Source organism: Hevea brasiliensis, chromosome 18 (assembly GCF_030052815.1).
Source record: "Hevea brasiliensis isolate MT/VB/25A 57/8 chromosome 18, ASM3005281v1, whole genome shotgun sequence".
NCBI lineage: Eukaryota > Viridiplantae > Streptophyta > Magnoliopsida > Malpighiales > Euphorbiaceae > Hevea > Hevea brasiliensis.
In genome coordinates, this window is record NC_079510.1 from 29822906 (window position 1) to 29894994 (window position 72089).

General features: G+C 33.9%; 1 protein-coding gene, 1 long non-coding RNA gene and 1 other non-coding gene across 3 annotated transcripts; all 3 read left to right on the plus strand.

Annotated features, from left to right (window-relative positions):
* The first annotated feature begins 21995 nt into the window (after positions 1–21995).
* Positions 21996–26304, plus strand: LOC110670032 (methanol O-anthraniloyltransferase). Its single transcript, XM_021831960.2, has 2 exons — positions 21996–22546; positions 25013–26304. The coding sequence occupies exons 1-2, from the start codon at positions 22097–22099 to the stop codon at positions 25952–25954; spliced, it is 1392 nt and encodes a 463-aa protein (XP_021687652.2). The 5' UTR covers positions 21996–22096; the 3' UTR covers positions 25955–26304.
* Positions 26305–31953: 5649 nt separating this feature from the next.
* On the plus strand, positions 31954–35608 carry LOC131176059 (uncharacterized). Its single transcript, XR_009146209.1, has 2 exons — positions 31954–32276; positions 34940–35608. It is a non-coding gene; the product is annotated as an uncharacterized LOC131176059 (long non-coding RNA).
* A 13462-nt stretch (positions 35609–49070) lies between these two features.
* On the plus strand, positions 49071–49177 carry LOC131176215 (small nucleolar RNA R71). The gene has a single exon (XR_009146340.1). It is a non-coding gene; the product is annotated as a small nucleolar RNA R71 (small nucleolar RNA).
* The last annotated feature ends 22912 nt before the right edge of the window (positions 49178–72089 follow it).

Consider the following 72089-nt stretch of genomic DNA (forward strand, 5'->3'; position numbering starts at 1 on the left):
ATGAGAAATATGAGTTTAAGTCACTAACCTCTAATGGAATGAATTTCAAACTTATCAAAGCTCCTCCTTTCTTCTTCCTTTTGCTGTATTTAGCTTGCCCAAAGTGTAGAAATAATTTTTTGTGAAGACCAAGATGAGTTTCAAGGAGGTTTAATGGGTTATCTCAAGCTTTCCTAAGCTCCCATGGAGTTTCCCTTCTCTTTCTCTTTCTCTTTCTCTAATATTCCCGTTGGTTTTGGAAAGAAAATGGCTGCTGGAATTTTTTTTCTTTGTTTTTATCTTATTTTGTGTCTCTTTTATCTCTTTAGTCATTTTGTTAAGTGGTGATTGGGTGGAAACTCCTAATTACATAAGCATGACATCATAACTCCCAATTTAACTCCTTTTTCTTTCTTTTCTTTTCTACCAAATTTCAATTTAATTTTTAGCAATATTTATTCATATTTTGTGTCATAATAATTATTTACTTAACTGGACAAGTCAGCCAAAAATCACCTCTGAAGGCGAAATGACCAAAATGCCCTCCGTTTGGCTTAACAGACTAAAATTGTCTGTAACTATTGAAAAATTTTTCTAAGTATTTTCTTGGCATTCTAATGCAATAGGAATCTCAATGACCCTTCTTTGGAGTCCCAATAATTATTTTATAATTTTTTCCCCGGGTCTAGGGCTCCTAGTTGCGAGAACCGCAACTTCTCACTAGGTTACCAATCACTAGGGCACCGGCTCATTTAACTTGATTGTATTTTATTTCTAAAATTTTTACTAAATTTTTCTTATTAATATTTGAGTTAATTATGGTTCCTCACTTTAGTTTAAATATTTTTCCGGATGTTCTAATTTGTCCTGATCGACATCGTCGTAACGATGACTGTCTGGACTAGCTAAAATGAGGATGTTACAGAAATTATATGTTTTATGGTTAGAATAGTTATGTTTAGGTGTTATGGGCCTGAAATACCTAGTTTGCCTCGATGGATTTGAAGAAATCCATGTATATGCTAAGTTGGCTTTGGGGGAAACCTAGGATTTGAATTTTTATTAATGTATGTGGGTATTAAGTATGTTTTCAAATTATTTTGGGCACCCAAAGATGTACATATGTGATGGGATTATTTTTTGAAACTTTTAAATGAGTTTAGGTGTTGATGGGAGAAGAAATCTATAGGTTTTCGACTTAGTAATTCTGGAAATTCACAAGTTCAACTACCTAAAGTCAGAGGTTTGGCAGCCAAAGCATGCAGTTTCTAGAAAAGTCTAGAAAAAATTTCTAGGTTCGGCAGCTGAAGTTAGCACTAGACAAAAGTGCCATTTGAAGCCTAAGACTTTAGTAGTCGAAGTGGGTTCTGCCTAACTTTTTCTCCCTTCCTTTCTAAGGTTCCAAAATATGGTTTCAAGGTTCCTAAGGGCTTAGAATAGGATGTTTATGATATGTATAGATTTCTAAAATCTTGTATAACACTCTAGGGTCCGATTTTAAAGGATCGGGCTTGAGGGACTTAGAAAGAATTCGAGGATTACTCCTGTTCAAGTAAAGTGGTTGATAGGCTACAAGAGGTGAGTAAATCAAACTTTAATAAAATGAAAACTATTTACAGGTAATTAATAAGCATCCTCATGCATCATGTTATATTTCTTTAGGATGTATGTATCTAGAATATAAAGATGTTGCATAATTGCATAATTTGTTATTGGTGCATTGATGGATGATGAATGACCCACTAACTCGCCCCATGTTATGATTATGTAAGTTATGTATGTTATGGATCTATAAGTAAATCCCATGGGGAGATCTTTAAGTTGCCCTTTTAAGGGAGATCTGTAAATTGCCCTAGGATACATAATGTAGGTCATATTTAAAAGGAAAGTTTGGAGAGTTACTGGTGATAATGTCCATCTTACGTGAAATATTTGTGATGTGAAAACTTATGTGAATGATGCATTCCACATTTATGAATGAATGATAAAATTATTAATGGTTAGTTTACTCACTGAGCTTATGTAAGCTTATCCCTTTTTCCTAACCCCCAGGTGCAGAGTTGCAGGACTAGAAAGAGTTCTTTGAAGAGAGAGCATCAGGGCTAGCCTTAGCCCTTCCTTTATATATGATGTATGGGTAGATGGACATGTAATTTATGAATAGGTAGTACTATGCTAGTGATTAAAGAAAATATCAAATATGTAATATTTGTTCAAGTATGATGATGTATATATTGTGTTAACCCTTTCGAAGGTACACATGTTAAACTATTACACTTTGGATCTTATTTATGTTAAAGATTAAATTATAAACCATTATTATGTTATGAATGTTTATGTATGGATGAAAAGACTAAGGTTTAATGGTTTGAAGTATATTTAAATGGTGAGATGCAGGAATATATGTATGTTTCTCAAGTTTTATGCTTGCTACAGGTTCCGAGAGTCTTAAGCTGACCCGATCCCTAGCGCCAGTCGTTACACTCAAGTCTAAGTGTTACTAAGAAAATCTTATTTAACTTAATTTTCACCTAGTCTTGAACAAGGGGGAATTAAATAATTTTTTTATTTTTTAAAAAATGTAAAATTAATTTTGGGAAGTGTTTTAGTTAAAAAAAACATTGAATTAGTTTCAAAAGCTTCAAACGAATTGAAAATTCAATTGCAGGGTCAAAAGTTATACATTTTTCAACTTTTTTGTAACACCCTCACTGTAGCAACTCTGTATGTTCTACTGTTTCGATAACCGGTGTCAGTCCGGACAGTTAGAACATCTGGAAAAATATTTAAACTAAAGTGAGGAACAATAAATAACTCAAATATTAATAAGAAAAGTTTAGAAAAAATTTTAGAAATAAAATACAACCAAGTTAAATGAGCCGGTGCCCTAGCGATGGGCAACCCAGTGAGAAGTTGAGGTCCTCGCAACTAGGAGCCCTAGACCTGGGAAAAAATTCATAAAATAATTTTTGGGATTTCAAAGAAGAGTCATTGAGGTTTCTATGGCATTAGAATGCCAAAAAAATATTTAGAAAAATTTTTTAATCAGTACAGACAATTTTAGTCTGTTAAGCCAAAACGGAGGGCATATTGATCATTTCGTCTTCAGAGATGATTTTTGGCTGACTTGTTCAGTTAAGTAAATAATTATTATGAAATAAAATGTGAATAAATATTGCTAAAAATTAAATTGAAAATGAGTAGAGAATAAAAGAAAAGAAAATGAGATAAAATGTCAATTATGACATCATTATGATATCATTTAAAAAAATTTCCACCAATCACATTAAATCACCACTTAATTAAGTAATAAAAGAGGATAATTGAGACAAAAAAAAAAAAAAAACAAAAGCCATTTGCCTTCTTCCCCAACCAAACCAGCCGAAACCCACTTCCCACCCCAACCTCCATGGAAGTTTCATGTAAGCTTGAGACAACCCACCAAATCACCTTGAACCCACTACCTTGCTTCACTAAAAAGTGATCTTGCAACTTGAACAACCTCTAGGTAGCAAAAAGAAGAAGGAAGAAGGAAGTTTTGGAGACTTGGAAAAGTTAGCAAGGTTAGTGTCCAATCTCCTACCCCTTTGATTTAATTCATGTTTATTGGCATGAAATAAGTAGAAAATGTAAGAAAAACAAAATAAAACTTATGTATGTCCATCTCTATAATTTCGGTAGCTTAGGGATAGTTAGAGTTTGATGAAATTACTTGAAACAAAGTGTTTATGTGCTGCCCATAGCATGAAATGAGTGATTGAACATGTAAGAGTAAGTGAAATGCAAGTGTGATGCATGAATGAACCTTGAAAATGTGGACACTTGAACAACATTAGGGTTTGCTCATGTAATGGTATGTTAATCTTGTAATGGACAATTAGTGACCATTGGAATGTGTGTGAGGAGGAATTGAAGTGAGTAAGGATGTTGAAGTTAAGCTTAGGCATGCTGCCCTTGGTGACCTGTAAGACTGCTTGTGAGTCCAACAGGTTTGGGTAGCCATAAATGGAGTTGTATAGGTTTAATTGATGCAAAGCTAATTGGATATGAAACTAGACACATAATGGCACAACTTTGGTGAAGAAACCCTGCCCAGAAAACCAAGCTAAGTTGACCTAAAAATTACCCTAATCCGTGTGACTTACATTTTGCCTGGGCAAAATAATTAAATGAATAGTATTCATTCATTTGGTCATAACTCAGTATAGAAAGGTCCAATTGACTTGAAATTTTACCAACAGCAATATGAGACATAGCTCTACAACTTTCATGAAGAAAAAAAAACCCAAATTTTGACCATAATATGTCCAAAAACTTACCTACAGTTAGTGTACAAAACTTGCAAAATTGGTTCTGCCCAAAAAAATCTGAAAAATTGCAATCCATAGTGTACAAAACCTGCAAAATTTGTTCTGCCCAAAAAAATCTGAAAAATTGCAATCCGGCCAGTTATGGTATTTAGGCCCTAACTTGAGCTACAAAACTCCAAATGAAGTGATTCAAAAAAAGGAAATGTAACTAGACACAATAAGGAACAACTTTCATGAAGATAATTTTATCAAATTCCTACTGTACAAATGACCAATGGAACAAGTAACTTAGTGCTTGAAATCTAAAAATTGTGAATAACTAACACTAAGTTTTGAAATGGTATTGGTAACCAATACCAACAACTTTAGAATGCAAAATGTGGTATGTTGAGAATATTACAACCAATATACTTATTGTCTATGAAAAAGTCAGTATTTTAGTTGACTAATAAAATGAATAGTAACAATGAAACTTCAATTTCAAGAATTGTGCAATTTAAAAATGTAATATGCCCTAGTACACCTAGTAAGATTGGTTTGGATAGGTTAGCATGCCAATAGGGTTCAGTTAGCAGTACTGCACATGGCACTATGTCATTCTATGATTTTATGGTTTTTAGCCATTCTGATATTATAATGATACTTGGCCCTGTACCTAATGTTTATTACAGCTTATCAGCTGTTCTGTTGCACACTGGGAGATACATATGTGACCGATGGTGTGACGGCCTACGGTACTTGATACCCAGAGCCAGTTTACCTATTTATGCAGTGTAGTCATCCAGTATAGGTTACTTGGGCAACCAAAAAATGAAAGTTGATAAATTTAATGAAATAATGAATATAACAAGTACCAAATAAATAAGATTACAAATAATTACCAAAAATTTGTTTGCATGAGACATCAATACATTCACTGCATATTTATTTTCTTTTAGTTCTTTTTATATTATTATTGGCACCACTAAGCATTATTGCTTAGCGCGTTGCTTTTTGCCACGCGTAGGTTCTGGAGAGACTGACAGAGAGCCCAGTAGACCACAGACTGGGTGAGACCGTCCACAGTTCTGCATAGTATCCGTGTCACCTCACAGACTTCAGTGCATTGGTAGGACACTGGGTCTCATTTTGGTATTTTGTAATTAAACTTTTATTTTCTCATGTATAATTGAGACTCATGTAATATATTTTGGTATTAATGTAAATAGTTGAAATTTGTGTTTTTAAAATGAAAATTTGAGTATTTATTTATGATTTGTATATGATAATCATGTGAAATGAATGAATGAGAAATAGAAGTATTGTTGAGAAATATTGAGACTTTGTTGATATAATGGAGTTTGGGAATGATTGAAAACATATTGGAAGTGTTTTTCACAGGTTTCGAAGAACTGTTTTCTCCATTTTTAGCAGGTACTCTGCCAGACTTTCTATAAAATTTTCTGAACCTCAAATAAATTTATAATTTCGATAAATGACTCAAATGAGATAAATTTAACATAATGGCACTTCATAACCATGAAAAAGTAAATTAAGGAAGCATAAAATAGTTGAAATAAAATATGGTGTTCCGGTACACTGTGTCGCTTATCTTACTCGGCTACACTGTAGACGGGTAAGGGGTGTCACATTTAGTGGTATCAGAGCACGATTTAGGCGTTTCTGGGTCTAGATAGAGTACATACCATGCATTGCATTTGTAAGAGTCGAGGTGAGACTAATGCAGATCTGTTTGTCTTTGTTATTTTGATTAGGATATGGACCCTATGTCACAGAGGGCAGTTGAGGAGGAAGTAGAGCATCATGCTCCACCTGCAGCAGCTGAGACTGGGGGTAGGGGAGAACCTGCTCCACCAGCTCCAGCAGAGCCTGCTCAGCCTCTGCAGGCCATGTTCCAGCAAATGGCTGAGTTTTTCAGACAAATGGCTGGGGTACTGCCACCACCACTACCACCACCTCCACAGCAGAAATCACACCTAGAAAGACTGAGAAAATTTAGAGCAGTGGATTTCTTTGGCAAGAGAGAAGATGATTCGGTTGTAACCGAGAACTGGTTTAATAGAACGGGAAGAGTTTTAAAACAACTCCACTGCACTTCAGAGAAAAACCTAGAAGCTGCTATATCTCTACTGCAAGATAATGCCTACAAATGGTGGGATACCGTGTCTAGTAAAGTGCAGCCAGGACTAATAACCTGGGACTTCTTTCTCTCAGAGTTTAAAAAGAAGTATGTGGGTAGTGTATACCTAGAAGAGAGAAGAGAATTTATTAACCTGAGGCAGAGACAGCTGATAGTGGCAGAGTATGAAAAAGAATTTGTCAGACTGAGCCGTTATGGAAGGGAGATAGTCTCTAATGAGGCTAAAAGGTGTAAAAGATTTAACGAGGGACTAAATGATAACATCAAGATAATGATCACTGCCTTGGGAATCACAGACTTCACCAAGTTAGTGGAAGCTACATTAAAAGTTGAGAAAGTTAGAATAAGTGAGTAGACTAGAAGAGAGAGACAGCAGAAGAGGGGCCCAGGTCAGTCTAGCTCATCTCCTGCACCAGGAAAGAAGTTCAAAGGTCCACCTGCACAGAGTTTAGGTCAACCTCAAGGTCAGGGTCAATCCTAGAGGCCCAGGCCACAGTTCACACCTAGGAGAGGTCAGTCTACTCCATTAGTGGGCAGCTCTGCAGGGACGGTGTTCAGGGGAGCAACCCCAATATCTTCTGCATGTCCGCATTGTTTGAAGTGCCATAAGGGGAGTGTTGGAGAGTGACGGCTGCCTGCCTAAGGTGTGGGTCGACAGAGCATCAATTAAGGAACTGTCCCTGCAGAACTGCTACTGCTGCTCCAACACAAGCAGACAGACCTGCTCCTGCACCTCAAAGGGGTAGGAAATCTGGTAAATCTGAGGCAGTGGGACCATCACAGAGACTGGCATCTAAGCCAGCAGAGAGGCTAGAGGTCAGAACACCTGCCAGAGCCTATACCATAAGAGCTCAGGAGGAGCAAGATGCCCCGGACGTTACCAGGGGTACGTTCTCCCTCTACAACACATCTGTGCATGCATTAGTGGATTTAGTATCCACTCATTCATACATCTGCATCAACTTACTCGTAGAAAGGGGGATACTAGTAGGGGAGAGTGACCGAGACATTCTGGTCACTAATCCATTGGGCCACAATGTAGTGGTGAACAAAGTGTACAAGGGTTGCCCGTTAAGGATTCAGGGGTATGAATTCTTAGCAAACCTGATTGAGTTGTCTTTCCATGAATTTGACGTGATATTGGGATGGACTGGTTATCACGTCATCAGGCAATGGTTGATTGTAAATTGAAGAGAATTTCCTTGAAAACTCCTAAGGGTAATGAGATTACATTTGTGGGGGAAAGGACAGATTTCTTGTTCAATGTCATCTCAGCCACAGTTGCAAGAAAACTGATGAGAAAAGGCTGTGAAGCCTACCTAGCGCATGTGGTGGACACTAGGCAGGCTAAGCCAGATTTGTGTGACATACCCATAGTAAAAGACTTTCCAAATGTGTTCCTTGAAGAATTGCCTGGCTTGCCACTAGAAAGGAAAGTCGAATTTGCTATTGAGATACTGCCGGGTACAGCACCAATCTCTATTGCTCCTTATAGGATGGCACCCATAGAATTGAAGGAACTGAAAATCTAGTTACAGGAGTTGCTGGATAAGGGGTTCATACGCCTCAATGTGTCACCATGGGGAGCTCCAGTGCTGTTTGTAAAGAAGAAGGATGGGACTTTGAGGTTATGCATCGATTACCAGCAGTTGAATAAAGTGACAGTGAAGAACAAGTATCCATTGCCTAGAATTGATGATCTGTTTAATCAGTTAAAGGGAGCATGAGTATTTTCTAAAATTGATCTTAGATCAGGGTATCATCAGTTGAGGGTGAAGGATGCAGATGTGTTAAAGACTGCATTCAGGACTCGGTATGAGCATTATGAGTTTCTAATGATGCCCTTTGGCCTAACAAATGCACCAGCAGCATTCATGGACCTTATGAACCGTATCTTCCATCCATACCTAGATCGGTTCATAGTGGTTTTTATTGATGATATTTTGATATATTCCAAGACCAGGGAAGAACATGATGAGCATTTGAGGAATGTTCTGTAAACCCTGAGAGAAAAGAAGCTGTATGCTAAGTTGTCCAAGTGTGACTTCTGGTTAAATGGGATTGCATTCCTTAGACACATAGTGTCAACCGATGGGATTAGGGTGGATCCCAAGAAAATAGAAGTAGTGATGGAATGGAAGCCTCCTAGAAATACAATTGAGGTCAAAAGTTTCTTGGGGCTAGCTGGGTATTACAAAAGATTTGTAAAAGGTTTCTCTTTAATAGTTGCTCCAATGACCAAGCTGTTACACAAGAATGTCAGATTTCACTAGAATGACAAGTGTCAGGCCAGTTTTGAGAAGTTGAAGGCTATGTTGATAGAAGCACCAGTGTTAACACAGCCAGTGTCAGAAAGGACTTTGTGGTCTACATTGATGCGTCTCATAATGTGTTAGGGTGTGTATTGATGCAAGAGGGGAAGGTGGTCGCTTATACTTCCAAGTAGCTAAGGCCATATGAACAGAACTACCCTACCCATGATCTAGAACTTGCAGTAATTATCTTCGCACTGAAGATATGGAGGCACTACTTGTATGGTGAAAAGTACTATATTTGCACAGACCACAAAAGTCTGAAATACTTGCCAACCCAGAAGGAGCTCAACCTTAGACAGAGGCGATGGATTGAGTTCCTGAAGGACTAAGATTGTGTGATTGATTATCATCCTGGGAAGGCAAATGTAGTTGCTGATACTTTGAACAGAAAATCCATCACAACTTTAAGATCACTAAATGCCCGTCTATCCTTGGCTCGAGATGGAGCTATTTTGGCTGAGTTGTAAGTGAGGCCAAACCTGCTACAGTAGATTTTACATGGGCAGAAGGTAGATAAGAAGTTAATGACCACTATGAGTAAAATCTCAGAAGGGAAAGCAACTGACTATGAGGTGAAAGTAGATGGGTATCTGTACTAAAAACGAAGAGTATGTGTACCAGATGATGGGGAATTGAAAGCCAGTATTCTGAAAGAGGCATATACCAGTGTTTATGCTATGCGCCCAGGAAGTATAAAAATGTATCATGACCTGAAGCTTCATTATTGGTGGCCTGGTATGAAGAAGGACATAACTGATTATGTGACTAAATGCTTAACATGTCAGCAAGTCAAGGCAGAACATCAAGTCCATCGAGTTTGCTACAGCCTATACGCATACCTAAATGGAAATGGGATCAGGTCACCATGGATTTTGTAAGTGATCTACCTCTCACCCAGAAGAAGCATAATGCAGTATGGGTGATAGTAGATAGATTGACGAAGTCAGCACACTTTTTACCAATTAAGACTAACTACTCACTAGAGAAGTTAGCACAATTGTATATTAGTGAAATAGTTAGACTACATGGAATTCTACTTTCCATCATATCTGATCGAGACCCTAGGTTGACATCGAGATTTTGGAAGAAATTGCATGAATCCTTGGGTACACAACTCCACTTCAGCACAGCTTTTCATCCTCAGACGGATGGGCAATCAGAAAAAGTAATCCAGGTAAATAATTGAAACCAATTGAACTAATATAAATATTGAACTAAAATGATAATAATAACATGAAATATATGTCAGGTTCTTGAGGATATGCTGAGGAGTTGTGTCATTAAGTTTGAGGAAAGTTGGGATAGATATCTCCCACTAGCAGAATTTGCATACAATAATAGCTACCAAGCTAACATCCAAATGGCCCCATATGAAGCACTGTATGGGAGGAAATGTAGAACTCCAGTGTGCTGGACTGAATTAGGTGAAGGTTAACTGGTAGGGCCAGACCTAGTAAAATAGACTTAGGAGAAAGTAAAACTAATCAAAGCCAATCTAAAGGTTGCCTTAGACAAACAAAAATCTTATGCCGACCTGAAGAGAAAAGAAATAGAATATGCAGTTGGCGACAAAGTGTTTCTCAAGGTGTCACCATGGAAGATGGTACTGAGGTTTGGAAGAAAGGGTAAGTTAATCCCTAGGTTCATTGGCCCATATGAAGTCATTGAACGTGTGGGTCCAGTGGCCTACAGGCTAGCTTTACCACCAGAGATGGACAAGATTCACAATGTGTTCCATGTATCTATGCTAAGAAGATACCGCTCAGATCCTTCACATGTCATCTCCATGGAAGAAATTGAAGTACAACCAGATTTGACATATGAAGAAGAACCCATACGGATCCTAGCTCGGGAAGTAAAATAGTTGAGGAATAAGCAGATTCCACTGGAGAAAGTGCTTTGGAGGCACCACAACACTAAAGAGGCAACTTGGGAAAGTGAAGAGACGATGAGGCAATAGTTCCCTCAACTGTTCGCATCAGGTAAATTTCAAGGACGAAATTTTTATTAGAGGGGAAGAGTTGAGTTGTAACACCCTCAATGTAGCAACTCCGTACATTCTACTATTCCGATGACCAGTGTCAGTCCGGATAGCTAGAACATATAAAAAAATATTTAAACTAAAGTGAGGAACCATAATTAACTCAAATATTAATAAGAAAAATTTAGGAAAAATTTTAAAAATAAAATACAACCAAGTTAAATGAGCCAGTGCCCTAGCGATGGGTAACCCAGTGAAAAGTTGCGGTCCTCACAACTAGGAGCCCTAGACCGGGGAGAAAATTCATAAAAATAATTTTTGAGACTTCAGAGAAGAGTCATTGAGGTTTCTATGGCATTAGAATGCCAAGAAAATGCTTAGAAAAATTTTTCAATCACTACAGATAATTTTAGTCTGTTAGGCCAAACGAATGGCATTTTGGTCATTTCCTCTTTAGAGATGATTTTTGGACTACTTGTCCAGTTAAGTAAATAATTATTATGACATAAAATGTGAATAAATATTGCTAAAAATTAAATTGAAAATGAGTAGAAAAGAAAAGAAAAGAAAATAAGATAAAATGCTAATTATGACATCATTATGATGTCATTTAAAAAAATTTCCACCAATCACATTAAATCACCACTTAATTAAGTAATAAAAGAGGATAATTTAGACAAAAAAAAAAAAAAACAAAAGCCATCTGCCTTCTTCCCCAAACAAACCAGTCGAAACCCTCTTCCCACCCTAACCTTCATGGAAGCTTCATGTAAGCTTGAGACAACCCACCAAATCACCTCGAACCCACTACCTTGCTTTACTAAAAAGTGATCTTACAACTTGAACAACCTCTAGCCAGCAAAAAGAAGAAGGAAGAAGGAAGCTTTGGAGACTTGGAAAAGTTAGCAAAAGAGGTTAGTGTCCAATCTTCTACCCCTTTGATTTAATTCATGTTTATTAGCATGAAATAAGTAGAAAATATAAGAAAAACAAAATAAAACTTATGTATGTCCATCCCTATAATTTCGGCAGCTTAGGAGTAGTTAGGGTTTTATGAAATTACTTGAAACAAAGTGTTTATGAGCTGCCCATAGCATGAGATGAGTGATTGAATATGTAAGAGTAAGTGAAATGCAAATGTGATGCATGAATGAATCTTGAAAATGTGGACACTTGAAAAACATTAGGGTTTGTTCATGTAATGGTATGTTAACCTTGTAATGGTCAATTAGTGACCATTGGAATGTGTGTGAGGAGGAATTGAAGTGAGTAAGGATGTTGAAGTTGAGCTTAGGCATGCTGCCCTTGGTGACCTATAGGACTACTTATGAGTCCAGCAGGTTTTGGTAGCCATAAATGGAGTTGTATAGGTTCAATTGGTGCAAAGCTAATTGGACATGAAACTAGACACATAATGGCACAACTTTGGTGAAGAAACCCTACCCAGAAAACTAAGCCAAGTTGACCTAAAAATTACCCTAATCCAGGTGACTTACATTCTGCCTGGGCAAAATGATTAAATGAATAGTATTCATTTATTTAGTCATAACTCAGTATAAAAAGGTCCAATTGACCTAAAATTTTACTAGCAGCAAGCTGAGACATAGCTCTACAACTTTCATGAAGAAAACAAACCCAAATTTTGACCATAATATGTCCAAAAACTGACCTGCAGCCAGTGTACAAAACTTGCAGAATTGGTTCTGCCCATAAAATATGGAAAATTGCAATCCGGCCAGTTATGGTATTTAGGTCATAACTTGAGCTACAAAACTCCAAATGGAGTGATTCAAAAAAAGAAAATGTAACTAGACACAATAAGGAACAACTTTCATGAAGACAATTTTGTCAAATTCCTACTGTACAAATGACCAATGGAACAGTAAACTTAGTGCTTGAAATCTGAATATTGTGAATAACTAACACTAAGCTTTGAAATGGTATTGCCAACCAATACCAACAACTTTAGAATGCAAAATGTGGTATGTTGAGGATATTAGAACCAATATACCTATTGTCTATGAAAAAGTCAACATTTTAGTTGACTAATGAAATGAATAGTAATAATGAAACTTCAATTTCAAGAATTGTGCAATTTAAAAGTGTAACATGCCCTAGTATACCTAGTAAGATTGGTTTGGATAGGTTGGCATGCCAATAGGGTTCAGTTAGCGGTACTGCACATGGCATTATGCTATTTTGTGATTTTATGGCTTTTAGCCATTCTGATATTATGATGATACTTGGCCCTATGCCTAATGTTTATTACAGCTTATTAGTTGTTCTATTGCACACCGGGAGATACATATGTGATCGATGGTGTGATGGCCCGAGGTACTTGATACCTAGAGCCAGTTTACCCATTTATGCAGTACAGTCATCCAGTATAGGTTACTTGGGCAACCAAAAAATGAAAGTTGATAAATTTAATGAAATAATGAATATAACAAGTACCAAATAAATAAGATTACAAATAATTATAAAAAATTTATCTGCATGAGACATGTAACACCCTCCCTGTAGCAACTCTGTACATTCTACTGTTCCGGTGACCGGTGTCGGTCCGGACAGCTAGAACGTCCGGAAAAATATTTAAACTAAAGTGAGGAACCATAATTAACTCAAATATTAATAAGAAAAAATTTAGGAAAAATTTTAGAAATAAAATACAACCAAGTTAAATGAGCCGGTGCCCAAGCGATGGGTAACCAAGAGGGAAGTTGCGGTTCTCGCAACTAGGAGCCCTAGACCCTGGGGAAAAATTATAAAATAATTTTTGGGACTCCAGAGAAGGGTCATTGAGGTTCCTATGGCATTAGAATGCCAAGAAAATATTTAGAAAAATTTTTCAATCGGTACAGACAATTTTGACCCGTTAAGCCAAACGGAGGGCATTTTGGTCATTTCGCCTTCAGAGACGATTTTTGGCCGACTTGTCCAGTTAAGTAAATAATTATTATGATCTAAAAAATGAATAAATATTGTTAAAAATTAAATTGAAATTTGGTAGAAAAGAAAAGAAAGAAAAAGGAGCTAAATTGGGAATTATGATGTCATGCTTAGGTAATTAAAAATGCTATGGCCAATCAAATTAAAGCAAGACAATTTAAAATACATTAAACTAAAGAAAAGGAGGCAGAATTCTAGAAAAAACAGCAGCCCTTTTCTTCTTCTTCAAAACGTTTTACACCTCCTCCCTCACTCCTCCATTAACAAACTTTCTAAATCTTCATTTTCCCTAGCTTTCTTTCAACAAAAACCCTAAGTGTCAACATAAAACCTTGATATTTCAGTTTGGTGAAGTTTTTGGGAGCAAAAAGAAAGAGAAAAAGTGAAGTTTAAGCTTGGAAAATTATGCCCTACAAGAGGTTAGTGCCATAACTTTTGCTTTTACATCTTTCTAATCTTGAATTTGAGCTAAGTTAAGTTAAAAATTTGACAAAAATTGAATTAATGAAGCATGGTTATATTCCATGAAGTTTTGGCAGCCTGGACATGAGTTAGGGTTAGGAGAAATCTTTGGTTTAAAGTGACATATTGCTGCCTCTCTTATAAATTATATTATTAGTATAGCAAATTAGGAGTGGAATGCATGAATTGGAGGCTTGGTCAATTAGGGTTAGGGTTTTGGGAGAGAAACTTGGATTTGCTTATGAAATGGTGAGTGCACGTTCTAATGGTCAATTAGTGACCATTTGAGGTAAGTTGACCATAATTTGAAGTGAATTAGAGTGTTACAAACCAAATTGGTAGGCTGCCTAGTGATGAAAGAAGGAGGCTGTGAGTCCAGCCTGTTTGGACTGTCATATCTTTGGCTGTGTAGGTTCAATTGGTGTTTGGCCAATTGGAAATGAAACTAGACATAAAATGGCACAATTTTTCTGAAGAAACCATGCCCAAAAGACCAAAGCAAGAGGACCAAAAGTTGGCCCCAATCCGGATACCCTGCAAACAGGTTCTGCAGAATGACCAAATGGCCATAACTCACTGTAGATATGGTCAATTGACCTAAAATTTTTACAGCAACAAGTTAAGACATAGACAAACAACTTTTATGAAAAAATCTACCCCAAATTATGACCAGAACCTATCCAACAAGGTAGTGGCAATCACTGTTCATGGTACTGTAGATTTGGTAAATTCTGCAGATTTGAAATCCGGCCAGCTGTGGTTTTTGGACCATATCTGGAGCTACAAAACTCCAAATGGAGTGATTCAAAAAAAGAAATTCAACTAGACAAAATAAGGAACAACTTTCATGTTTACCATTTCCTCAAATTCCCACTGTAACAGTGCCCCATGGAACAGTAAAATTGGGCTACAAAAACTGAAAATTCTGCTTCCCTTGGTTTAAGCTTAGAAATGGTATTAATGCTTAATGCCAACAAGTTTTGAATGCAAAATGTGGTATGTTGGGAGTGCCAAAACTAATGTACCTATTTTCTATCAAAAAGTCAACATTTTTGTTGACCAATGAGGTGAATAGTGACACCAAAACTTGAAATTCAAAATTTGAAGAATTCAAAAGTATCAAATGCCCTAGTATACCTAACAAGATTGGTTTGGATAGTTTGGCATGCCAATATGGTTCAGTTAGCAGTACTGCATATGGCAATATGCCATTCTGTGATTTCATGGCTTTTAGCCATTCTGACCTTGTATTGAGATGTGGCCTCGTGCCTAATATTATTCTGACTTGTTAGGTCATTACATTGCCTGCGGAGATACATATGTGACCGATGGTGTGGCCCGAAAATCGGATACTCAGTGCCAGTTTACCCGTTTATCCAGTCCAGTCGTCTAGTATAGGTTACTTGGGCAACCAAATGAATGAAAATGGACAAAGTTAAAGAAATAAATGAATATAACATATACAAAACAAATAAGACATATACATTAAATACATATTTATTTTCTGCTATTTTCTTTTATTTTATTATTGCACCACTAAGCATCATTGCTTAGCGCGTTGCTTTTGCCACGCATAGGTTCTGGAGATACCGATCGTGAGCCCAGTAGACCGCAGACTGGGTGAATCCATCCTGCAGTTCTGCACAGTGTCCGTGTCACCTCACCTTTCACAGTGCATTGGTAGGACACTAGGCTTTATTTTGGTATTTTGTAATTGATTTTTATTTTCCTTTGTATAAATGAAACTTATGTAATGTATTTTGATGTTCATGTAAATAATGAAAATGGTGTTGGTGAATGAAAAAAAAAAAAATGAATATCTATGTGTGACTTGTACATGATTTTTACATGAGCTGAATGATTGAGAAACGAAATTGAAAAATATTGAGATTTTGATATTGGAGTTTGAGAGTGATGAAATATGAATATTGGAAGTGTTTTTAACAGGTTCCGAAGAACTGTTTTCTCCATTTTTAGCCGGATTTTCTATAAAATTTTCGGAACCTCAAATAAATTGTAATTTCAATAAATGGCTTAAATGAATTATATTTCACAAGTTGTATTCAAAACTATGATAAAAATAAATTAAGGTAAAATAGAGTGTTCCGGTACGCCTTGTGACATAGCTTACTCGGATATACTGTAGACGGGTAAGGGGTGTCACAAGACATCAATACATTCACTGCATATTTATTTTCTTTTATTTTTTTTTATATTATTATTAGCACCACTAAGTATTATTGCTTAGCGTGTTGCTTTTTGTCACACGTAGGTTCTAGAGAGACTGACAGAGAGCCTAATAGACCACAGACTAGGTGAGGCCGTTCACAGTTCTGCATAGTATCCGTGTCACCTCACAGACTTCAATGCATTGGTAGGACACTAGGTCTCATTTTGGTATTTTGTAATTAAACTTTTATTTTCTCATATATAATTGAGACTCATATAATATATTTTGATATTAATGTAAATAGTTGAAATTTGTGTTTTTAAAATGAAAAATTAAGTATTTATTTATGATTTGTATATGATAATCATATGAAATGAATGAATGAGAAATAGAAGTATTGTTGAGAAATATTGAGACTTTGTTGATATAATGGAGTTTGGGAATGATTGAAAACGTATTGAATGTGTTTTTCACAGGTTTCGAAGAACTGTTTTCTCCATTTTTAGCCGGTACTCTGCCGAATTTTCTATAAAATTTTCTGAACCTCAAATAAATTTATAATTTCGATAAATTACTCAAATGAGATAAATTTAACAGAATGGCACTTCATAACCATGAAGAAGTAAATTAAGGAAGGATAAAATAGTTGAAATAAAATATGGTGTTTCGGTACACTGTGTGACATATCTTACTCAGCTACACTGTAGACGGGTAAGGGGTGTCACATTTTTGGGAAAACTTGATAGAAGGGACTTCGGCAGTCGAAATAAGGGACTTAGGCAGCCGAAGTCTATTTTTCAAAAATGATATTTTGACAGAATGAAATTCGAAAGCTAAAGTAAGAGACTTTGGTAGTCAAACCTGAGTTTCTAAAAGCCGTTTGTTATTCTGAGATAAAAAGTGAGGTTGTTGAGTGAATTTAGTATTTCTCTTAATTAGAAAATGATTATAGAGTATTAAATTTCTCTCGAGTTAAAAAGGTATATAAGAGTGCTTGAGTTTGCACTCAAGCCTGTAAGGATTTGTAAAAGTGTTAGAAATTGTACTAAAGATTTTAAGAAGTTTGATTTTCACCCAAAAAATGATTGTTACAGTGGAGTGAAATTCTCAACGAGGGCCTTGAGGAAAGAGGATATAGGTTTGGAATAGTCAAACTTGTATAAATTTTTTGTGTTCATATTTTCTTCTTTATCCCTTCTTTGAGCCTGAATTTGTTTAATCTCTCCCTAGCCTTAAATTTTTAATTAGAATCTAATTCGCTTCTCTTGGATTGCTAAAAGGAATAAGAAGAAATTAAATTTCATCTTAAATTATTAAAACTTAATTAACTAGATTTATTTATTTATATTAAAGTTTCTTATATTTAATTAATTTTTAATTAATAATATATTTAATTACATTTTAGTAATTCACTAATTAAATTATTAACCTACTATTGAAGCACTTATCTATTTATCATTTCTTTATGGATTAACTTCCGGTCCGGATTTAATAATACCAATTCTCCTATTCAAAAGCTGAGAAACTGATACATTGATAAAGACTCATCAGGGGAACGAAGGTAATGAATTTATTGATTATCAGCATATGGAAAGGGTGAGAAGAACCTAATGAAATTCCAAGTACTTGTGCTTATTTGCATCACGCATGATGTAATATTCAAAGCATTTGACCAAAAAAAAAAAAAAATCATATTTCCATTGCATGATTTGATCTCTAAGAATTTCTTTTCGTTTTTCTTTTCTCCAAAAAATTAGAATATTTTTTTAATATATATATTTTTTTTAAATTAAAAAAATAAAATTTATCTTCACATGTAATTTTTTTTAATTTTTAAAATTTAATAAAATTTGAAAAAAATACAATTTTAAATTATTTTCCATTATTTTCTTTTATAATAAAAAATTTTGTATTATAATTTTGTAAAGTTGTATAATTATTTAAAAAACATATTTACTTACAATAACAAGTAAATATATTAATGCCCATTTAGCAATAAATTTCTATCTTTTTATCAGTGTACTTATAGGAATTTAATTTTTTTAATTAATTCTATATTTAAAAATATAATAAATGAAAAATTTCAATTATTTTAATTGTAAAAAATTATTTTAAAAAAATAAAAACTATGTTAAAAATATATATAATTATATGAAAATTTAATTTAAATTTTTTCTCACATATAATTTATTTTATTTAAAGGAAACCTTAAAAACGTCTCAAATCATGACAACGTCATATTTGGTCCACCACCGTCCACCTGTCAGCTTAGGCATTTAAATTGAATTACATGTTCTTCACACTATAATTTACACATGACTCGTACGTCTGCCACGTGTTATAAAACTATCGTTGCCCCAGTCTAATCAAACAGAACCCGTAGTTTCTGCCACACAGCATAAGCAATTAGGCATTCTTGGCGTTGTCTTCATGGACCACTCACCGTTCACCAAAGGCAACGCAACGCACCTTTCACATGCGGTCGCTTCCTCCTCCTTTACAACTTTCACACTATGTTTGGAGCTTTGTTCGGCGGGAAAGCAAATAAAAAAAAAAAGGAAAATAAAAATAATATAAAAATTATTATTTTTTAGATATTAGGGAAAAAAAAAGAAAATTAATTTTTTAAATTTTAAAATATTTATTTTATTTTTTTATTTGAAATTAAAATAAAAAATTATAAAAATAAAAAAAATAATTTTATGATTTTTTCACCTATATTTTCTTTAAAATGAAAAAAAAATAATAAATATATTTATTATTTTTCACCTTCATTTTTCACTCTTTTTAGTTTTTCCTCATTCTCAAATGAGAGAAGAGAGAAAATATATTTATTTTTCTTTATAATTTTTTTTATTTTCTCCTCATAAAAAATATAACAATGGCAAGAAAAAAATAATAAATAAATAAAATTTAAAATTAAATTCAATAAATATTAAAATATTATTTTAAAAAAATTTCTTTGAAAAAAATAGTTTCTTTTCAAAAGAAAAAGGTTTTAAAAAAAAATAAAAGGACTTACTTATTCCTTTTATAAAATTTTTAAGTACAAAACAATAATTAAATTAAGGCAATAATATAATTTACGCTTTAGGTTCCTTGCTTTTGTAGATCATGAGTTTTTATGGTATTTTCTTTTTTTTTAATAGAATTATTCTTTTTTTTTTGTTATTGAAATTTTTTTAGATATAAATATTCAATGAGGTGCAAATCTTTTTTTTTTTTTTTAAATTTAATTTAGAGATTATCTAGTAAGGCTCATAAAAAACTATGGAGTTGATGAGTATATCACACAATCATTCTATTAACTAATCTACATGTTTTGTTAGACTATCAAATTTTTTAAATTTTTGTTATGAGTGATTCGTTTCATTTGTATTAAATAACAATATATTAATGTGTACTTTTCCTTTGTACTCAATTTTTAAATAACAAAATAATTTTTTTATTTTTATTAAAAGAAAATTAATTGTCTCCACTAATTTCAGTTGACAAATTAACTTTTATTCCTATTAAATTATGGCCTAAAATTTTAGTGAAATTCAAAGAGATCTTTTTCTAAAAAAACAAAAAATAATTAATTAAATAATTACCACAATTCTCATCTAAGAAAGCAAATTCAATTCCCAGCTCATTAAACAATTTTGAGCGCGGAGCTCCACTTAAATTGTTTTCCTTTTAATTTTTATTTTTTAATAATATTTTTGAGAAAAAATATATTTAAAAAATTATATTAATTTATTCAAAATTATAAATAGTTAATTGTAATTTTATATAATTTAATAAAATTATTATATTATTATAATATATATATATATATATAATGATTTTTAATGATTTTATATATATATATATATATATATTATTATTATAGACAATCTTCATTAATTTTATAAATTTTATCAATAAGGTAATTGCTTAATGAATTATACCCATAACAAAAAAACATTAAAATTGACTTGGGTTGATTATTTTTATATGATTGATAAATTTTTAATTAATCAGTAATTACATATTTTTTAATTTTAATAGATTAATTTAATGTGAATATATGTTATATAATTAATATATTTTCAGTGCATTTACATAAATTTATAGATATATTGTGCTTGTAATCTTATATTTGACCCTCTCATAATTTGATAGCTAGCTTCTCCATTGATTTTTTCTTAAATTAAAATACACAGATATACGAATGAATAATAATAATAATACTGAGATATTGTTACAACTATAATAATTTTAATTATATTTAATTGATTATTTATTTATTTATTTATTTTTTAAAAAAGTTGGCTCATGATTATTAATAGAGCTCTTGATTCTGAATCAAGGAAAATTATAGAATACTATTAGTATATATAAAAAAATAATATTTTATTTCTCATAAAAATATAAATTCTCTTTGTAATATAAAAAATTAATTTCATATGATTATAAGAGATATTATATATATATTAAATACACTTAATAACTCTTCTTGAATTGAAATTTCATGTTCTCTATGTTCCTTCACCGGTAGTTTGGGACTTGATAATATAGGATATGCAAGGAGCGAATTGATCTAAGCCTGTTCATCATCCGATGAGTTTTTTCCTTTTTTTTTTTCTCATAAAAGAGGACATTTTACATATCTTTAATTAAATCGTTATAATAGTTTTAGCACTACATGATTTTCAAACATGATGAGTTATTTGTTTTTTTTTTAATTAATAAATTTATATCCACTTTTTTGAAAAAAATAATTTTATATTTAGAAATTAAAATGCGTTATGATTACCTTAAATCAAATCAAAATTTGATACCTTAACTTAATCGCTGTCACCACCAAAAAAATTTCTAAAAGAATAAAAGAAATGTGATGAAACACTGAATCAATCATTTGAAAGCAAACATACATAGAAGTTCAAGACATCTAGAATTTCTTGCAAATCCATCGATGGATTTTTAGCCACGTGTTCCTCGTCCTTGAAACATTTTCAACCGTGTACAAAGATATTTTATCCAGTCACATCAACGCGTACTACGTTATTTCGTAATAATATGTATGGGTAAATTTTGGGGGAGGAAAGATAATAGAAGAGGGAATTTTTTTTTATTTTTTTATTTTTTTTTTTTATATTTAGACGTGCAGAAATAAGAAAAAGAAAATAAAAGTTAACATAAAAAATAAAGAGCAGGTAGTATAAATTTATTTTTTAAAATTTTTTTATTATTTTTAATTTAAAAAAAATAATAAAAAAAAATAAAATTTATTTTCCTCTTCTTTTTTATTCCCTCTCTCTTATTTTTCAGAGTTTTTTTCTTCTCTCCTCTTTTGCTATCTAAACATGACGTAAAAGAAAAAAAAAATTAATTTAATATATGCGTCCCTTTAAAAGAAAATCTTTAAAGCCGAGCAATTTTAATGCGAAGTTGTATTTAATTTTTTTTTCGAAAAAAATATTTTTAAATATTATTAAAAAAATTTTAAAAATTATGTAATTATTTTATTTTTTTATAATTAAATGTGTTAATATCAATTTAAATATAATTTTTAATAGTCTCTCTAATTAATATATTTAAAATATTATTTTCTCAATAATAATTTAAGCACTAATTTCAAATAATTTTAAATTTTAAATATAAATCGAAATGGGTAGTTTACTTGCCCAACCAAAACAATGCCTATAAATAGACAAACACATGAACAAAGGCCTACTCGTGTAAAACAGGTACCTATTTACCTAAAGCTTTCCGATTGTTCGTACGTACATTTCCTTCGATCTCTGTTGCCTGAAAAGTGAAAAAATGGAACCGGTAGCACCGTCATCTCTGAAATTTTCTGTGCGGCGTCGCCGGCCGGAATTGATTGTGCCGGCGAAGCCAACGCCTTGTGAAGTGAAGAAACTTTCAGACATAGATGACCAAGAAGGGCTACGGTTTCAATTTTCATTTATAATGTTTTATCGCAGTGAACCTTCCATGAAAGGAAAGGACCCTGCAAATATCATCAGAGAAGCACTAGGTGAAGCACTAGTGTTTTACTACCCATTTGCAGGTAGGATTATTCAAGGTCCTAACAGGAAACTTATGGTGGATTGCAATGGACAAGGGATCTTGTTCATTGAAGCTGATGCTGATATTACAATTGAACAGCTCGGTGACTCAATGCAGCCTCCTTGTCCTTGCATTGAAGACCTTCTTTATGATGTTCCTGGTTCTGCTGGTATTCTTGGATGTCCTTTGTTGTTGATTCAGGTAAAACTCCTTAATTTTTTGGTTTTTTTTTTCTTAAATTGTTTTTGAAGGGTTAAAAAATTCATTTATATTAATTTTTTTTGAAATAAAATTTGGTGAATATAATTTGAGAGATAGCTAGGATTATGGAAAATGTGAACACATCCATTGAAATCAATATTTGACTGTGATGAGCAAGGGAGTGTTTAGTTTAGTTTGATTATTTATTTTTAATTTTTAAATTTAAAATATATTTTTTAATTTATGAGTAAAATAAAAAATAAAAAATTAATTATTTAGTAAAATTACTTAAAAATAATTTTTAAATAATTTAAGTTTTTGTTAAAATGTGCTTAAAAGTAATTTAATTGATTAAAATTACTAAAAGGATATATAATTAATTATTATAGTTTTAAAATGGGGATAATTTTGATATTTTTAAAAAGTATTAGGATAATATAATTTTTTATTTGGTCAAAGAGTAATTTTAAAATATGTAAATAATTCATAAATAAAATATTCTTATTATGACTTTTGACTTATTTTAAGTAGAATTTTTAATTTATAAACTAAATCAAATATTAAATTATTTATAACTTTTTATTTAAAAATAAATTTGATGGACTTATAAGCTAAATCAAATACCTTCTAAATATATGTAAGGGAAAACAAGGTATTTTGTGGTTTTTTTTTAAATAAATGTAACTTTGTATTTTGATAATTTTGGGGATGTGATTTAAATTTTGACATTTTATTATGATTTGTTTGATTAACACTTGTAGGCCAAATCTTTTAATGCTGTTAATTCATGCTGAAGAGATATATATAATAAAATTTTGCAAGATAATGTTTATTACTAAAATTTTTCAATTGTAAATTTAAATTAAATAATACAAATAAAATTAATTTATTAATTAAAAATTAGTTAATTATTGAATCAAAAACTTAAAAAAAAAAAAAAAAAAAAACACTATGAGAATTCAGTTAAAAAAATACTTCCTAACCTAGCTTGCTTGATCTGGTGATTAATTGAAACGTGCTCATCCTTATTAATGGAAACACATTATAAATTTTACATTATACTGTAACTCTTTTACTACTCTCATCATATAGATGAAATCATCGTATTAATGGATTTGGAGAATAATGGCGCTATTTCCAAAAGAAGCAACATTTTAGGAGGCATTTAGCTTAGTTACTTATTTTAATTTTTCACTTGTAAGTTAATTTTTAATTTATAAGTAGTAATTGTTTGATAAAATTATTTAGACAAAAAATTTATTTTGGCTCTTAAAGTTATGTTAAATAATCACATAAGTTTTTAAAATATTTTGAGTTCAATTAAACTTTTCAATTTTTAAAAAAGATAAAAAAGTTTTTTAAATTTTAAAATAAATTAAATAAATCTTTTTAACTTTTTAAAAATACATAGAAAAAGAATGAATTACAATTTGCCTCTAATTAAATCCAATCAATGTTGTGCACGAATATCTTTAAATACACCAAATCCTCATTAATAATCATGTGTATCTTATTTGCAAAATCTGGTGAATATCTACTGCATCCTGAATAAATTAATAAGTTGCTCTTTGCTAAATGGTTAGAGAAACTTATTTATAGAAACTGTAATGAAGATAATGAATCCATAAAAAATTTCTTGAATAATGTGGTAAAGAATAACTTATTAATCTATTTTAAGATGCAGTAAATACATATTGAGATATTGCAAATTAAATACTTAAGATTGTTGATGAGAACTTCATGCATTAAAAGATATTTGTGTACGGCTTTGACTGGATTTATATTATAAGTAAATTATAGTAAAAGGGCTTATTTAATCTATTGTTGAAATTTAAAGGGCCTATTTGATCTTTTTTTTTTTTTAATTTTAAGACTTGTTTATAATTCGAAACACTTTAAGAATTTATATGACTATTGGCCCATACTTTAAAGGGCAAATTTAGCCAACTAATTAAAATTAGCTTTTAAATTGTTTAAGTGTTGGAGTAAAAAGTATTTAAAAATAACTTAATTTGTTAAAATAATAAAAAATATATAATTAAATGTTGTAATTTTCAAAATAGGATAACATTGATATTTTAAAAAATTATTAGGATAAATAGCTTATGACTTATTTTAAATAGCTTTCTTAACTTATAAATCAAATTGCATACTAATTTACTTATAAATTTTTACTTATAAGTATGTTTAATTGATTTAAAAGATAAATAAAAAACTCTCTAAGAAAAATAAATTAAAATATTGAAATTAAACTTCTATCATCATATTAATGGATTTCGAATGCACGTGTTTATTTATTTATTTTAAAATTAAACTCCTATATATATAGAGGTTCTAATTAATTAACAGAAATGAATTATAGCAATTCATTTATCTTTTAAAATACGTGAATTATATTATATAATCTTGAACTCGCTCATTAGTTATTATTATACTATTATTAACATGATTGGCTGTGCATTGTAGGTGACTCGTTTGGCATGTGGAGGATTTGTTTTGGCAATACGTTTAAACCACACCATGAGTGACAGTTTAGGATTAGCAAAATTCTTGATGGCAACTGCAGAAATCGCAAGAGGAGCAAGAACACCGTCCTTATTCCCTGTTTGGCGAAGGGAAATCTTAAATGCACGAGACCCACCCCACGTGACACATGTACATCACGAGTACGAGGAGATTCCAATAAACGACACAAATAAAAACTCCGTAATGACTTTGGACCTACCAAACATGGCCCATCTATCATTCTTCTTCGGTCCCCGTGAAATGAGATCCTTAAGGAGCCATCTTCCTCCACACCTAAGGAAATGCTCAACTTTTGAACTGCTCACGGCGTGTTTGTGGAAATGCCGCACAATTGCACTTGAACTTGATCCTGATGAGATCGTTCGTCTCTTATGTGTGATAAACCTCAGAGGCAAGCAAAACCAACTAAAAGTGCCAAATGGATACTATGGCAATGCTTTTGCCTTCCCTGCGGCGCTTTCAACGGCTGGAGAATTGTGTAAAAATCCATTAGAATATGCAATTGAGTCGATAAGGAAAGCCAAGAACCTAATGAGTGAAGAGTACATAAGGTCAGTAGCAGATTTGATGGTGATTAAAGGGCGACCACATTATACTACAGTTTGGAACTTTCTTGTTGCTGATACTACTTGGGCTGGGCTTGTAGAAGTTGATTTTGGATGGGGAAAGCCACTTTTTGGAGGGCCTATCGGGGCATTGCCCTATAGAAGTTTCTTTAGTCGGTTCAAAAATAGCAACGGCGAGTATGGGATTGTAGTACCTATATTGTTGCCACGGCCAGTCATGAAAAGGTTTCAAGATGAGCTCATGAAAATGATTAGTGAGGAATCCATGGACGATTTCTATAATATCAGGTGCCCAAGAATCCAATCCATGCTTTAAATGTTCTTCTTCGCTGGTTATTGAAGAGACCTTATTCTATTGCTGCCTTTGATCTCCACCGCTACGAGAAATAAGCATTGGACTACCAAGTTATTAAAAATCTAATAATAGCTTACCAATGAGCTTTTAAGCTAGTAGTACTGAACTATTTCTAGAGTTATCGACTCCAACTTTTAATTGGGTTAATTACATGTAAAAGAAAATTTCTGTTGGCTTGAAGTTTGAACTACTATCTCAGGTATTTTATTTAGTTTAGCAGTTGTAGTGGATTGATAATCAGCCATGAACAAATATAAGTGTTGAAATTATTACTTTGTAACTTTTAATGCATCATTAATATTGTTTGGATATTTTATTTAGTTTAATAGTTATAGTGAATATTAATAATGAGTTATTTTTAGGAGAGTATTTGGTACTAGAATAATAATGGATAATTATTACTCTTGTAACTTTTAATTTTATTTGCATATTTAAAAAGGTTCTGCTAATTTTTACTTTATTAATTTTTAAACCTTTTTGAAGAGTTAAATGTTAATTTAGAGGACTATATTAATAATTATTCTTTTTAAATATTAAAACTTACAAAAGTAATATTATTTAATTATTAATTTTTTTATCAAATACATCTAGTTAAGATTTTTAGATATGACAAAATTGAGAAAAGGAAATTGTTGACAGTTAATTTTGAATAATTTGGGGTGGATCCCAGCTTTCGAATTTTGAGTAACATGGAGAATATTTGATTTTAGAGTATGGAAATGGCTCGTAATGACAATTTTGGGTTTCATCAAAAGTGCATCCGTTATATATACAATAGTTGTATTGAATTAATTTTTAGATAGAAAAATTTTAGAATACATTTATTATATGTACACCAATTTTATTATAGCCATTGATATATAAGTTCCATTAAAATCAACAATAAGAAGTTATTTATTATATATGCAAAAGTTGCATTGAATAAATTTTCAAAAGAAAAAATTTTAAAATATAAGCACTGTACATAATTTTATTATGACCATTGATTATAATAATGAATTCAATATTGGTCTCATCATAATTAAAAATCAAAGTTTATCCATTATACATATATACAATAGTTGCATCTATGGATGCTTTCATAGAGCTAACAGCATTGCTCCTTATTGGCTATAACACGACAAGAATTTTATAGTTTATTCATATTCACACGGTAAAAATATACATTTAAGGATTATAATTTAGAAATGAATATAAATATAATCCATTTCTAAGTACAAACGGATTTAAAATGGATTGGAAATAAGATATGATTTTTAAAATTAGAAAAGGATTACAAATGATTTAGAATAGGGCTGTGCACGGCTCTTGGAAATTCGAATCGAACTGAAAAACTGTACTGGGATTGAAAAATAACCGTTAATATAGGAACTGAATCGAAACGAACCGAATTTATTTTATTGTTTTAGTTCGGTTCTGGTTCTTTATTAAGAACCTAACCGAAACCAAACCAAAACAAGACCGAACCGAAGAACCGATTTTATACATAGGCTTTTTAAATATTTTTTAAATATATTTTATAGTTTCAATAATATATATATTAACTTTTTTTTTATTTTTAATCATAAATACATTAAATCACTTTATAGTTATTAATTATATGATGAAATCACCTTTTAGTCATGTAGTATAATTTCTAGTAAAAAATTATATAATTGAAAAATATGTATAAGATAGTAGAATATATTTATTAAGATATAAAATATAAAGTGATTTAATTTGTGAATATGTTATTTCATAGGATTGAATTATGATTCAGTCAAAATACCAGCGATATAATCCGAATAAAATATTTTATGAAATTTATGGTGGTAACAGAGAGTCGAAGAGCACGGATCTAATGTCACACCCTACCCCTCCGTAAGGCATAATATGATCTCGTAGTATACCTAATGAATTACCAACTTTGTCTACTGATAACCCATTAAATACACTATAAGGGATTTTAAAACTTTTCTTACTTTTTTTTTACAGTGGTGAGCACTATTGACAGGAGTTAAAAATTTTTTTAACTGAAGTGAAACCAAATAACACATTTGAAGTATTAATAATTTCTGTAAAAATTTTGGCAGAATGCCATCTGTATTTTGAATAAAACAGTTCTTCAAAAACCTGTAAAAAACACTTCAAATATATATATATCCTCAATCCCAAACTCCAATAAATTTGTTCAACACAATAAATTTCTCAACATTATCAATTAAGTTCAACAATCAATTTTCCAGTGTTTCCAAAAGCTGAGATAAGATAAATATACCACAATATTTTTACAAGCTAAATAATTTACAATTTTATTTTACAACTGCTCAAGACCAAGCACGATATATACATACAGTGCACATACATTACAACAAAAACTATACAATATGGTATACTCAATATACCCGGTGAAATATCAAAATGTAGCACAAGCAGCCTACTCTGCTGCTCTGTCCGTCTGTCTACCTGCGACAGCAATGAAGAAGCTATCGCTGAGTAAAATTTACTCATTGGTGCACAATAACAATTTAAAATGCGGTATGTAAAACTTTTATTGATAATTTACAATCCAAACAATTCACAATTTTTCAAAGCTCATATAACACAAATTTAATCAAACAATTTAATAATACAGTGTTGCCAATCAATAATACAATTTGATCAAATAACTAACACAATTTTGCCAATCAATAACATAATTTGATCAAATAACTGAGTAACACAGTTTTGCCAATCAATAACACAATTTGATCAAATAACTGAATAACACAGTGTTGCCAATCAATAACACAATTTGATCAAATAACTGAATAACACAGTTTTGCCAATCAATAATACAATTTAGGCCATGACACAAATTTTTCCGAACATGCCGTGTGTACATCATGACAAGACACACTCACCCCAATAATCGAAATCAATGAGGGAGGAAGCTAGCTAGATAATGAGTACTCATCCACACTCACCTCAGACTGGCAAGTCAAAGAGGGAGGAATATAATCGCACTCACCCCATAAATGGAGGAGGAATATAGTAATATTGTCATGCCAAGTGTAAATCAAAACAATTCCAAATCACAATATTTAGATATTTCATACAAACCACAAATCATATTTTATCTCAAAATTTCCATTTGCAAAGTAGGCAAGATAATAATTTCCAAATAAAATTTCCAAGTTAAAACAATAAAAAATTATTCATAACTCAATTCTCCAAATAAATATTCTAGTAAAAGAATTGAATATAAAAAGTATTGTGCACAAACCTCTGATAAATGCCTCTTGGCCCTGATTCAGTGTTCTTTATGCTTCTCAATATCTTTTTCAATTGAAACACACAATTTAAAGTGTTTCAGTACTCAATGAATTCGTTTTTAGCAATAAAATCCAATATTTAAATTTTCTTGGTACTATTTCCTTCAATTCATTTCATTAGTCAACCTATAATATTGGCCCTTGATGCACTCTAAGTGAGTCAATTCTAATGTTACCAATATGTTATATTTTATAGCCCTTTAGTGTTGGTATATGTTACCAATTTCATTTCCAAGTGTATTGCATTTTATTGCAATTTACCGGGTTTCGGTGTACTATTTTGACCTAGCCGGACTACCTAGTTCCCTCGGTTTTCAGGTTTCGGTCCAAACTATAAACTTGTAGGTCTATGTCTTATTGCACGTGGGGCAAAATTTCAGGTCATTCTAAGTTTTATAGACCAAGATATGGTCAATTTACCAATGCTGGACAGAATACACTAAAATGGTAGGCTTAGGTCATTTTTAGGTCACTTTTGGTTCGGCCAGTTTTAGTACCTGAAATTGTGAAAGCTATTTGGCTTGGTTATGGCCATTTCTGGGCTTTGGTGTCTTCATAAGAATTGTAGATCTATGTCTAAACTATTCATGGTAAAAATTTCAGGTCATTTAAACCTATTTTGAGTAAGTTATGGTCAAAACACTAACTGTTGTCCAAATGGTCAATTTTCAAGCTTTCAATTCACTAATCCGGATTTGGTCATTTTTCAAGTCACCTTCTAGGTAGAATTTAGGTAACATTTCTACATGAAAGTTGGCCTATTAGGTGTCTAGTTTCACCCTCCATTGGCCTCATACTAATTGGGTACACAGTTTTGTACTTATGACCTAATTTAGGTGCTGCCAACACACATAACCTGCATTTGACGATTACACTTCCAATTTTGACAATCCTCCTCCTCTCAATACTTCAACATTTAATCATGGCACTTCTATATATATTGTACACAATTCCAGCAAGCATTTTGGGCAGAACACTCAAGTGTTCAATGCACATAATACACCATTCAAGTTCAACATTCACTTCCACCAAAATTCAACATACCTCAATATCAATATTACACATACACTTCCATATACTCATACCTCAATATCAATTACACATGCTGCCTACAATTTAACATTATGACATCTCATCAATAAATTACATATACTCACATACAATTTCATGATATTACAAGCTGCCAAACATTACAGTTTACCAAAGCATCAAAGTCCATTTTCAAACCCTTAATTCAAGCATTAACATGCACATACTTGAACATTAACCTACTTCAACTTCCATTTGAGTTAATCCACCTTAAATCCCATCAAATACATATAAGAAAAAGTCACTAACCATGCATTTTCATGGCTGCCAAAACTAAGGTTCACCAATACTCATCATTTCCTCAATTTTTTTTGGCAATTCAACTTACCCAAAGCTCAACACAAGGATTAATGAAGGAAAATGGAAAGATTAAGCACTAACCTCAACTTGAGCTTGACAAATCCTTGAAATTTCCTCTCCTTTTTGCTACCTATAGGTTGCCCATGGTGTAAGGATCATTTTTCATGAAGGAAGCTTGAAGAAATAATGGCTTGGTCATGGTGAATTTGGGAGGATTTCATTTCGGCCATGGATGAAAGCTTGAAGAAAATGAGATGGTTTAGTGGAGCAATCTGTCCCAATTACTTATATAGGTGGCTCAAGATGAGAGTGAGTGAAGCACTTAGGAATAATTTAATGGTTATTTATTTAAAGTTTCTAATTTTTGCAATTTGGCCACCACACTTTCACTATTTACATAACGTATCTCATTTTAATTTTTCATGATATTTTCAAAGTGTAAAATCATTTATTTTGAATGGACATTTAGGTCAAAAGGCAGCTCGAGATGTCAAATGACCACAATGCCCCTATTCGGGTTGCATTCCCGATTTTTCGATAATACCGAGTTTTGTCGTTTCCTCGATTTCTCGTTTTTCTTTGTACTAATTAATTAATTTTTCTTTGATATTTCTAATGAAATTTATACTTTAATAAATGTTTATTTAAGTCTTAAAAATATTTTCCAGGGTTCACCGCGGTCCAAGGCTAGTCAACGGTCCACGCCGCAACTTCCCAGTGCGGTTACCCATCGCTATGGTTTTCGGCTCATTTAACTTAGTTTTATTTCATTGCTATTAATTTTTCTTTGTTTTTCTTGTATTTTCCTTTCTTGTATTTTATTATTTTATGTCTCCTCACTAACATTTAAATGTAGTTCTGGGCATCCTAGTTGTCCAGACAGACATTGGTCACCGGAACAGTAGAACGCACTACCTAACATAGGGGTGTTACATCTAATCAGTATTTCGGAGTAAACATTAATCATTAAATTCACTAAGTTTAAAGTTACATTAGCTATTTTATTTTTAATTTTAAAATGTTTAATTGTAATGTACAAAAATTTTATAAACAAAATATACTATATTAAAATTAAATTTATTTTTAATACTGATTATTGTGAATCAAAATCTAAACTAGTTAAAATTATATATTATCCAACAAAGTTTTAATTTTAGAGAGTTATATGAAAGTATAATAAATAATTATTTTAAAAGCCAAAACCTAAAACTACATAGTTTTGATACATTATTAGCCCTGGCCCATATAATATACCATTAACCTATAAGCAATAGCTGCCTCCATCGTTTTCTTATCTTCCTCTCTCTATTCTCCACTTCAAGAACTTCATTTTTTTTTCTTCATCACAAACACAAGCTCATTTTCACTATCTTGAAGGGGAGCTTATAAGTTTAGATAGAGGAAGAAGAACTCAAGATGAGAGGAAGAGGAAATCTTATAGGGTTTTGGCTAGTATGGGCTTGCTCTTCATTTGCCTTTTCATCCCCTCTTTTCCTCCAAATTAATTACTCATACTAGCAAATCTATGGTTTTAGATTAAAGATTTGGTTTAAAGGATCAAGTGGGAAGAGAAGTTCAAGGTATTGGTCAAGGGTAGCAAGGTGAGAACGTTATTCCCTTCTTGTTACTTTCCCTTTATTACTGTTTTTCCATTTTGATAGAGTTTAGTGATCAATAAATTTCAAAGAATAGAGGCATAATTTTGAAACAATGGATTGATAAAAGTATTATATTTGAGATTGAAAATTTTATATGAATCCTTACACTAGAATCGAGTAAATGTGTTTCCACATTCCATTGGCGTGATTGCTAAATCGTGGATATTAAATAGTACTGATTTTTTAAATCAAGCTATATGTGGTGAGAGTTTGTGTGAGGGGAACCAAGTAAGAAATATGTGAAATTAAAAAAAAAAGAATAAAAAGAATCGAACGATGCATGTGTTGGGTTATTTAGTGTAGGTGTGTTATTTTGGTCAAAAAGTATGACTAATATCTATATATATATATATATATATATATACATATATATATCTTTTTGGAATACAATTATAGAAAGTTGTCCTGGATATTGGCATACAATTCAAGTTTAGAATCCATTAATTAACATGGTTTAGTACTTTTATTAATATGCATAGGATTTGGGCAGTGTGTATTAAAGAATTTGCAATTAATTTTAAAAATTATATTTTTATATGTGTATTAAAAAATCTGCAATTCCACTTTTCAAATTTTTTGAAGAAAGTGAAGGGATACAATTTGGAAAAATTGAAAAAGGCTGTAAGTTCATTCTTGGATTGAGAAAGTGTGAGTGCAGATTTATGTCACGCACCTATGCCTGCTCCATCATTAAGTGTTGGTCCAACTCCAAGTATTAACAAGTCCCTATCCAATGATTCTCAATGTGCATTTTCTGCATTAAGCAAGCCACAAATTATTCCACCAAATATGCCACAACCTGATGCTAATGAAATTGATGAAGGTAACATGACACAATCTACTGCACATCCTATATTGAAATCTAAGAGTGGGGTTTGGGTTCACTTTGAGAAATTGATTAATTTTAAGGGTAGTGAGATTGGTAGTGCTTAATGTGTATGGTGTAAAAAAGATCTAAATTATAAGAGTGAAAGTGGCACTTCAAGTATGTGGAAGCATTTGAGGGAATTTTGTAAAAAGTTCCCATATAAAAAAGATTTAAATAAAGATGAATATCAAAAAACCTTATATTTTCATAAAAGTTCTAGAAGTGAGGATGTTAAGTTGACTTGTTGGCAATTTGATTAAGATGTTTGTAGGGAGGCTTCTGTTAAGATGATAATCAAAGATGAACTTCCCTTTAGATTTGTTGAGAATGAATGGTTTATAGAGTTCTTACAAGTTGCTGTGCCATAATTTTAAATTCCATCTAGATATATAATAGCAAGAGATTGCTATCAGTTGTTTATTTCTGAGAAGAAGTTGTTTACACTCAATGCATCTCAGTGTCAAAAGGTTTCTCTAACCATAGACACATGGACTAGTGTTCAAAAGTTGTTTTATTTATGTTTGATTGCTCATTTTATTGATTTTGAATGGAAAATGCAAAAATGCTTCTTAAATTTCACTATTATTAAGAGTCACAAAGGGCTGAATATTGGGAATGTCATTGATTTTTGAAAGGAAGAGTGGGGTTTGTCTAAGGTTATGGGCATCATTATCGATAATGCATCTTTTAATGACTCTGCTGTTTCACAATTGAAAAAAAAGCTACTTAGGAAAAATGCATTTATATTTGGTGGGGACGCATTTCATAGGAGGTGTTATGCTCATATCATACAATTAGTTGTAAGGGATGGACTTGATGCTATGCAAGGTTCTATTAAAAGGATTAGGGATGTAGTGAAACATATAAGGAGCAGTCCACAACACTTTGAAATGTTTAAGAAGTATTGTCAATTGGCAGGACTCAAGTCTAAATCCTCTTCACAATTAGATTGTCCAACTAGGTGGAATTCGCCATATTTAATGTTAGAATCTGCATTGACATATCAAAAAGCCTTTGATATGTTAGAAGATGCAGACAATCAATTTCAAGCTAAATTTAGGGATGAATTAGCTGGTGAATTTGATTGGCATAATGCTATGATTCTTTGCAAATTCCTTAAGAAATTGTACAATGTCACTTATAAGTTGTCTGGGTGTTTGTATTCCACATCTAGCATTTACTTTCCTGAGATCATGAAAATTTTAAAGGAATTGCACAGTTTTGAAAACAATAAAGATGATAGAATAGTTGAAATGGGCAAGCAAATGAGGGCAAAATTTGACAAATATTGGGGTTCATTAAATAAGAAGAATGTGATGCTATTTATAGCAGTTGCCTTATACCCTAGATATAAGTTGAATTATATTAAAGCCAAATACGTTATTTATTATTCTAAAAGTGAGGCCCAACTCTTGGTTGATAGAGTGGTAAATGCTTTAAAAGAAACATTGAATGAATATATGAGAGATGATAATCCAGCATGTATGGGTGATAGTGCTTATAGTCAGAATGTTTTGAAAAATGCAATAATGCAATGATGGAAGAAGATGAAGAGATTGATGATTGCTTTGTTCAAATGGAGGAACCAAAGTTGGCTTCCCAATCCGAGTTGGATAGGTATTTGAAAGAACTTCCTGAGAAGTTCACTAAGGATTTTGACCTATTATTGTCTTGGAAGGTGAATTCAGTGAGGTATCTAATTTTATCTAAATTAGCCAATGATATTTTGGCTATTCAGTGTTCAACTGTGGCTTCTGAATCTGTATTTAGCACTGGAGGGAGGACTTTGGATCAATTAGGAGTTTTTTACTTCCAACTACTACAGAGGTCTTAATTTGCTGCCAAGATTGGTTGAGAAATTAAAGCAAATCTATCCAACTTGAATAATCCATTGAAGAGCTTGAAAGTTGGGAGTTGGGTATAACTACTGCAACAAATACATTGTATGATCTTAATTATTCAATGTTTGCAATTTTTCTTTTGGCTTATTTTCTTTTTCATATAATGAATTTCAAAGATTACTCAAGATCTTAAAGTTATGGAGATGATCATTCCAAGAACTAGAGTGGATTGCTAGACATTGTGAGTTGTGAATTAACTTTAGTTTTTTTTTTTACCTTTAATTAATTGAAAGTATTTATCTATTAATATATTTATTGTGTAAAAATGAAGGTGCCATCATATTGGAGGAAGGCTTGAATCTTGGAAGTTGATTGGAATTTTTTTCTTTTTATGAAAAATATGGCAATGAAGCATTTAAAAGCTAATTGTTGTTGTTGTTGATATGTTTTTTTTTTCTTTTTTTTTTCTCTTTCCAAAATGTGAGAGTAAAGCTTTACTTTATATTATTCTTGTTGATTTGGTGTTATTTTATAAATTGGATAGAAATATTATGACTTATTATGGATATTTGGTGTTATCTTTTATTTTTATTTGAGAATTATTAGTTTGATTTTAGTATTACTCTCGAATAAATCATTATGTTTATGCTTATTGATATTTTATTTTGATTCAGTATTGTTATTTTAATATTATAATTATTATTTTTTATTGATATTTTGATATTAAAAATATATAATTGTTTTTATTCTTTTAAAAAGAATACAATAGTGCCACAATTTTGAATGTAAGAACCGAGAACCAAACCGAATCAAAATCAAAACCGAAACTGAATATAGAATCAAAATTTGAACCAAACTGGAATCGAAGCACTTAGAACCGAACTGGAATCGGAACCGAAATTTGGTTTTGGTTTTGGTTCCAAGAAATGAAAGAACCAAAATTTGATTCTTGTTTTGATTCTAAAAAAGAATCAAACTGGAACTAAAACTGCATAGTCTTAATTTAGAATATAAATTATAAAATTGGCTACTTTCTATTTCTAAATTGCTTGATGACCACATATCCATTTCAAATATATAAACGGATAGCTATTCTGATTCTAATTCAATAACCTTTTTTTCTTTCCTCATATCATTTAAGATAAATTTAAAAATGAATTAGCTATCCATTTCAAATTTAGAAACCAAAATCCACTCCATTTCAAAATTCACATACAAATTATTTTTCCTTGTATGTTATTTATTGTAAATTTAGAATTGGATATATTATTCATCTTAGATTCTATAAAAATAATTAGTATTACTCTAAAATATTTACTTCAAATTTAGAACAGGACAAATCATCCATTTCAAATTCAAAAACAGATTGGCAGTCATTATTAGGAGTGTGCGATTCCTATTCGGTTCGAATTCTACCTAAGAACTAGAACCAAACCGAAATTTTAGTATGGTTTCAGTTCGATACTTTGTTGTCTCAATTCCAGTTCAGTATGATTCTTAGTTCTTTGGTTCTGGTTTGGTTCTTAGCTCTTGAAACAATTTTATGTAATTATTTCCTTAAAAAGTCATATCTTAATTAGCATTTAAGTTTTGAATTGAGTTATTAATACATAATATATCATATAATATATCTTTTAATTATTTCTAAATTATATAATCCTTAACTATAAAGTGTCACACACACACACACACACACACACACACATGATTGATGAGAACTCTAATGGACTTGCCAAGAAACCCCAAAATATTTGAATCAATTCCTGAGAACTCTCACAATCAGATTCTTACCTAGTGGTTGAGAATCAAGTGAATAGTTCAAATAGGAGAACAAAGGAATCAAGACCCAATACCAACCTGTCGTAGAGAACTATGAATTGCTAAAATAATCAATTTAACACAATAATTGCTCAAACTGAAGAATATAGTTCTAAAAGATATTTCATCAAACACTAATATGCAATCAATTGTATTGATACAAAAACTCCTAACAATAGAAATAATACCCAATAATAGAAATCAACAAATAATAAGCTCAAATGATTCACACAAATTAACCAAATGACCAATGAAACTGAAGCAAAATGAATAAAGAAAAATTAAAAAGACCAAATGAAAACTAATGAGTAGAGAAAGAAGATAAAAAAGCAACACAAACACAAGAATACAGAAACAAAAATCTAACACAATAGAAATTGATATCTATACATAAACTAATCAAAATTAACAAACAAAGAAACAATAATAACCAACTTGATTAGAGACCCAAAGCTCTGATACTAAAATGATAAGAGCCCCAATGGACTTGTCAAGGAACCCCCAAAATATTTGAATCAATTCCGTAGAACCCTCATAATTAGATTCTTCCACTTGAAATCACTTAACCCAAAACTAACTATGTGGCAGAGAACCAATTGAATAGTTCAAATAGAAAAACAAAGGATTAAAGACCCAATACCATCCTGCGGTAGAGAACCATGAATATCAAGGCATTAATTCTTGCAAGTTAATTAGACTTGTCAAGAAAAAAAGTTCAATGAAGAACCATAGAGGAGAAAACTCTCTTAATAATCAATTGACTAATATCTCAAAGTTATGTTTGTAGCCCTAAAATATTCTATTTATATGTATCTCCTAATACAAAGCTAAAATAACCTAAAACCTTAGGAACATTAAAAGTCACATACATAATGGCACTAAAAATAACCAAATAGCAAGTCTCATGCCATATAGTGAGCCTCCCATACTGGTGGTGGGACTAAACACTTCTCATGGCCATGGGTGCATTTAACACTAATTCCACACCGTCCCATGCATCTCATATGCTTCTTTAGGGTTTCTCATGGCTAGCCATGGGAACAAGGGCCTTCCCATGGCTGGCTATGAGCCTTATTCCCTCTAAAACACTCCCAACTGCATCTCACAAGAAGTCATGTGCCCTAAGATGAATCCCATGCCTAGCCATGCACTCATGGCCTCCAAAACACTTCCAAATGCATCTCACAAGAAGCAATGAGCCCAAGATGAATCCTATGGCTGGCCATGTGCATTGTATACCTCTTCCCATGGCTAAATGTGAGCTTTTCATGGCTAGGTGTGAGCTTTTCATGGCTAGGTGTGAGATATTCTGCTTCTCTTGTAGATAAAGATATTTTTGGCTCTAACTCATGGCTGAAGGTGAGAATCTCATGGTTGCATGTGAGATATTCTACCCCCTTTAGAAAATGAAGATATTTTGGCTCTTTAATATCATTTGTAGGAGAAATTATTAGCATTGAACACCACCAACTCCATCCATGCACACTTACACTAATATAAGACATTTAAACTCTTTAAGCTTGCCAAACTTATGAATTCTAACCTTGCACACTTGAATTAAAATAACCCATTTGAGCTCCTTATGCATGCCAATTTTTCCAATCTCATGTCCCTCTTGCCAATATGTGCTTAAATGAACCCTTGAAGAAATTCCTTGAAGCTTGGTGCTGTCATGATCACATCATATATATAGTACATTTATAACTAAGAATTATTAAGTAATTCAATGTATTTACAAATAAAATTATTAAGAAAATATAGAAAAATGAAATAAAATATTAAGTTTTATTTAGTTAATGTATTAAAAGTATATTGATTCTGTTCTCCTTTTTAACAGGTTATGGATGTTAGAATCAGGAACTGGATCTGCAAGAAAGAAGAGCACGAGGTGGGTTAGATAACCACCACTCCGATGCCTAAGTTAGTGCTGAGAACTAGATAATAGGATGAATGGGTAAAATTGAGTAGCATGAATACCTAATGGCCTTTATATAAGCCTTTGATGTGACTTTTTATTAGGATTAGGAGACTACAGTTGTTTGCTGGTTTTACAACCACCGCAAGTGCACGGATCGCTAACAAATAATAAAGTGATGAGTAAAGTATCGTTCCCACGAGGAATTTGATTAGTAAGTACCAATCTACACAGTAATTTTGACTGTTTAGGCTATTGAATAATGAAGGAATGAAAGTTGTCTATTTTAAATACTAAAATGATAAATTTAAAATGAAGTAATCTATTTTGGAACAATTCTGGAATTAAGATTTCACACTTGAATCTTATTATGGATGCTATCTTGTCTATTTACTGGATTGAAAATCGTTTGCCTTGTTGGAAATTAGTCCTAAGGTATCCTAAGTCCTCTCTCAAGGCACTTAGGGTGTATTCTAATTAACTTAAACCCGACTTTCGTGGCGATCAAATTAATTAAAATCCTTTAAGGTCTTTGACTAATTTTGAAATCTCACAAAGGTATCAGCCTATGTCTAGGTCAGAATTCCTAGGTTCAAAATCTTGATTTTCTAATATTAATCTTCACCTTTCAGTCCTTCAATTAATATCTACAATCAATATTAAGTGGGTACCGATACATAGCATGTATTAAGATCACAAGAAATTAAATCAAGGAACAAATCTCAAATCCAATAAATAAAAGTTAATGTTTATCCATAACAATGATTACAAGCATTACTCTCCCAATTCCAGAATATGAAAACTACTCACTCATGAGTTCAGCAAATATCATGATAAAAAGGTAAAGACAGTAAAAATAAATCATATAGAAGAAATAAAATAATAAAAATCCGTTTAAGGAGATGGAATGAAGGAACCGAAGAGAGTTTGCAGATTTGATCTTGTGGAACTTCAGCTGGAAAACTCCTCTTGATGCTGATATTCTTCTCCTCAAGATGGCTGGAGAGAGTGCAGAATGCGAGTCTCTTTAAAACTCCTAAAAGTGCTGTCAAAGGATCCTCTCCCTTTTTTGGATGTTTTCTCTTTCTATTTATAATAGCTGTGCTAGGGTTAGGTCATTTTGAGTCCCAAAAGCTTTAGGAGTCTGATTTGAATGTGTAAACAAGAGCAGGAATTCGGGTTTGAAAATTGGTTGCCGCAAGGTACACGGCCCATGTGTCACTACACGGCCCAGGGCCGTGTAACTTACTGGAGTGGAATTGTGGAGTCTTGCATTGGCATAGAGACTTACACGGGTCTGTGCTGGCTACACGAGCGTAGTTACATGGGCCGTGTACTTTTATTCTCAGAAAGTTCTTCAAGCTTGTGCCTGACAGAGACTTACACTGGTCCCTGCAGATTACACGGGTCTAATTACATGACCCGTATACTTTTGTTTCTCCATTGGCTTTCTGGCGTTCGTTTGGCAGAAGGTTACATGGGTCTGTGGCTTGGCTTACACGGCCCGTGTACTTTGTATCAGTAGAAATTCTGAGTCTTTTGACTTCTCCAAGCTTCCCTTTTGCACTCCTATACTCTGGGGCTTCACCCAAACACCTGAAATGATGCAGAAAGCATGGAATTAAGGGCTTGATAGTAGAAATTATAAAAACTAATGAAATCAACTACTATGCATGAGATTACTTACCTAAATGCTATGAGATAGTATACAATTATGCTTAAAAATATCTATACAATTCAAGTGTATCAAATACTCCCAAACTCAAACTTTTGCTTGTCCTCAAGTAAAACAAAACTCTGTTTTAAAACACATTTCAGGGGATACTTAGGAATATAACCAATAATTTAATAAGCACAAAATTAAACTCCTCCAACTTCATACCAATTACCCTCTTTCAAGGTATAAGGGTTCTAATAGCTGCCTGTTTAGAACCTCACCTCCTTTTTGGTGCTTCAACTAATTATTCCTCTTTGCAAGGCCATTAATAAGTCACAAATAACCTGTTTTATCAGGGTAAACTTAAGAAACACATACTCCCCCAAATTTACCTCTATTGTGAATGATTGTGATAAAGTAACTCAATTCCAACTCCATAGGCATATCTCAATTTTCTATCTCCACTAATGTAGCATACACTTTTCAAAAGATCAAAAGGTCTGTAAAATGGTTGTAATGGGGCTAAAGGGTTAATGACTTGGTTGCCAATGAAAGGTTTATAGGGAATGCAAATATGAGGATAGCACGTATGCATAAAATACCAAGTATGCTAAGTTTATTCTACTGATTTTGTATGGAGAGGAAGGGCTTTTGGTTTTTTTTTTAGTGTCAAGCATACTTCCATGATACTTATCTTGGGACTTCTTTTTTTTTATTATTATATTTTTATGTCCCTTTTGTCCTCTACCCCCCCCCCCCCAAACTCATTGCTTTTGCTAGGTTGGAAAGGCAAATTTTTCTTTCATTTCAATTGCACACTTTCACTCTTTCTTGAGTTCTACATCCTCTCTCCATTTTTTTTTTTGCATTTTAATATACTCTTTACTTATGCATTTAGCTTCCTCAAAAGGGTAGGCATGTGTTTAGGCTAGGGCTAGGTAAATAATATGGGTAAACAAGGAAAAAAAAAATCTAAGGGATAAATATAGGCTTCAAGTTGGCTACAAGGGATATACATTTTAATTAAGGGTGGCTAAGGCTTAGTGAGGCTATAACAAAGAATGCCTTAATCATTTCTTCATCAAGCATATGCTAGGATTTCGCCTTGATAGGTCCAAGAGACATGTTCTAGAGCTGCTGAAGCATTTTTAGGTTTACTTGTATTTCAAAAAATTTTCTCCTAATTTTACAAGTTCAATGTGACAGATTAATGGCTATGAAGGGGTTTAACTAGTCTAATTCCACTAAAGAGATTAGGTTTTTCATAGACAACACGTTAGAATCCCTTTTTGCCTATCTAGATACATTCATTCCTCTATCCCGTGGAGTCCAATTATTAGCTTACTAGAAATTGGTTATAGTTCTAAGTTTCACAATTTAAAGTTCAAAATTTTCAAAAATTTTCAATATTTTTTTAGTTTCTGGAATTTTGATACACAAGAATATTATAGCTGAATTTAAACAATATAATGATATGCAATGCATTTGTACCCCCCCCCCCCCTCCCAAACTCAAACCAGACATTGTCCTCAATGTTAACATAATATGCAAAATTAGAGAAAACGTACACAAGTTATAAGGAAGCATATTATTTATTAAGCATGGAAAAGCTTGGACATAAAGCAAATAAAAGAGACTTGTGATTGCAATCTAGGACTAAGGTATTCAAGATTTTACAATAAAGAACCTATCCTATAGTCCTAGGTCTAAAAGGTCTCTGATGGTAATGATGGTGATGCTAGCTCCTCTTCATCGAGCCTTTCCATAAGCATGTCCAACTTGTTATGGGCTTCCTGGAGGCTGTCCTCGACTGCTCGCATCCTGTTGTTGATTGTGGTCTCCATGCGCTATAGGTATGCGAGTACTGAGTTTGTGGGTGGTGGTGTGTATGGAGGCACTCAAGCGGGGGCTCCTGAAACATGGGCTCTTGAGTTTCCACCTGTGGCTGTGAAGTCTCGCTAGGTCCTTCTTGTGCTTCGTCTCTCTGAGGGATGGCATTCCCTTCGGCATCCAGCAGGTAGTAGGTGTTGCCCACCTTCTTACATATCCCCATGGATATGTAGATGGTTTGATCTATTCTTGATGTTCCAGTGATAGAGCGTAGCCTATGATGTCCTGGAACGAATCCGAAGTGGAGCGCAATGGTTGTGACAAGGCCACCAAGCATGATGTGCCCTGTAGGCTGATGACAGAGGCAGCAGAGGTGGTTGCACAAAAAGAAGCCAGTGTTGCAGCGTTTCTCGGTGACCATACACCACAAGAAGAATAGCTCGCTGGCGTTTACCACGCCAAGGCTATCACCATGGCCCATGATGGTGTGGGCGGTGAACTGACGCATGTAGCACAGGGCTGGACTTGTGATGCCCATAGATTTGGACTTGCTAGAGTTATATGGCTCCATGTTTAGGGCAATGGAACTCTAGAAGTTGATGTTGTTGTAGAGTATGTGGTTCCTAGGGATCTCCTAGTGGCTGGCACTGTCAAAGCCGAAGATGGCATTGAACTCATCTATGTTCATCACCCGGTCAACACTAAGGAGGTGAAATTAAATTTTGCCTCTGTCTTCCCTATCGGTAGGCCATAAGGTGGCCTTGAAACTGTCTAAAAACTCCAATGTGATGTCCCAGTATGCTGGGAATTGGCGTTGGGCAAACCTTGTCCACCTAATGCTATCAAGTAGCCCGTTGATCTCATCCTGCAGCTCGATTTGCTCTAGCAGTGTGAAATCCATATATTTCGTGGAGGTTATTTTTCGGGTGTGAAGCCGTGTGCACATTGCCTTGTGGGCATCATCATGGAATCCCCAAGGAATGGAGATTTATGGTTTAGGAGTAACTTGTGGTTGAGGTCGTGGTGGAGGATGGGCTGGTTGAGAGGGTTGAGGGGAGGCTGCCCTTGTTCTTGGGCATTGGGGTGTCGGCTGAGGGGGAGAAGGTGAGGATTCCCCTCCCTGCCTTGAGGAAGAGCCCATTCTTCACGCAGATCTCTTTGCAGGAGCCATTGATGAGTTTTTGGGAAGGAGAAGAGTAGGGTTTGGTGAAGGGAGAAGAGATTTGAGGGGTTTTTATAGACTAGGAGGGGTGGAGATGAAGGGTTTGGCCTTTATGAACGGGTTTAATGTGAGGGGTGCATTTAAAAAGCCATTAGGACTCTTCATTTCGCGCGTTGCGCACCCCAGGAGTCACATCTGCAATATGATACATGAGTCATATATCACTACACGGGTCCCGACATGTAGGGCCGTGTAAATTTCTGCTCAGAAATTTCAAATTCTATCATAGTACATGGCCCATGTAAATGAAGCTCTGGGACCCGTGTAACTTACTGCCTCTTGAGTTACTTTGCTGGACGTGTTACACGATCCATGTCAAGTATAAAGAAGACCCGTGTAACTTTCTGTCTTCAAGCTATTTTGCTAGCAACATTACACGGTCCATGTAAATTGGGCTATGGACCCGTGTAACTTTCTGTCTCCCTCAGAGCTAAAATTGCAAGATATTTACGGACTTCCAGAAAGTTACACGGGGCGTGTGAAACCAGTACATGACCTGTGTACTTTCTAATTTTCCAAATTTTTCCCAAATGAAAATTTTTATCATCACAACACATGAAATGGATGCAAAGATTAGCAATAGAGCTACTTTTCCGATTTTGTTCAATATTCTCTTTTGTGGTTCTAACTTAGTGATTCCTCTCTTATCTTGTTCTCTACTCCCCTTTTTCTTTTCCAGAAGGTCCTACAAAATCAAATACTAATGAGTGTGAAACAAAAAAAGTCAATATGAAAAAGGAAAAGAAGGAAAGTTCAGAAAAATTTTGGGTTGCCTCCCAAAAAGCGCTTGTTTATAGTCTTTAGCTGGACTTTGCTTGTTTATGATCTGTCAGTAGGATGGTCGAGGGTGTAATTGACTCCCATTTCTATGGGTTCTTCCTGAAAGTAAGGCTTCAGCCTCTGCCCATTGACCTTAAATGCTCCTAAGGTTTCGCTCCACACTTCTACTACTCCATGTGGAAAGACTTGAGTGACCTTAAAAGATCTAGACCATCTTGATTTCAGTTTCCCTGAAAAGAGTTTCAATCTAGAGTTGAATAATAGGACAAGATCTCCTTCTTTTATTTCTTTCCTTATTATGCACCTGTCATGCCATCTTTTGGTTTTATCCTTGAAGATTTTGGCATTTTTGTATGCATCCTATCGGATTTCTTCCAACTCATTCAGTTGTAGGAGCCTTTTTTCACCAGCAGCTTTGAGGTCAAAGTTTAGGATCTGAATTGCCTAGTAAGCTTTATGCTCAAGTTCAATAGGGAGATGGTATAATTTTCCATAAACCAGTCGGAAGGGTGTTGTGCCAATTGGGGTTTTATATGCAGTGCGGTATGCCCACAGTGCATCATTTAAGTTCATGCACCAGTCCTTCTTGGATCTGTTTACAGTTTTCTCTAGAATCTGCTTCAGTTCCCTATTTGAGATTTCTACTTGGCCGCTGGTTTGAGGATGATAAGGTGTGGCCACCTTGTGAGTTACTCCATACTTTTTCAGTAGTGTTTAGAATTGTTGGTTACAGAAGTGACTTCCTCCATCACTGATTATTGCTCGCGGTGTGCTAAATCTCGTAAAGATATTCTTCTTAAGGAACCTTGTGACCACTATAGCATTGTTGGTTAGTGTGGCTATTGCTTCTACCCATTTTGACACATAATCAACACCAACCAGAATATACTTGTTTCCATAGGAAAAGGGGAATGGGCCCATGAAGTCTATCCTCCATACATCAAACAATTCTACCTCAAGTATACCATGCAGTGGCATTTCATTCCTACTTGAAGTGTTACCTGTGCTTTATCATTGATCATAAGCTAGGACAAAGGATCTCACATCTTTAAACAAATGTGGCCAGTAAAATACTGCTTGCAAGATCTTGGTTGCTATTTTTGAGGTGCCAAAATGTCCTCCATATAGTGATGAATGGCAGTGATAAAGGATACTTTCCATATCTTCCTCTGGTATGAATCTTCTTATCAGCCCATCATTACATCTTTTGTATAGTAGAGGTTCCTCCCATGTGTAATATCTCACATCATGTAGGAATTTCTTCCTTTGCTGATAAGTCATGTTTGGAGGTAATACCTTGCATACAAGAAAATTAACAAAGTCAGCATACCATGGAGCCTTAGAGAATGCAAGTAATTGCTCATCAGGAAATGAGTCATCAATTGGCAAATCCTCAAAGTCTCCTGTGTACTCTAATTTCAGCCTTGAAAGATGGTCAGCCACTACATTTTCGGATCCCTTTTTATCCTTGATTTCAAGGTTAAATTCTTGCAAGACTAGAATCCATCGAATCAGCCTTAGTTTTGCTTCCTTCTTGTTCAAAAGGTACCGGATTACAGCATGATCTGTGAATACAATGACTTTTGACCTAATTAGGTAAGATCTGAATTTGTCCATTGCAAACACCACTACTAGAAATTCCTTCTCTGTGGTAGCATAATTGATTTACGCATCATCGAGTGTCTTGCTAGCATAATAAATGGCATGGAGCTTTTTATCTTTTCTTTGCCTGAGCACCACTCCAATTGCAAAGTCACTCGCATCGCACATCACCTCGAATGGTAGCTCCTAATTTGGTGGCTGCATTATTGGTGCTAAGATCAGGGCTTCTTTGATCCTGTTAAAAGAAACAAGGCAATTTTCATCAAAATAAAAGGGAACATCTTGACTTAACAGGTTGGTAAGTAGCTTAGCTATTTTGGAAAAATCTTTAATGAATCTTCTGTAGAACCCTACAAGTCCCAAAAAACTTCGCACTCCCTTAACTGATGTTGGTGGTGGCATGTTTTCAATGATCTCAATTTTTGCGTTATCAATCTCAATTCCTCTTTCTGATATCAAATGTCCCAGAACTATACCTTCCCTTACCATGAAGTGGCATTTTTCCCAATTTAGGACTAGGTTTGATTCTTCACATCTTTGCAACACCTTAGATAAATTAGCTAGGCAATCATCAAAAGTAGTTCCATAAACAAAAAAATCATCCATAAAACTTCCATGATATTTTCAATATAATCAGAAAAAATAGCCATCATGCATCTTTGAAAAGTAGCAGGGGCATTACAAAGACCAAAAGGCATTCTTCTATATGCAAATGTTCCATAAGGGCAAGTGAATGTGGTTTTTTCTTGGTCTTCTGGGTTAATGGGAATTTGGAAGAATCTCGAATACCCATCTAGATAACAGAAATAAGAGTACTTTGCTAACCTTTCTAACATTTGGTCGATGAAAGGGAGAGAAAAATGGTATTTTCTGGTAGCACTATTCAATTTTCTATAATCTATGCACATTCGCCAGCCATTGACTACCCTAGTAGGGATTAGTTCATTGTTTGTATTTTGGATAACAGTTGTCTCACCCTTCTTAGGAACTACATGTACTGGACTAACCCATTTACTATCATAAATTAGGTATATGATACCTGCATCTAATAGTTTTAAAATTTCTTTCTTGACTACTTCTTTCATGTTTGGGTTAAGTCTTCTTTGGTGCTCGATAGTGGGTTTACTGTTTTCTTTCATGTGTATCCTATGCATGCAAATCGAGGGGTTGATTCCTTTCAAGTCTTCTATTTTATACCCTATGGCCTTGTTATGGATCCTAAGTTCTCTTAACAATTTTTCCTTTTCTAACTTAGAAAGGCTAGCATTAATTATAACAGGATATTTAGAATTTGAGTTTAGAAATGCGTACCTTAGTGAGGACAAGAGAGGTTTAAGCTCTACTTGTTTGGCATTTTCCTGGAGCTTGATCTTAGGCTGTTCCTCCTTTAACTCCTCCATCTCGGAGGCTTTAGCTAGGGGTGGATGAGCTGCTAACTATTGTTCACAGGCTGTTATTTCTGTGTTTTCATCATTCACTGTGTGGCTGTGCACAATACATGCTTCAAGAGGATCTTTAGGATGTGTCTTATGAAATTCCTCTTCAACTTGTTTGCCAATTATGTCAACCTTGAAGTATTCATCAAGTTTGAATTTGTGTTTCATTGTGTTGAATAAGTTGAATTCCACTTCTTCTTCTTCTACCTTGAGGGTTATTCTCCCATTTTTTAAATCTATGATGGCTCTAGCGGTTGCCAAGAATGGTCTTCCCAAGATGATACGGATCTTAACATCTTCTTCCATTTCACAGACAATAAAGTCTACTAGAATGAAGAATTTTCCCACTTTGATAGGGATGTTCTCAAGTATGCCCACTGGATATTTAATAGATCGATAAGCCAATTGCAATGAGATTGTCGTAGGCCTCAGTTCTTCGATCTCCAGCTTTTTGCATATTGATAGGGGCATTAAACTCACACTTGCCCTAAGATCGCAGAGGGCCTTGTCTATTTTCTTGTTGCCAATAAGGCAGGGTATCGAGAAGCTTCCTGGATCTTTCAGCTTTGGAGGTAGTTTGTTTTGCAGTATGGCACTGCATTCCTCTGTTAGAGCTACTGTCCCATAGTCTTCCAGCTTTCTTTTCTTTGACAGAATTTCCTTAAGAAATTTGGCATAGGATGGCATTTGAGAGAGTGCTTAAGTAAAGGGGATGTTAATATAAAGTTTCTGTAAAACTTCTAAAAACTTTCCAAACTGCTTGTCCAATTTGGCTTTTTAAAATCTCTGAGGCAAAGGTAAGGGAGGCTGGTATGGCTCCGGTAACTTCTTTTTCTTCCCTGCTTCCTGATCTTTCTTAGCTTCTCCCTCCTTTTTCTCTGCTTGGCTTTCAGATTTTTCTAAGGTCTCACCTGTTGGTTCTTTCTCTTATTGTACTAGAGTTCTCCCACTCCTCAATGTAGCTGCCTTACAATGTTCCCTTGGGTTCATCTCCGATTGACTAGGCAGTTTACCAGCAGCCTTACTTGAAGAACTTGCTTGCTGAGCAACTTGATTCTCCAGCATCTTGTTATGGGTAGCAAATTGGTCCATTCTGGAAGTTAGCTATTTAATCAATTCATTATGTTGTTGTTGATCTGCTAGGAACCCTTCCATCATGGATTTCATGGTCATCTTCAGTTCAGGTTGCTGAGGTTGAGGAGGCGATGGTGGTTGTGCAAAGTTTTGGCCTCTATTCTGAAATCCAGGGGGTACTGGCAGTTTGTACCTCTGTTGCTTATTTATTGGCTAGTTCTGCTGATTTGACCATGAGAAATTTGGATGGTTCCTCCATCCAAGGTTTTAAGTGTTTGAATATGGATTGTTGGGCTGCCTCTGGTTGAAGTTTCCTCCATTATTCACATAGTTCATCTATTCCATAGAGGGTTCATTAAAACTGTTATATTCTGAATATCCTCCTCCATAGCTGTCCTCATGTTGACTATTCATCCCTACTGCATTGGTTTGCATTTTATCAAGCCTCTTTGTGAGCTGATCAAATTGAGCATTTATCATGGTTACGGCGTCCACTTCCAGGACCCCTACTGTTCTCCTTGCATTTCCTCTTTCATTTGACCACTCATAATTATGGTATGCAACCCTCTCTAAAAGTTCAAGTGCTTGTGTCACTATTTTCTCCATTAAGTCACCTTCTGTAGCTGAATCAACTGTGCTCCTTGTAGAGGGTAGTAACCCATTATAGAAATTTTGCACTAGTAGCCAATCTTCAATGTCGTGGTGTGGACATTTCCTCTGCAGGTCTTTATATCTTTCCCATGCGTCATAGAGTGATTCACCTTCCTTTTGTCTGAAGGTGTTGAGCTCAAGTCTTAGTCTTGCAGTCTTTGCAGGTGCAACATACCTTACTAGAAAAGCTTGTGAGAGGTTTTCCCAAGTGGTGAACGTTCCAGCTGATTGAGAAAGTAACCACTTCCTTGTTCTATCTCGAAGGGAGAATGGAAATGCTCTGAGTCTTATGGCTTGATCAGACACTCCATTCATCTTAAATGTGTCACAAAGGGCAAGAAAGCACTAAAGGTGATAATGTGGATCTTCTGTTGGTGAACCCGCAAACTGGGTTTGTTGAATTATTTGAAGCCATGCTGGTTTTAATTCACAGTTGTTGGCTTCCACTGTGGGTCTAGTGACACTAGGCTGAAATCCTTGGACAGATGGAGCTCCATAGTCTCTCAAGAGTCTTGGTCTGTCATTATTCTCGGCCATGGTTGGAATTTCAGGATCTTCTTGATCGTGCTCTTGATGTTTTCTTTCCCTCCTGATGGCTCTAAGAGTTCTGTCTATCTCCGGATCACAGTCCAAAATTTCTTCTTCTGGCCTTATTCTGGTCATATACCACTATCGGGCACCTGAGAGAAGAGAAAAGAAATAAAACAAATCAAATAAAATTAGATAATAAATATAATTGCCTAAATCAGCTAAATTGCCTATTACTCGATATTACTAAAGCCAAAATTCCTTGGTAACGGCGCCAAAAACTTGTTTGTTGGTTTTACAACCACCACAAGTGCACAGATCGCTAATGAATAATAAAGTGATGAGTAAAGTATCGTTCCCACGAGGAATTTGATTAGTAAGTAACAATGTACACAGTAATTTTGACTGTTTAGGCTATCAAATAATGAAGGAATGAAAGTTGTCTATTTTAAACACTAAAATGATAAATTTAAAATGAAGTAATCTATTTTGGAACAATTTCGGAATTAAGATTTCACACTTGAATCTTACTATGAATGTTATCTTGTCTATTTACTAGATTGAAAATTGTTTGCCTTGATGGAAATCAGTCCTAAGTTATCCTAAGTCCTCTCTCAAGGCACCTAGGGTGTATTCTAATTAACTTAAACCCGACTTTCATGGTGATCAAATTAATTAAAATCCTTTAAGGCCTTCGACTAATTTTGAAATTCCACAAATGTATCAGCCTATGTCTAGGTCAGAATTCCTAGGTTCAAAATCTTGATTTTTTAATATTAATCTTCACTTTTCAGTCCTTCAATTAATATCTACAATCAATATTAAGTGGGTACCTGCACATAGAATGTATTAAGATCACAAGAAATTAAATCAAGGAACAAATCTCAAATCCAATAAATAAAACTTAATGTTTATCCATAACAATGATTACAAGCATTACTCTCCCAATTCCAGAATATGAAAACTACTCACTCATGAGTTCAACAAACATCATGATAAAAAGGTAAAGACAGTAAAAAGAAATCATATAAAAGAAATAAAATAATAAAAATCCGTTTAAGAAGATAACTGAAGAGAGTTTGCAGCTTTGATCTTGTAGAACTTCAGCTGGAAAACTCCTCTTGATGCTGATATTCTTCTCCTCAAGATAGCTAGAGAGAGTGCAAAATGCGAGTCTCTTTAAAACTCCTAAAAGTGTTGCCAAAGGATCCTCTCCCTTTTTTTGGATGTTTTCTCTTTCTATTTATAATAGCTATTCTAGGGTTAGGTCATTTTGAGTCCCAAAAGCCTTAGGAGTCTGATTTGAATGTGTAAACAAGAGCGGGAATTCGGGTTTGAAAACTGGCTGCCGCAAGGTACACGGACTATGTGTCACTACACAGCCCAGGGCCGTGTAACTTACTGGAGTGGAATTGCGGAGTCTTGCATTGGCATAGAGACTTACACGGGTCTGTGCTGGCTACACCGGCCTAGTTACACAAGCTGTATACTTTTGTTCTTAGAAAGTTCTTCAAGCTTGTGCCCGGCAGAGACTTACACGGGTCCCTACAGATTACATGGGTCCAATTACACGACCCGTGTACTTTTGTTTCTCCATTGGCTCTCTGGCTTTCGTCTGGCAGAAGGTTACACGGGTCTGTGGTTTGGCTTACACGGCCCGTGTACTTTGTATCAGTAGAAATTCTGAGTCTTTTGACTTCTCCAAGTTTCCCTTTTGCACTCTTATACTCTGGGGCTTCACCTAAACACCTGAAATGATGCAAAAAACATGAAATTAAGGGCTTGATAATCGAAATTACAAAAACTAATGAAATCAACTACTATGCATGAGATTACTTACCTAAATTCTATGAGATAGTATACAATTGTGCTTAAAAACATATATACAATTCAAGTGTATTAGCAGTTGAGTGGAATTAGGAGTCTACTCTGCTGGTTGAGTCCTCCTGTGGATAGGATTCTGATCATGATAGATGTCTCGGGATCCTTATCCTTGAAAGTGATATGAGTATCATTGGTATAGTTGGGCAAGTAACTCTCTTATCTGAGTGTTCGGGTATCATCTTATTTAAACAGCTCCTAACTCATTTATTCGGTTATTCATTACTCGTCTTATGGTATTATTTTAGTGGTTCTAATATCATTAATCCCCTTATGAGCATTTGAGTCTTTAGGCTCGATGATCCTTAATGATGGGAATTCTTATTTTATGATGAACATCCCACATACCTGTCACTTAGGTGTCATTGGACGATAGGTGGGATTTGAAAAGTTTTGAAATATTTTGTTGTTTAGAGATTTGTGTGCTAATCATGTCAATATGATGCTCCAGGTGTCTTATTAAGCGTTTTGAGGATTCTCTCATTTATTGCTTCTACTATATATATGTAAGGACAAAAACTTATTCCATTTTCATACTTATTATCATTTACTTTCCCTTTCTTCTCTGTTCCACCCTTTTTGCCAGAGATTTAGCTTTCTCATCACCTAGAGGAAGTTCTTCTTTAGTGTTTTTTAAGGTAAAACTTTTATTTTCCCTTTTTTGCTCTTTTCTTTCTTTTTCCTTTTTTTTAATGAGTACGCTGACTTTGAACTTAGGCCAAGACACCACAGAAGATTCATTTGACTTGGCAACCCCTCATCAGGAGGTTACTGGATGGAGAAGAGACTTCTCAGCAACTTATGGAGCAACTGAAGGCTATGATAATGGTTGTTAGAGAGGGAGAAATGGTCATAGCTCGTAAGTCCTCAGGCCCATCTAGGTCTAGGCATAAGACTCCCTGCTACAGTTGGAAAGGAAGACAGTCTGTGAAGGGGGCTCTAGGAGTTGGTATGATAGCTAGTCGAATCACTCGAGATGAGATCCAAGAAATTTCAGAGGAGCAACATCTTCCAACCTACATGTTCACCTATAGGTTGAAGGAGCACATAAGGCCAATTTATATTCTTTCCCATGGTAATTATATTATGATCAATGAAGAATAGCTCAAAGTGGGTGTGCGATTTTCCTTGGATCCATTCTTTGTCAAAGTTCTTCAGTTCTACAATATCTTTATTTCTTAGCTTCATCCCAACAGCTAGAGAGCCTTGGTCCCTTTCCTCATGCTTTATCAAGAGAAAAAATTAGTGGCTACGGTGAAGGTATTCTAGAACTTTCATAAGTTCTTCTCACACGAGAACGCAGACTTTTGTTATTTTATTACTAAGGGTGGGTTTCCCTTGCTTACTGGGCTTCCATCTTCCCTAAAATGATGGAAAAATCAATTTTTTATGTTGACTATGGAAGAGGGGTGGAGTTGGGAGTGTTTCCTGCTACATTAAATGCCCAAACCCACTAAGTATGAGGGTAGATATATTTTGAGTAAAAATGATTATACCTCCATCAAAGAGCTAGAGAAATCTTATAAGAAAGAGAAATATCAAGTTGATATGTTAGTTTACTTATATAAGGATTAATTTGCTACCGCCATTAAGGCGAGTGAGGGTGGCCCTCATGTTGAAGAGGCTTTTCGTTTGAGTGTGGTGTAAACTGCTACTACTCTTGAAGAGGGTAAACTAAAAAATTTCTCTATCTTTGCTCTCATTATACTTACTAATTTCTTTTTGTGTTTATAGGTATGGCTGGGCGAGGGTACAATTCACTGAAAGCAATTTTTGCTCAGAAAAGGAAGGAAAGTGGGGTGGGTACCGAGCTAGCTCCCAAGAAGAGAAAGAAGACAAAGAAGATACCTGCCCCTCTTATAGGGGTCGTTACTAAGACTATTGTGGCTGAAGTTGTACTACCTCCTCTATTACCTCCTTCGATTATAGATAATGCAACTAACCCAAGTGCCAGCAGGCCAAATGCTATCCTACGGAGGCAATCCCAAGTGGCTAAGAATTTACCATTGGCAGAGTTGCTTGGGAGGAAGTTGACTCTCCCTGGGGACTAAGCTCGGCTTAAGCCTGAGAGCGGCTAAGATTTGATTCTTTGGTTTATAAGCTTAAGCTTGGAGATAGTGACTATGAATAATGTTGTACAAGAGTACCTTCAGGGACTCTGCGATAGCTATGGGGAACTTTAAACTAACTGTAGCGCCCTAGAGTTTGCCATGAAAGAGAGGGATGACCAAATCAAGCAGCTACTATCTAACCTAGAAGCTTCTAAGAGTAAGGTGGCCTTCCTTACCATAGAGCTATCATCTACTAAGGGCCACCATCAGGTTGAAATGATAGAGTCAATGTTCGAATCCAGGAGCTGGATGCTAAGATTAAGTCCTCTAATGAAAGATTAGTGGATTTATATATCGGCTTGTAGACGATTATTATGTCAGAGCTTTCTAAGCGCTAGCTGGGTGTTAACTTCGAATGTAGCAAAGAAATAGTTTCAGGTCAGATTGATTTTATTAAGCTGGCAGATGAGGAAGAGGTTGGGAAAGAGGAGGCGAGGGTGAGGGTAAGGGTACCCCTCTTGTCAGTGGTGATGAGGCGGGGCCAAGCATTTATTGAAATATTTGTATTTTTTGTAACTTAATTTTCTCTATGAATGAAATTTATTTTTCTCATGTAGATCTTCTTTTTGTTACTTTTTTATACTCTTTTATTTCTTATGTTTGAGTATCCATTCATTTGTTAAAGCATCAACATTGGAAAAAGGGTAGAAAATATTTTAAGCTATTGTAATTTATCATTACCTAAGTATCCGACTAATGAGACTTATCTAAGGACTAAAGTTCAGGCATCATAAAATTTTAGGCCTTTTTGAGGACTGGAGTCTATGTAACTTAGTAAATAAAATACTTAGGACTTTTATAAGGACTAAAAACATAATAATAAAATACTTAGGATTTTTACAAGGACCTAAGTCCGAATAACCTAATAATAAAATACTTAGGATTTTTATAAGGATTGAAGTCCGAGTAACCTAGTAATAAAATCTTAGGATTTTTATAAGGACTAAAGTCTGAGTAACCTAGTAATAAATGCTTTAGGATTTTTATAAGGACTAAAGTCTGAGTAACCTAGTAATAAAATACTTAGGATTTTTATAAGGATTGAAGTTTGAGTATTTACTTGAAAGTCTTATGCTTTTGAATTGGTTGTTCTTTTGAGGTTACATGTAGTCTTTTTAGCATTTTTGTGTTTTCCATTGATTTTTGGCCATGATTGTCTTTGTTAATGGCTTGTTGACGACGTGTGCCCTTGGTGGTTTTATCGATGCCTTATTAGTAAATGTGTGCCTTTAGTGGCTTTGTTAATGCCTTATTGGCAGATGTGTGCCTTTGGTAGCTTGTCAACACCTCTTAGGCGAACATTTGATTTTGGTGCCTTATCAACACCTTATTAGTGGACGCGTGCCTTTGGTGGCTTGTTGATGCCTCTTGGGTGGATTTCACACCTTACCCCTCTGTAAGGCGTAACATGATCCCGTAGTATTCCTGATGAATTACCGACTCTGTCTATCGATAACCCATTAAATATACTACAAGGGATTTTAAAATAATTTTCTTACTTTTTGAAAGTGGTGAGCATTTTTTTGTAGGAATTAAAAACATTTAATTAAGGTTTAAAAGCCATGTTAAATTTTTTGTCCATTTTCATTTTTCTGCAAATTTTAGAAAAATTTCGGCAGAGTGTCGGCTGTATTTGAGAAAACTGAAAAATTTTACCTGTGAAAAACATTCCCAATATAACACTTCAACCAAATCAACCACCAATTCAACTCAATCAACACAAATTTACCCCAAACTCCACATTTCAATTAAATAGGTCATAACTCAAAATTTCAATTCGTTTATTTCCAAAATTAGTAATAATTAATTTCATACACATTGTATTAAAGGAAAATTAATTTACATTCATCAGTTAAAAAATTACATCAGAAAATTCAAAATAATATTATTACAAAATCTGTATAAATTGCTCAAGACCATTTTACACATGTACATATAGTTGCATATATCAAAATAAATATATACAATCAGGGTATAAAATTTATACCTGATAAAATATCCAAAAGTAGCACAGCAGTCCTTAGCAGCTCACTCAGCTGCTCTACTAGTCTCTTTACCTGCGACAGCAATAAAAAACTATCGCTGAGTACTATGACTCAGTGGTGCACAATATACTAAAATAACATTTTATGCATAGGTCAAATCACATTTATTCAAATAAGGTACTGAACATGAAAAATAGATACAAAACATAATTTATAAATTTTTAGTCCAAACAATCTCATTTAGGAAGTCTCAAAACGGATTTCATAAAAACACACAGTTATATCATGCCATCATAACAATGTTCATCTCAATAGCCGGAGGCTTATGAAAAATCTCAAGGCTAGCTAGCTCAATCTATGGGTACCCATTCAATTTCTTCCTCTACTGGCACACACCTCAACACTTCAACCAGAGAGGGAATCAAAATTCAAAACTAATTCCTCTCACTAGTCATGCTAGTGAGGCATTCAAATATATGGTCACGACACTGTGGTTTTAAAACTATCTTAACATTTTACTAAACATTTATTAAAAATTCAAACACATACAATTTCATTTCCAATAATTTAGGTCAAAAGCATAATATTCATTTCATTCACAAATTTGCAATAAAAATAAATCACAATTTATTCATCAAAACAAATTGTCAAAGAGAATTTACAGAAAAATTTTATGTTGTGCACAAACCTTATACGAGTCACCTCTAGGCCTTAACTCGATGGCTCGGGTTCTTTTCTGGTATTCTTTTCAACTGAAATACACAATTTTATAGTGTTTCACTATCATAACGTATAATAAATTCAATAATAAATTCACAATTACTTATGTCTAGCTCTAATATGCTTGATTTAATGTTATTTGAATTTTATATTTTGGGTTTACTATTCACAATACTATTTAAGTCAAATTATTGTCTTTCTTATGCTTAATAGGTATGAGAATTTCAATTTCACCCACATAGCACATTTTGGTTGCTTAATTTGTTGATTTTGATTGTTTCTTTAAATTTTAAGTCTCCTGAGCACAATTTCAAATTTTCAGTTTTGATGTCCTACTTTGCACTGTTCCATTGGTCATGTTGCTGTGGGAATTTAGCAAAGTATTCTCTATAAAAGTTGTTCTTTATTGTCTTATCTTTAATTCTATTTTTGAATCACTCCATTTGGAGTTTTTTAGCCCAAGTTATGGCCATTTGAATTAGGCTAGCCGGATTGTTTAACCCAGATTTTCTGGGCACCTAATTGGTTCTGGCAGTTTTGGATCTCTAACTTTGGGTGGCAAAATGACTTAGTTATGGGCAGAATTTGGATTGGTATTCCTCATGAAAATTGTAGTGCTATGTCATACCTTTCTAATGCCACAAAATTAGGTCATTTGGACCTGCATAGCCCAAGTTATGGCTAAATGATTGTTCATTTAGTTATTTTGGTACAGTGGCACTGCACTACGCCCGGGTTTGACCTAATTGTTCACTATCGTAATATCATTTTCTAGGTATGGTTCCTCAATGAAAAATGGGCCATTATGTGTTTATTTTCATTCCCAATTGGCTTGACATCAATTGGGCTGGTAAATTTTCAGTTTTAGTCCCTGAAAGAGACCTAGGTCAAGCTGCCAGAATAGTGACTCTAACCAATCCGAATTGTAATTTCAGTCTACTAATTCAAACACACCACAAATGGTCCCAATTGACCATTTTCAACCTCACTTAAGGTCATTTGCATCATTTGACCAGTTCCTCAATTTTTCCCAAATTTTCAAGAGGGTTAAGAACCCTAATTTCATAATTATGAGATTTAATGCACTTGAAGTGTATATCCATTGTCTACATGCTTAATTCACCTCAAGTAGCCATTCACTTTCATCAAAATCATGCACTACTAACTCCCTTAATTGCTAGCCAAATTCCTAACTAATCCCCCATAGTTGTTTTTTTTTTTAATTTTTTATTTTAAGTTAATTTCTAGGTTAATTGAACTAAGAACACAAGTAGTAAACTAAACTTTTAATTTAAATGACTTACCTCAACTTTGAAGTTCAATCACCCAATTTTTCTCTCTTTTCTTCTTTCTTTCTTACTCAATCTCCTTCTCAAGGAAAGAAAATAAAGTTTTATGAAGTAATTATGGGAGAATTTAGGGTTTAGTGAGGGATTTCAAGCTTGAATCAAACTTTCATGGAGGTGTAAAAATGGAGGTTTGAGAGAATTGGAGAGGGAAGAGGACGGCACAACTTGGAAAAAAAGATGAAGCAAAATTTTTTTTCTTTTAATTTTATGTGTCATTTTATGTATTTCACTTGGTCAATTATTGGGGGCAAATTAATTTTAATTTTTGACATCATTATTGATGTCATCACATGATGTAATAAATTAACTTTTCCTTACTTTTTCTTTTTCTTAAATTTTCAATAGTTCTTTAATTTAATTTCTGATTCTGAAATTTTCGTTTCTTTGATTTTATTGGACAGTTAGATCAGGAGTCAGCTCTAGGGGTAAATTGACTAAATTACCCCTCGCCAGTCTAATCCGATTTGCAAGTAATTCAATATTTCTTCTGGATCCCTGACCTAATTATTTGACCTGCTTAACAATTATTTTCTGTGATTTTCTCTTTCCCACTATGTTTGCAGTAGTCCTAAGGACCGCGGCATCACATTTTCCTATTCAGAATTAGGGTTACGATGGCCTTCGCAGTCACTTCCCGTGAAGGTCACCCATCGCTGTGACTCCCGACTCATTTAACCTTTTATGTTCTGTTTTTCTTATTTATATTTAACTATTTAGCAATCACTAATTATTTGCATTCAGGGCTTATCTAGGTGTCTTAGATGTGGTTATAATTCCCTTAATTGTCTGGACTGACACCGGTCACTAGAACAGTGAAATATACCAGGCTATGCAAATAGGGGTGTTACAGTGGATGTGTACCCTTAGTGGCTTATTGATGCCTCTTGGACGGACGTGTGCCTTTGGTGGCTTATCAACGACTCTTAGGCAGATGTGTGTTAGTGGCTTATTAATGCCTTATTGGCGGATGCATGCCTTTGGTGGCTTATCTACACCTCTTGAGGTTGTTGATGTTCCATGCTCAAAGGAGCTATTTGACTTTCATATTAGCCAGCTTGTAAGCTCCAAGGCAGATGAACTTTCTGACCGAATATGGTCCTTCCCAGTTTGGGCCAAGTTTGCCTGTGCTAGCTCTGCCTTTCTCTAGACTAGCTCTTTTCATTATTAGGTCACCCACATAAAAGGCTTGTCCTTTGATTTTTGTGTTCAAAATTTGAGTCGTTTTCTATTTGCATGCTACCATGTGAATGAAGGCCTTTTCCCTATGAGTTTGAAGCTAATCAAGGGAGAATTTAAGGTCCTCTTCATTGGTGGCAATCTTTGGGTTCTCTATCCTTGTTGTCAGGGTGTGGAATTCTGCTGGGATAACTGCTTTGGCTCTGTAAGTCAGGGAGAAAGGTGTATCCCCCATTCCTAATCTTGGTGTAGCTTGGTAGGCACATAGGACATTAGGGAGTTCATCCGACCATTTAACTTTTGCTTTATCTAATCGCTTTCAAATCCTTGTAAGATGGTTTTGTTGGTTACTTCAGTCATTCCATTAGACTGTGGTTAGCAGACTGGAGATTGATTTGAAACTCTGCACAGAAGCCTTGAAATTTTTTGGACTCAAATTGGGTGTCATTGTCAGTGATTATCACATTTAGTACTCTAAATATTGCTAGAATATTAGTTTTTACAAAAGTGATGGCCTTCTTTACAATGATCTTTAGTGTTGGCTCAGCTTCAGCCCACTTTGTGAAATGATCAATTGTTTCTATCACATACTTGCATTGTCCTGAGGCTATTGGGAAAGGGCTAATAATATCAATCCCCTATTGGTAGAAGTGCCATGGGCTACCAATGGCAGCTAATTTCTCTGCAGGCTAGTGGGGGATATGATCAAATTCTTAGCATTTTAAACATGCTTAGACCACTTGCTTAACATCTTCAAGCACAAGTGGCCAATATAGTCCTTGTCAAAAAGCCTTTTTGGCAATTATCTTAGCACCTTTGTGGCTGCCATAGTTCCCTTCATGCATTTCCTTTAGAGTTTAAATTCCTTCTTTAGAGGTGATGCATTTGAGCCACAGTTGTAAATAGGGCTTGCGATAGAGCCAATCCTTAATAATGCCATATCTCGATGCTTTTTTGACTATTTTACCTACTTCTATGGGATCTTAGGGGTAGATTCCCTTGATCAAGTAATAAAAAAGAGGGCTCATTCGTGTTTCACCAATGTCAATAGAGAAAGCTTCATCTTAGTTGACTGTCGAGTATTCTCTCTCTTTGAAAGGGATAAGGCGAATTAAGTGTTGATCACTTACTTCACTATTCTCCTCCCTAGGGACTTGAATAATATCAATATCCCCTCCTTTGTCTCATGTATCAGCTAAGAACTAAAGCATTTGTGCTTCATACTTGGTTAGATTTTGGTCTTTCACTTGGAAATTGCCTTGGCATTGATTGTTCACGAGTTATGAGTCAGAATGTATGGTCATGTGCATTGCCCCTACTTCCTTCAGAATTCGTAGTGATATTAGTAGTGCCTCATGCTAGCCACATTATTGGTGGCCTTAAATGTTAGCTTGGTCATATATTGGCCCTTCAAGTATCACACCGATGCTTGCTCCCTCTGAACTAGCTGCACCATCTACCCGAGCTTTCCATTCTTGTTTCAGTTATTGTTCAAGGCAGGGAACTAGGGTGAGCTCTACTACAAAATTAGCTAGGGACTATACTTTAAGCACTGGTCTAAGGCCATATTGAACATTATATGCTTTTAAATAAATTACCCATTCTGTTACTTGCCTGGTAGCTTTTGGTTGGTGCAGTTTTTTTTGAGTGTGTAATTACTTTGAACCTTTGCTGTATGAGCATCAAAGTATGGTTTGAGTTTTTTTGGCAACTGTAACTACTACAAAAGCTAACTTCTCCAGAGCTAGGTAATTGCATTCTCCCTTTTTTAGTACTTGGCTTGTGTAATAAATGGGATATTGCTTGTCCTATTCTTACCTAACCAGTACTGAACTAACAGTTTTATTAGTTACAGACAAGTACAAATACAAGGTTTCACTCGCTTTACGTATGTCTAGCAAGGAAGGCTGAGTGAGGAATTCCTTTAGTTCTTAGAATGCAGTTTGGCAATCTCCTCGCAATTTGAATTGCTTTTTAGCTTTGAGGGCTTTATAAAAGGAGAGGCATCTTTTGGTTGAGCATGACATGAATCGGCTAAGTGTAGTTACTCGCCCATTTAGTCTCTGTACATCTTTTCTGGTTTTTGGAGGTTGCATCTCCATGATTGCCTTGATCTTTTCTAGATTTGCTTCAATTCCCCTTTCTAATGCCAGGTAAACTTCCTTGCTTTTATCCTGAAAGTGCATTTTTTCAAGTTGAGCTTCATGCTGACTTTGTCTGGTATATCATATGTTTACGATGTTAGTTGCATAGTCTTCCAACTTTTTACTTTTCATTATCATGTCATCAACATACACCTCAACTGTTTTCATGATCAAGTCTTTAAAAATTATGTTGACTAACCTTTGGTAGCTTGCTCCTGGATTTTTGAGTCTGAAGGGCATTATTTTGTAACAAAAAACACCCTCATCTATTATGAAAGCTATTTTTTTTTAGTCACTCAACTCCATTAGCATCTACTAAGGAGCATACCGCATAGCCTACTGTTGCATCCACTAGGTGATCAATTGTAGGGAGGGGATAATGATCTTTTAGACAGGCTTTATTTAGATTAATAAAATCGACACATATCATCCACTTGCCATTTGCCTTTTTTGTTAGGACAACATTTGCTACCTAAGTTGGGTATTGGACGTTTTTGATAAGCCTTACCTTTTTTAACTTAGCAACTTTATTGGCTATCACTTTCTGTTTGTCAGGAGAGAAACACATTTTCTTTTGTTAAACAGGCTTGATTGTTGATTAACATTAAGCTTGTGTGTAATGACCCTTCGGTCTATTCCTTTCACATCTTCTGGTTTCTAAGCAAAAGTTGATATTCTGGATTTGAGTGTCTGGATTACTGAATCCTTGCTTGAACCGGTGAATGCTGAATCGAGCTTCACCTTCTTTCCCTTTTCCAACTCAACTTTATTAACATCATCGGCTGGCTCAACATTTATCCTGTCTTCTAGTTTTTCCAATTATGCCATGGTTACTCAGAATTGGTCTTCCCAAAATTGCATTATAGGAGAAAGGCATATCAACCATGGCAAACTTAGCATACATATCCCTTTCGAATTGTTCATCTCTGATGACTATAGTTTTGTTTGTGGTACCCAGCACAGGGATAGATTTGTCACCTAAATCCATTAAAGGGTAAGAGACTTATCAAAAGTCTTTTCTCTGGAGTTCAAATTTCTCATACACATATAGTGTGATGAGATTCACTAAGCTTTCAGTGTTGACTAGAACACATTTCATCATATATTTGTTCATTCAAAGGGTGATGACAAAGGGGTCAGAGTGTGGGCGAGTTACTCTATCATCCTCCTTATCAAAGGTTATGGGCAATTGACATAGTTCCTTCGCTATAAGTACCGTGTCCGAGCTACTTGTTAACTTTCTCTTTTTATCTTGCTTAGTAAGATTGGGACCTCCTGGTATTACATTAATAGTGTTGATGGGTTCTTAATCATCATTTCTTGGTTTATGCTCGGATCTTTCCTTCCTATCTTTATCACGATTGGACCAAGCATGGCGAGTGAAACACCTTAGTGTGCCATCCCTAACTAGCCTTTCAATCTAATCTTTTAACTGTCTACATTCATTTGTGTTGTGGCTGAAATAATCATGAAATCTGTAGAATATATTTTGGTCTCGCTTATTTGCAGTCCAAAGATTTAGCTTTCTTAAGTATTTGATTGACTCTCCATTCTTCTATATCCACATTAGTACTTTGGATAGAGACTCATTTAGGGGAGTATAATTTCTGTATCTGTCACGCTCTCTATTCCTATCACCAGTAGAATTGCTTTGTTGCTTTGGTATAAAGTCCGAGCTGCTCTTCTTCTCCTCAGTTTTGATTTCTTTATCTAGCTTTAACAGTTGCTTTTCATCATCTAGGTATATATACTTTTAGGCCTATTCTATGAGCTGATAATAAATATGAGTTGGATTTTTGATGAGGGAATCTATGAATTTGACATTGGTGTGCCCCTTTCTAATGGCTTCACAAGTAATTTCATGATTCATTTGCTCGACCTTGATGGCTTTTGCATTGAAATGGTCAATATAACTTCTTCGTTACTCGCCTGGATTTTGCCTGACCTTTTATGAGTCAAACAATAGTTTATTCGATGGAATGCAAGTGATGAATCTTTGCTTGAAATTTGAGGCTAGATGCCAGAAACTTGAGAATGAGCTGGGGTAGAGGTGTTGATACCACTTTTGAACAAGCCCTGTTAGGTTGATGGGAAGACCCTGCATAAGATGAAGTCGTTAACATTCTACAGTTGCATTGTGGCTTTGAAATTTACTAATGAATCCTTGGGTCAGACCTGCTGTCATACTTGTCCAAGGTGGGCAACTTAAACTTTGGGGGAAAGGGTTCGGCTAGGATTTCATCTGTTAAAGGAGAATAGGTGCCCATACCAAAATCTTCTTTAAGATCAAAATTGTTTTGAAATTTGGGTAGGGTCTTAATTTTTCCCAGTCGATGCCTACTTTCGTGGAATTTGCTTCAAAATCACTAACTTTTCTTTGCCCTTTGATTATTATAGCTTTTATGGATCTAAGATGGCACTATTCTCAAGGGCTCTTGAATTTTCCAATTAGGCATTTTGGTTTTTTAGGCTAGCATTTTCTACTTCTAGTTCCTTAATACATTGTGTTAGCTGCTCTAGGGTCATAGGGGGTTGAGGTAGGGTATTTTTAGCAATAGTGATACCATTGGTGGTGCCATTACTAGTAGGAGGGTCAACTGGAATTAGTGGTGGTTCCATCAACAAAGGGCTTGAGGTTAAGATGGTAATGGTGAGATAGAAGAAATAACAATCACGAAATTTTAATTTTTTATGAGAAAGAATTATCAAAGTAATATTTTCCATAAACGGCGCTAATGATGTTATTCTCCTTTCTCATAGGTTATAGATGTTAGGTTCAGAACTGGATCTGCAACAAAGAAGAGTACCGAGTGGGTTAGATGGCCACCGCTCTGATGCCTAAGTCAGTAATGAGAATTGGATAATAGGATGAATGGGTAAAACTGAGTAGCATTCATTTCTAATGGCCCTTAAATAGGCCTTTGATGTGACTTCCTATTAGCATTATGAGTCTGCGGTAGAGTAAAATTAGGAGTCTACTTCGTTGGTTGAGTTCTTATGCAGAGGGGATTATGATCGTGGTGGATATCTCAAGATCCTTATCCTTAAAAGTGATCTGAGTATCACTAGTATAGTTCGGCAAGTAACTCTCTTATTCGAGCGTTCGGGTATCGTTTAGTTTGGACTGCTCCTTGCCCATTTATTTAATTATTCATTACTCGTCTTATGGTATTATTTTAGTGGTTGTAATATCATATATAATACATCTAAAAAATCATAGAAAAAATATTTATAAATTTGATTGTCTATTCGGTTTCTGTACGATTCCGATTCGGTTCTTCATGAAGAGATAAAACTGAACCAAAGTATCAAAATAATTTCAGTATAGTACAGTTCCTATTAGTTCAGTATAGTTCTTCAATTTGGTTTGAGATCCCTAAAAACCGTGCACTACTCTAGTCATTATATCTGTTGGAAATTTAGAAATGAAGAAGCTGTTTGTTAGAAATTACACAAATTCTTTTTTCTTTCTAAATTATTTATTAAAAATTTAAAAATGGAAAATCTATTCATTTCAAAATTTATAACGTAATTACTTTTCTTAACATTATTTAATTCATATTTAGAAACGGATAAGATATCTGTTTCAAATTTAGAACTAAAATATAAATAAGTTACAAATTGCGTAAATATTTTTATTTTTAATTATTTAATGGAAATTAAAAAAAACATAAATTCGTTTCTTATTTAAAAATAGAACTATCCGTTTCAAAAATTGCAATAAAATTATTTTTATATTATTTATTGAAATTTAAAAATAATTAGCAATCCGTTTCTTAATTAACAATGGAATTTATATATATATATATATATTAGAAACAGATTTAAATTTCATTTCTAATTCATTAGTAAAATAAACCCTATCGCCCAGCTTCTTTCTTAAAATCGCAAAACCTAAAAAATTTCTCTCCTAATCTCAATTCCGTAGCCCAACTTCTTTCCCCTGAGTTCTCTTTCCATCCGTCACTTTCTTCAAATATCATGTGATACACATTTTATTTTTTCAATTATTGAATTTCAAATCCACTATTAAAAAACAAAAAATAATAATAAACAAAATTAAGTCGAACACTAACCATGCAAAACATATTCGAAGTTAATTATTTAAAAAAAATATTTATCAAAAAAAGGATGTAACAAATTAAATTATAATTTAATATCAGCTAAGCTCAAGTATATTATACATAAAAATATTATTTTGTTAATAAATATATGACAGTGATTTTCAAAATTTTGAAGTCTCAAATTTAAGTCTTAATCATAGTTAATTTTTTGTATATAATCAAATGATTCAAATCATTTGAGTTAAAATTATTTCAAATTAGATTGAGTCAAATTATCTGTGGAGTTTTTATACAGAAAGGATTTCGAGTTAAGAGTTAATGTTCATTTTCAATCAAAATGTCAATCTTTTCAAAAAATTAATTTTAATCATTTAATTTCTACATAAAGAAATTTGAGCTTATTATATCATTCCGCCTCTTAAAAAAAAAACTTCTCAGGTTTTGCTGATTTTATCAAATCATTTTAATTTTGACAGAATTAAATGTTGTTGAAATTTTATTTTATTTTTATCAATCAAACTTTAAATTTTATTTTACTATAATATTAAAATAAAATTTAAAAATAATTGATCTATTCCAGAAAATGAAATAAAAGAATCTGTATAAAAAACTGAATAACATTGTAATAAGTTTTCAAATGTTCAAAAAAATTAGATAAATTTTTTGTACATTTTAAAATTTTAACTAATTTTACAGGATCGAATTACTAAAACACAATAAGATTTTTTTTTTTTTTAGTAGGCTTAAAAAGTATTTTGACTTTTGTAAATTAAAATGAGTTATAAATTATTTTAAAACAGATAAAAATAGCTTACCTTTATTAATATATTCAGTTATAATTTCAATTTTCTTAAAAGAAAGAAATGTTTGAAAAAAAACACACATTAAATTATTTGAATTACAATTATTTTAAAATATGAATTGAGTAGAATTATCTATTAATTATTATATAAAAAGTTTTAAATTAATTTATAGATCACTATTTATTTTTGAAACAAAATGTTAATATTTTTGTAAAAAAATAATCTGAATTATTTAATTTTAAAATAAAAATTTTATTAATTAAATAAATTTAAATAGTTTAATTTTTGCTTGAATCATACTAATTTTAAAAATTCCTATGAATCCGTCAATGGATTTTCAGCCACAATTTCTGGGCCGCTGGAACATTTTCAGCCGTGTGGTCCAAAGAAAATGTAGAAAGAATTTCACTTTCAAACTTCATCTTATCCATTCATCATCAACCACGTCCTATTTTATTTCGTAAAAAAGAAAAAAAAGACACGTCATCTTAAAGGACTGATTATATATATATATATATAGAGCAAGTTTTTTTTTTTAATTTGTTTATAAAAACAAATTAAGTTTTATTTTTTAATTTTTAATAACAAAAAATATTTTTTAAATAAATTAGATAAACCTAAAGGAGAGAAAGAAATCATCTGTTAAAACTAACACAACTAAATAAACACAAATTAAGTTGACATCATTAATTTTGGAGATTAAGACAATTCCTCTATATAAATAACAAAAACATCATAATCTTAAGAGTTGTGGTTCGTAATTCACCTTATTGAAGATGATATTTCATTCTGGTGTCCCATAAGAATTGCCAACTTTATGATTTGACAATGTTTGGCATTGTTTATGCTACTACCTTTGCTGATGGAAAGGTTCTTTTCAACAATTTTTTTTTTGAGTAGAAAGTGAGTACTCTAACTTGGATTTGCTAATATGATTTTAGCCGCTTAACCAAGCTAGATTATCTGCATTTTTAGTTAGTGTGTGGTAGCATCAAGTCTTCTCAAGGATTATATATACATATATGTTCTTTCAAGTTAAAGGTGCAACCAACAAAAGCCCCTCTTTTTTTCTTTCTTTTTTTTTTTTAATTAGCAAAAGAAGAAATATATTAAGAGAAAAAGAAATACAGAGGATGTAACACTCTAATGAAACAGACTGCTTCAGAATCCCAATCACAATGAAGCAACAATAAAAAGAACTTAACGAGGTTCATAGAACCAAAATAAAAAACTAGCCACATAAAATGCAAAACAAAAGAAGTAGTCAGAGAAAAGCAATAAAATCATCAGAACGAAGCATTCCTTGCTTAGCCAGATTATCCGCAAAAGCATTAGCCTCACGAGGGATGTGTTTAACCAGCAGAGCTGGAAGATGGCTCTTGCATTCGATGATAAAGTTGACCACTAAAGAGAGCCTCCAAGGAGCAAACTCTAAGTTATGAAACTAAGAAACAACATTCATGGAATCTGATTCAATGATGATGGAGCTAATTGAAGAAAAGATCTGCTTACTGACACTAACTTTAAGAGCCTTTGAGATAGCTAAAAGTTCTACTGCATTTGAGTCAATGATACCAACAAAACAAGAAAATAGGCAGATGATATTCCCAAAAGAGTCCCTCAATACACCACCAATACCTAACCTCCCTGGTTTTTCGATTGAAGAACCATCAACATTCCATTTAAAGAATCAGAAAGTGGAGGAGACCAGGAAACAGCAAGCCTCGATCTCACTTGATTGGTCTAGCACTTGATAGCATCTGTAGTGACCAGAAGATCAGCTCCTGAGAAGGGGAATGATGCGTCCAAAGCTCTCATCCAGGTAGCCACTCGGAATAAGATGAGTGAGCATAAAGAAATGGTGTCCATCTCCTTGTTATTAAAAATAATATCATTACGTGATAACCATAGGGACGATACAATTGCATAAAATAATTTGAGCCAGAATTTACGCTGAAAGTTCCCATAACAAAGAGAGTTCCACTCATTCAAAAACGCATCCACAGTTTTAGGAAGACAAAATTTTAGATCCCGCCAGCTAAACAACCAGTTCGACACTCTCCAGGAATGATAACAATGGAGGAAGAGATGTGAGATAGATTTTGAAGCATCGAAACAAAAGGGACAACCACTCTGCGAAGGGGAAATGACGTTAATTGAGCTTAACCACCCTTTATAGCAAAGGTGATCCCTATAGGCCAACCAAACTAATAGTTCCACTTTGGGTGGGGCGAGACCTTGCCAAAGTGATGAGGAACAGAAGGAAACTTGAGTGGAAGCATTAATAAGACAAGAATATAGAGATTGCATAGAGAATGTTCCATTTGTAACCAGTTTCCAGGAAAGCTTATCCTTCCTACTTCTGCAAAGATTAACAGAATTGAGAAGAGCTAAAAGCTGATCCAAAGAGCCATTTTCCTAAGTGAACAGTGACCTGAGCCATAACCCCATTTCACCAATAAAACCCAAGTAACTCCACCATGCATCAAGAAATCTAATTGGTTTTGGGCCCCAGTCAGAGATATCTGAAGAGAGAAGGATGGGGTTGTGATCTTAGCCTCCTCTAGATAAGCCCATGAGAGTGAGATTAGGAAAAACAATAATCCAATGATGTAAAGGCAAGGCTCTGTCAATGTAGGACGCATTCCTCCAGGTAAAACGCATGCCACTAAGTGAAATATCAAGAAGACATTCACAAAAGACTGAAATTGTCTCATACCCACAAAGGATGACCAACCACTTTTCTATCAGATACAGAAAAAATTTGATTAAAGTCCCCTATGAGAAGTATAGGCCCATCAATTAACTTAAGGACATGCATTAATTCATTCCACAGCACGAGTTGATCTTGGATCGAGCAAGGCCTATAAATGAAAGCAATTGTGGCCTCAAAATTATCAGAAACAAAGGAACCATGCAACACAATCCACAGATTGAAAGATTGAGTTCTCTAGATAGAAAAAGTTTCTTTATTCCACATTACTAGTAGCCCACCTGAGAGTCCAACTGCATCTATAACAATCCAGTCAAGTGTTCCCATACCCCAAACTCGTCTAACTAGAGAAAAAGAGATGCTTGAGTATTTTGTCTCAACTAAAAAAGCAATATCTATGTTGTGCTTACTGATGAGATTCCTTAGATATTCTTTCTTAGAAATACTACCCAAACCTCTAGGATTCCATGAGAGTACAGCAAACATGTTGGGACAAGATACCTTGAACCTTAATTCTTCCGGAGAAGACGATCTGCCTCAACTTGATTGGAAAAGTGTAACAAGAGAGTCTCTTCATCAACATCATAAGGCATATCTACGTTCCTTCTGGCATCCATGGTGGTTTCTGCTTCTAATAGTGGTGATAGGATCAAAGGATTAATTTCCTCTTCCAATGCTCTTTTATAGTGAACCAGTTCATTGACCCTCTTAATATCACTATCGGTTGTGCAAAAGAAGGCACCAGAGCTATCAACTTCTGGTTTCTTTCTTCTTCCTCGAAAGAGCTTTGGGTAAAAGTCATAAAGCCTAACTACTTCTCAAGCTTTTTGTCTCTATTTTAGAATGCAATTTACTTTTAGGCATGAAAGTGGCATGTTACTATCAAAGCTGAGTTCTCATTTTCCACTTTAGAGGTGGGTCTCTCATTTGATTTCAAGAGAGAATAGATGTTGGAAGATCTTTGGGTGTTACAGTGATTGGAACTATTGCTAACTACAGCTTAAGATGGTGGGACCTCGAAGATGTCACTATTAAGTGGAGGGGTAGCCTCTGACCTGGATGCCAGAGAATGTCGATTAATCATTAAAAGATCACATTCTAAAGTTTCAATGCTTTGAACAGAGATTGTGACATCAGCAAATGAGAATGAGGTAGAGGTAGCCGTTTCAGAGGCTTTTTCATGTGTTAGACTAATCTCATAATTAAGGTGGCTACACTGCTTACTAAAGGAGGTAGAGTCTTCAACATGCACAGAAGGAACCTTGGGAGCACTGCCATCTGCTAAGACACGTGTAGTAGGATCCTTATTAATGCTGTTAGGGACAACCATATCCTCAACATTGCATGCTAGGTTATCACCACTGTTGGAGCTCTAGTTGTCGTCGGAGTCACCATGGCTTCCATCTGCATTACTAGGTTCATACTCCAAATGATTAGTGAGATCACTGTTATTATAGGAAGTATCATCTTCCTTACTGTTCTAATTATCATCTTCATACACTTACATTATATAGATATTTTTAATCATAATTGTATAACATTTCATGACATTTATATAGGTAATTGTATGTGTATTTGATAATTTCATTAGTTTTGTAAATTTCACTGATCCACACCAAAATCTATGTTTTTTTTTGCATATTTTTGGGTATTCTAAAGGAAATCCAAGGCATAAGAACAAAGAAGGAAGCTACGAAGAACTTAAGAAGTAAGGCAAGTTGCTGATACACTTTATACAGGTCGTGCAAATATAGCCCCGAACCCGTGTAACTTCCTGCCTGGAGAAACTTGAAGAAGTGCAAAGAAAACCATAGTACACGGGCCGTCTAACTTGGTCCATGTAACCTTCAGAGACACATGTAACTTTCTGTCGCCAAGGCTTGAAGAAGTAAATGGAGTATGCACAAGTACACAGGCCGTCTAAGTTAACCCATGTAAGCCTCTAAGGCCCGTGTAACTTACTGCCCCCTATCTGAGAAGAGGCCATCAGTTCCAGAAACTTACATGCCCCAGCCCATGTAGTGACACACGGGCTGTGTACTACATTCTAGTAACTTTCTAAATCCGATTCCAACTTCTATTTTGGCACACCAATTGAACTTCTAATGCCCTTGGGACTCTAAAACTTAACCCTAGGATACTTGATATAAATAAAGGCTAGCAGAAAACGTAAAGAGGAGAGTTTGGAGATACTGCTACATACACACACAAAGGGAAGAGTTTTGAGAGAAACCTTCCTAAGGAACCCTAGCCATCTTAAAGAAGGATCACATCAGTGCCAAGGATAGACTTCTTAGCCAAAGTTTCACAATTTCACAACTGTAGAATCCTCCTTCGGTTCTTTTGTTTTTAGTCTTTAGATTGGTTTTATGTGCTTTTACTTTTATTACATTATGTTTGTTAAACTCACCATGAGTGAGTAACTCCTTAAATTCTGGAATTTAGAAAGTAACATTCTTGACTTTTGTTATGGATATATATTGAGTGTTATTTAATGGAATTGAGTTTTGTTCTTTGATTCAATCTCTTGTGTTCTTAATGCATACTATGTGTTGGTACCCACCTAGTCATGATCTAAAATACTAATTGATGAATTGAGAGGTGAAGATTAGTATTGGAAAATCAAGATTTTGAATGTAGAAAATCTGACCTAGAGATAGACTGATAACTTTTGTGGATTTTTAAAATTAATCATAGATCTCAAAGGGTTTTGATTAGGAATAATTACTAATGAAAGTAGGGTTTGGCTTTAATTGAAATACGCCTTAGATACCTTGAGAGGGGATCTAAGATACCTTTGGATTAATTTCCATTAAAGAAAAAAACACTCAATCCATTGATAAAGCAAGATAAAAACTATAACAAGGTTAAGGTGTGAAATCTAAAATTCCAGAATTATTGACATAATTAGAATTCCCTTTAAGTTTTTAGATTCACTTTCCTTAATTATCAAAAGTTATTTGTCTTAGTTTAGAATTTACTCTCTTATAATTGTTGGTAGTTTAAACAGTTAAGATTGCTGTGTAGTTTAGTACTTACACCTATAACTCGTTGTGGGAATGATACTCTACTCATGACTTTATTACTTGTTAGCGATCCGTGTACTTATGGTGGTTGTATAAACCAGACAAATAAGTTTTTGTCGTCGTTGTCGAGGAGTTTAGTAATATTAGATGATTGGCATTTTAGCTAATTTAAACTTTTATTTCTTTTGTTATTTTATTTTGACTTTTTCTTCTTTCAGGTTCATAAAATTAGTAAATGACCAGAACAATCAAACTTGAAGAAGAATCGCTAGAATTAGATCCTGAAATAAATAAGACTATGAGAACCATAAGGAGAGGAAGAAGAAATCAAAAGCCAGAACCTAAACCTGAGGCTATAAAAGGTCCAGTTATGGCTGATAACAACAATAACAAGCAAAGATCCCTGAGGGAGTATGGAGTCCCTAATATTCTAGGATACCAGTCTAGCATTACTAGGCCTATAATTTTGAAATCAAATTAGCATGACTCCCGATGATTCTACAAACTCAGTTTGGAGGCTCACCTATAGAGGATCCACACTATCATCTACAGTGTTTTCTTG

Excerpts from the sequence above, each read along its gene's own strand:
- LOC110670032 (XM_021831960.2), top strand. The coding sequence starts at position 22,097 with ATGGAACCGGTAGCACCGTCATCTCTGAAATTTTCTGTGCGGCGTCGC. Across the intron at positions 22,547-25,012 it reads GTCCTTTGTTGTTGATTCAG|GTGACTCGTTTGGCATGTGG; the intron begins GTAAAACTCCTT and ends TGTGCATTGTAG.